We start from the raw sequence: 72,089 nt of genomic DNA on the forward strand, positions 1-72,089 counted from the left end.
CTTCTCTATAACTTGGCAATTTTAGTACCTTCTCCAATATTAATTAGATTAAGCCACAATACTTTCTATAGCTTAGCAATTTTGGTCCCTTCTCTATATTAATTAGAATAACCCTTATGAACATTACTTTTACCCTTTTTCAACATTTGACCACCACAATTTCTATATTTTGTCAACTTTAGTCCATTATGCATGTGTTAAAAACCAACCCAGAAATAAATAGACAAAATTGCAAATATGGTCCCTATGGTATGCATGTTTTATGATGTTTAGTTTAATCCTCGATTTTTTTGGCTTCATGGTCTTTTTTACTTAGTTTGTACGTGGATTTGGTCCCTCCCAAAACTGAAATAACTAAATTGCCCTTATTATATTTATTTCCATTATTTTCTAAAAATATTTATATTTATTAAAGAAAAATAGGGACCTCTCTCTCTCTCTCCCTCTCTCTCTCTCTCTCTCCCTCTCGTATAAACACAAGCACCAAAATCTGCAACACCATAAATCTCCCCACTTTCGATCCATGGTTCATGATGTATATGCTCCTTAATTCTAGCTTTTTTTACCCTCGCAAAAATGAAGTATTGTTGATTTAGCCAAGAAAACAAAGACATTCAATATACAGTCGATCTTTTATTACACAAGAAATACAATCTTTGTTTTCATTTTTAGCATCTCTTTTTTTCAGCTTATTGAAATCAATTACTTAAAGTTCTTGACACATAATGAAAATCCCAAAAACGAAACATGATGATAATCCCAAAAACGAAACCATAAAAATACGAGAAATCAAACCTACGACTTCCAACAATGATCGTCATCATGTGGCCCATCTGAATCGATGTTGCCATGATGGCGATGAATCAGAGCAAAAAAAAGACAAAGGAATCAATTTTACCTCTTTAATATGCCTCTCTCTGAAACCAAAATCAAAGGCAACACCCACCTCCCACACCTCATATCCACTTAATTCTCCCCTTACTCTCAAAACGAAAAAAGTCTGAATCGATGTCGCCATGATGTCATCGATTTGCCCGTATTATACGCTCGATTTATAGTTTTTTCGTGGTTTTTCTATGATTTAAGGGTTTTAGATTGGAGGATTTTCCAAATTGATTGAATGGTAGGTTTTCGATCTAGTTGCAGGTTTGAAGCAACACTCTCCAATAGTGATGGCGGTTTGAGTTGCATGTTTTAGAACAAGAACAGAGGAAGGAGAGGTGGAGTATATTGTGTTTTTGCGCTTCAGAGCAAACTGTATGAACGATGGGTCTTCTAATTTGGTGTTGTTGATTAGAAAACATCATGGGGATGGAGACTTATGAAGATGTCCTTGGTTGAGAGAGAGAGAGAGAGAGAGAGAGAGAGATCCTTATTTTTCTTTAATAAATATAAATATTTTTAGAAAAAAAATATATAATATGAATCAACCCACAAAAAAAACGAAAATTTCCCAATCCAAAGCACACCCTTTAGTTCTACATAAAAAGTACACAGATATAACTAATTTACCGAATTGCAAAGTCCACGTGGACAATATCAAACTTTTGCCGCTTTCTATTTGAATCACTTAGAGACGAACCTTCTCAATAAATACTAACGACCTCTGTCTCTGTTACAACATACAACAATCTTCATAATTCACTTCCGAGTTCCATCGCCTTCTTCAAGTAATCTTCCCCGCTTCTTGTGCTTATTGATTCAGGTACTATTCGGGATTTCTTGGTTTGGTTATTCATGCTGTTTCAATTTGGGTATGAATTCGATGTTTCTTTGATGTTCTTGAAGATGTTAATAACAATTCTTTGAATTCGTCGAATCACTTTCATATTTTGATTTTTTGAATTTGATTTTTGATTTGTTTGTTAATTCCGATGCGATGTTAGGACACTAGATCGCAATGGCTCTTTCAGACGCACAACACGCCCTGTAAGAACTTCAATTCACTAACTTGTTTTATATCTATATATTTTTATATAGAAATATTTTGACATTTGTTTTGTTCAAGTCTACTACGATTGGTGTTAGATTTCTTGGTCTGGTTGTTATCGGGGCACATTGCCCAACAGAACAACACTCAAGGTTAGAAATCTCTCAAATCCCGGAAAATTTCACATTTAAACTTGTTTCTTGATACTGGATTCAATGGTTTGCAGGGATTCCTCTACCCTTTTCAACGTTAGAACAATGGTTTGAGTCAGTTAGCGCACCCGATGTTAAGGCTGGCACTAGCGATCCAGAAGATCGCCGCGGACGACAAGAACTGCAGATACCGGATTTAAATGAACCTCCCGTCGATAATCTTCCAGCCAACGAACAGCCCATCGGCAACCCCCCACCGGAAGACCAAAACCTACCTGAAGACAACCTCCCGGCCAACGATGTTGAACACGACTCTTTTATATGGGAAACAACAAGACTTTTATTAAGACACTTAAGGAGAACTTACACTTTGTGAGACTACTACACACTTTGCTTTCTTTGAGGCTTTCTTGGATACTTGGATGTTGGGATGGTTTGGAGCAAATGAGCTCCACACCTATTTATAGGTGTTTCCACCTCCTTATAGGAAGTTTCTAGATCTACATACATTCATGGCTATTCTAGAACTATCTACCATATTCTATATCTATTACAAGCTTTTATATGTTTCTAGAATGTTCTATAATGTCCTAGATAAGTATAGACATTCTTGTGTCTTCCATAGTGTTCTAGAATGTTCCATAGCCTTCCAGGGTCTTCCATCTCGTTCTAGAGTATTCTAGAATCTTCCGGCATCTTCAACACTCCTCCATAGTATTCCATAATGTTCTAGAATCTTCCAGATCATTCTAGAACATGCTAACTTCTTCTAGACAATAACATGATTCTATTGGGGCTAGTGATGACCTTCAACACTCCCCCTCAGCACTAGCCCCCATTCTCCGTATCATGTTGAGCTGACATCTAAAACCTTCATTTTTTCCTTTACTCAGCCCTTTGGTGAATAATTCCGCTATTTGTTTATCATTCTTGATCTGTCGCATATTGACTTCTTCCTTGAGAACTTTTTCTCTTCCACATGCTTGGTTTTTTCTTAGTTGTTGTAGTTGTTGCTTCATATATTGTTTTCGTAGTTGACAACGACATTCGTGGTTTCATTTTCTTGCAGCATAATATTGTTCCTGACTTTTTTGAACTATCTTGTGTAGTTTCTTATGCCTCCCTTTGAGAAACTTGTAAGCATGTGAGTTGTCCCTTTTACAAGCCTTGGAAAATTCCCACAATATTAACATGTTATGACGTGATCCCTTATTGATCCGCTCATCTCGTTTAGATGTTGCTCTGTTGAGAAATTCTACTTTGCTCTTACGAATTAATGTGTTTTTCTTCTTTTTCGCCTTATCCAGTTTCTCCATCACATGTTCCATTTTTCGTCTAAGATGAGACTTTTTATGCAACTCTAGTGATGTCATGTTATTATTCTCCTTCGGAACATCCATCTTCCAATGAACGTCTTCCTCCTCCAAGGTTGTCATAAACTTTGTCTCGCTCTTCTTGAGACCTTTGTTGAGTTTCATAGTTGATAGCATTCGGGATCCAATCATATTTCTCTTCAAGGGTACAATGTGAATTATTGAACCCTTAGTGATACACATGGTATCATCTCTCTCAAATGACCAGGGTCGTACGTTGTCTAGGAAATCCATTCCTAATACCATACGATAGCCATCCATATGCACCACTGTCAAGTCTATGATGCCTTCCCATTCTGCTATCTTAAGAGGTACTCCATATGCAACACCAATGATAGGCTTGGATAAAGAGTTGACGACTTTCAACCGGCCTGGATTTTTGGTGTATTTGATGCCCAACTTCTTAGCTTCATCTTTAGCAAGGAAATTATGAGATGCACCTGTATCTACCAATGCCTTGGTGTATCCTCCATTTACCCTGGCATCCACGAACATTAGCCTTCCTCTTTTAGTCTTATTCTCTTCTATAGCACATAGTGCCTCAGCATCCCATTCATCCTCTACTTCCTTTTTGGAAGTTACTACATTGCTTTCCACAGACTTTTTCTTTGACCAACAATCCTTGGACATGTGGCCCCACTTTCCACAATTGTTGCAGTTGCCTTCGAACCTCCTCCCCCAAGAACTCTTATTGTCGATCTTTTGAGATCTCCATGGTTGTGAGGTTCCTGGTTGACTCTTTCCTTTGTCAGCATTTTTGTATGCTTCTTTAGAAGGTGGCTTGAAATTCCTCCGACTTTTACTTGTGTAGAGTGCTTCTTCTTCACTCTTCAGCGTGATGCCTCCCATTTGCTTAGCCATAGCTTCTTGGCTGGCCAACAAATTCTCAAACTCTACAAGTGATGGTTGAACGGGCCATCCTTGTACAGCAGTAATAAAGCTTCTATATTCCGGCCTCAGTCCATGGATAATGATCCTCTTCATTCGAGCTTCTGCAATGACGGATTGCGGATCTAGTTTAGTAATCTCCCGACATATCGACTTGACCTTGTGGAAATATTGAGCAATCGTCATGTCACGTTGTGAGATTGATAATAGCTCGTTCTCCAAAAGTTGTAGTCTCGTATCATTCTTCTTTGAGAAAAGCGTCACAAACCTGTCCCAAGCTTCTTTCGGGGTGTTCTCATCCCGAATATGCTCTAACATCTCTTCTTCGATTGTGGTCTTCAAGGCAAACATTGCTTTGCCTGCTTTTTATTTCCATTTGCGCAAAGCACCATTAACGTCTTCCTCTGGTGGCGTAGTTTCGCTTCCACCAACGACCTCCCATAGATCTTGTCCTTGTAAGTAGGACTTCATACATGTTTCCCATATTTTGTAGTTGTTGTTGTTGAGTTTCTTGATTCCTCCGACGACTTGGAGATCACCCATCGTGTTGGCAGTACCTCGGTAATACCAAACAAGCTAGTTTCGATACTAAACTTGCAGAGTCACAAACTACTCACGATACAACGAGAATCACTCGTTCTCACTATCAAGAAACCTTGCTTTGATACCAGATTGTTGAACACGACTCTTTTATATGGGAAACAACAAGACTTTTATTAAGACACTTAAGGAGAACTTACACTTTGTGAGACTACTACACACTTTGCTTTCTTTGAGGCTTTCTTGGATACTTGGATGTTGGGATGGTTTGGAGCAAATGAGCTCCACACCTATTTATAGGTGTTTCCACCTCCTTATAGGAAGTTTCTAGATCTACATACATTCATGGCTATTCTAGAACTATCTACCATATTCTATATCTATTACAAGCTTTTATATGTTTCTAGAATGTTCTATAATGTCCTAGATAAGTATAGACATTCTTGTGTCTTCCATAGTGTTCTAGAATGTTCCATAGCCTTCCAGGGTCTTCCATCTCGTTCTAGAGTATTCTAGAATCTTCCGGCATCTTCAACACTCCTCCATAGTATTCCATAATGTTCTAGAATCTTCCAGATCATTCTAGAACATGCTAACTTCTTCTAGACAATAACATGATTCTATTGGGGCTAGTGATGACCTTCAACAAACGACCCTCCGGCTGGAAACCCTGACGCCGGAAACGCCGGAAACCCTGACGCTGAAAATCCGGCCGAAGACGCCCCCAGACCCCTTGCTGTTTACACTCGAAAACGGCGTCGTAATGATTGAGTAAGTAGTGTGCTTTGAAAATGCTGTAAAAATGTGAGATTCTCTCTATCTTGATATCATTGTGTTTTGTTTTAGATATTAAATCTTGTGTTACGTAATCGATTGAAAATTTATGGTGTATGTTCGATGAAATGCTTGACTGAATCTATAAAAACATATTTTTTTTACTGTTTAATAAATGTTTTTAAGAATTTTAGGTTTTATTCATTAATTTAGATGAATATATATCATGTTGCATTGCATAAAGTTATTAAAAAAACACCTTTTTCAACGTTTGGATCCTCTATATATATATTATATAATGTATACAAATCCTTCGGGAATTATTAATGTGCCAAAACAATAATGGAAATGTCCCCCAAGAAATCACCCCTCATTGGCTTCAATAATTTAACTCGGCAAACAAAGTAAACGTAGAAAAAGGCAAAAAAAATTTATTTATAAACGGTCAAAAAGTATGCAATGGTTTGTTCACAAAAAAAACTTTATTAACATTATGGCTTTTTCAATAAATTCATGTAAATGCAATGGAGTTTTTTGTATTTAACCCAAAAAGGAAACACAAAATCTCTTCATGCTTGTACATAGATATTTTATAAAAGAAAAGCTAGCAACTATGATGCTAAGCTTGATGGTCTAAGCATAAATACTTGTAAGTATTGATATAGAACAATAAATGATAATGCCATAGATTAAAAAAATAATAATAATAAAAAAAGTAAGGTCATCTAAATAATCAAAATATCATTGTAAATAATTAAATTATCAAAATATCATGATCGGGGATAAAAGTGGACAACGATTTTTTTTTTATTTTTTTATTTTCTCATTTATGTTGGTACCAATTAAATACTTCAAACTTGTGTGTGATCCCATGGTTTTTCACCACGGGTCATATTTTTTTTTTGTTGGTTTTCTGTTTTTTCAAAACGTTTATGTTTTGATTTGTTGGTGTTGGTAATAAGAAGTGATGGTACAAAAAGAATAACAATATAAAACAAAGAAAATTTGAGAATTATGACAGCCAATAATAGTTTCCGAAAAATGTATCATATTTCACATAAAATAATTAGTAAAAGAAATGATTCGTCACTTGGCATCCTACCTTGCTTAAATTTATGTGCTAATGAAACTACCTTTTTACAAATATTAGAAATCGACTCCATAGCATTAAAAAACATATACATATTTTTAAATCAATTTGTTTCTCAATTCCAGGGAAAATCACTTTCAAGAAATCAAGGAACATATACTTATCAATCGAATCAAACTTATAAGCAACTATGTGCTTCTTAAGAAATTGATCAAAAGCAGGTCTCCCAATCTAAAAACACATCACCAAATTAATCATTATCATATTCAAGAGCATATTTACATAATAACTTGGAACATCAAAAACTTGTAAACAATTGGTTCCTACTTTGTTGAGTAGATCACTTTTTTGCACCTTTTATGTGCCAAGTCTGACCATTTTACCCTTGGTGCTGGTTTATGGGTCTCAGTGCGTCTCCTGTGGCTACATGTCTTCTACTCCTTGGTGCCTTCACTTGTTCATGGTGCTGCAATTGAGAATGCATTTGGATGTTAATTAATTTGCTAATCTTTTTAATTTGGTCTACGAATTGACCTTTTTACCCTTCGAGGGTCTATCTCTCCTGTGGCGATGTTGTTTAGATATTTGAGTGGATAGAATTCTCATCACCTTGATGGTGCTTTCAAGCCTTGTAGCAAACATTGACCTTTTTACCCTCGGTGCCGTTTTGGGTTGTATGTTTCTATTAAAACAACCATTTCATAAACATTTAAAAGAACTTACAGGCTCATGTCTAGCCTGGAAATACATTAGATTATACCAAACCTAAAATAAAACTTGATTAATTTACTTTCATATTCCCCAAGGATATTTTGGACATTAAAGAAAGCCAAACCAATAAATTAGATAAATACATGGTTCGGTTAATGAAAACAAACATTATGTTTAATGCACATTTTGAAAAGTGAAAATATAATTAGAAAGTCAAAACTTGACAAAAAATACCACGCAACATCCAAATGGTCCATCATCTAGCACAATCTCATAATTTCAACATGAGAAATTAAATATTTGGAAAAAGTATTTATCCACCAAAAATATTCAAACATCATTTTGATTTTAAAAAGCCTTGTTCTTAAATATTGATGTTTTATCTGGATACGGTCCAGTTGGAATTTCTCATTATTTACTCTCATCCTTGCATACATCCCAATGAACAACAACATCACTAGGAATATCAGTTTTGCAAATTCACTTAATCTCTTGATGCAAACTCATAGAGTTATCAACCAAAGTTTGTTTTACTATGTTATATTCCTCATAAAAAAAGATTCCTCTTCTCTGTAGATTCTTTTGAATTGAAACCTCTAGATTTTTGCAAAATGTTAGATAAATGTCCCAGAGTCGTTGGTTTGATTGAAATAGACGGGTAAATCAGGTTGTGAGAAGCAACAAACGTTGAAATAAAAGAAAATAAGAAAAATATCAGCTTCAAGATCAATGTTGGCATTGAATAAAAATGTTTCACAAACACAGCCTGGCCATATGGACAAATCTTGTTTACTTTCTATGTCAACATAAATTGAAATCAAAGTCACACGACATAGTGTAGTGAAACATTGAAACTTACCAAAAGAGCAGATTTATCTTTTGGGTGATTGAATTTACACATATGGCCAAACTTGCATTTTTGGGTCTTGAGGAAGTAGTGTATTGAATAGCAGTTAAAGGATCTGATCCCCGTCCCTAAACTTGAGTAGCTTTAAACAATCCCGGCCCATGTTGTAACGTCCTAAATTTCAACCCAAAATTTTCAATTAAAACTTTAAGTGTTTATTCAAATCACAACTACAATATCTTAAAACATTTATCAGAGTATCACTTAAAAGTTTTCATGTACACAAGTCCCCATTAATGTGGTGCAATCAAGCCGTGCCCTTCCTTTATTATAAGAAAACCTAAAACTTTTAAACCACAAATCATAAGCACAAAGCTTAGTGAGTTTCCCAAAATACCACACACACAGCCGTACCCATCCTTTACTATGATCTTGTTGTTAGATTCTATTTGACCATTAGCTTGGGGATGAACAAGAGTGGACATTATCATTTTGATTCCCTAACTCGTGCAAAAGTCTCTTGTCCTCTTGCTTATGAATTGGGATCCATTGTCGCATATGATTTCAGCAGGGATCCCGAACCTGTTCAAAATATTGCGTTTAACAAATGAGACTACCTCTTTGTCTTTCTTTCAGGAGGGCCTCAATTTTAATTAACAGATCTCCATCAAAAGAGTTTGACATCAAGAGGGGAGTGAGGCAAGGAGATCCTCTCTCCCCATTTCTCTTTATCTTAACTATGGAGGGTTTTAGTGTTTCCTTAAAAGATGATTGTGATCATCACTTTTTTCAAGGTATATCCTTACCTCATAATGGTTCTCATCTTTCACATCTAATGTGTATGGATGATGCCATGTTTATTGGTGAATGGTTTGAAGTAAACTTAAACAGAATTCTTAGGTGCTTCTTTCTTGCTTCCGGTTTAAAAGTTAAACCTCTTTAAAAGAAAGGCTTTTTGGCATTGGGGTGGAGGATATTGATGTAAGTTGTCTTGCTAATATTTTACATTGTGAGCTGACAAGTATTCTTTTCACTTATCAGTGTGAATATGAAACTTGCTAGGAATTGGGAGCTGATTTTGGAGAAATTTAGATCGAAGCTTTCTATTTGGAAAGCTCGTAATCTCTCTTTTGGGGGGTAGATTAACATTGGTAAAATCAGTTTTGGGAGTCTTCCTCTTTATTACTTTGCTCTTTTTCAAAGCCGTGAGGAAAAATATTGATTTGTTGGAAGGAATTCGAAGGAGGTTTCTTTGGGGTGGTTTAAATAATCAAAGAAAAATTTATTGGGTTTCTTGGGACTTAGTGACTTTACCTAAACACAAAGGAGGTCTCGGTGTTGGTAGTCTTAGAACTTTGAATGTAGCGCTTCTTGCAAAATGGCGGTGGATGCTGAAAGTTGAACTAGAATCGTTTTGGTATTTTTGTATCAAGTATTTGCACAACTTTAAATTGATTAATGGAATGCCTTTGGCCAAAAAGGGTATTTCAGACACTTGGTTGTCCATTTTTTAAATAAATGGAGAACTTACTGAGTGAAAATTTTCTCTTGATAATTTGTTTTTTAGAAAGATGGGTGCAGTAAATCATACTCTTTTTTTGGAAAGATAAGTGACATGAAGATTATACTCTCAAACAATCATTTCCTAGATTTTACAAGCTGAACAGTAACAAAACCTGTCTGGTGTTGGAAATAATTCATGGTGGTATTCGGGCTGGTTTTTAGGGGCAATGGAAGAGAAATATGAAAAAAGTAAATTACACGAATGGTCCTTATGGTTTAAGGTAATTTGCGTGCTTGATCCCTAACTTATTTTTTTAACTCGGAAGGTCCCTACTATTTGTTTTTGTTATGCGTTTGGTCCCCGTCTTACCTAAAAAAACTATATATCCCTTGATTTTTAATTTATTTAAATAAACACACCCACAACCCCATCTCTCTTACCTTATCTTATCTATCCCACCATTTTTCCTATTTAAATAATAGTATTTTTAGGTAAGACAGAGACCAAACACGTAACAAAAGCAAACAGTAGGGACCAAACGTGTAACAAAAACAAATAGTAGGGACCTTCTGAGTTAAAAAAATAAATTAGGGACCAAACGTACAAATTATCCTAAATAATAGGGACCATTGGTGTAATTTACTCTATGAAAAAAAAGTATGGAAGAATCTGAGCTGAACAATTTAATGAGTTTGTTTGATGATGTAGAGTTGCCCAATATTCCAAATTCGTGGTGCTGGAAAGGTATGTCAAGTGGTATTTTCTGTTAGTTTCTTGAGAAGTTTGATGACAGATAAACTAGATCGTGATAGAATTCTTGGTGGTTTTATATGGATGAAGTGGGATTCTATATAAGTTATTTGTTTTGTTTAGAAGTTTCTTCTTGACAGGATTCTGGTTGCTTCCAATTTGTGGTTGAGAGGGATCACGTTTTGGTTCTTATTATTGTCCTTTTTGTAACAACTCGGAGAAGGAGGTAGATAACATTTTTTCAACTATTTTTTCTCAGTTCATTTATGGGATTGATTCTTGGGTTGGTGTCGATTGCTTCCAATTTGTGGTTGAGAGGGATCACATTTGGTTCTTATTCTTGTCCTTTTTGTAACAACTAAGAGAAGGAGGTAGATCATATTTTTTTCAACTATTCTTTCTCAATTCATTTATGGGATTGGTTCTTGGTTTGGTGTCGTTGTTGTTTTCTTGGCTGGTTCAAAATGAGGACCTTCTTAGTATTTTGAAAGCCTTTTCCCATGATAAAAATAGAAGGAACCTCATCTTAACTCTTTTATATACGGTGATTTGATTTTTTTGGAAACCTGAAATGATTTGGTGTTCAATAATTAAGGTGGTGGATGATATTCAACTAACTTCGTTCAACTGGATTAAACATAGACCTAGTTTAAGTTATGTTTATTGACAATTTGACATGATTGTGTATCTCTCATTGTTGCTTGTTTCATGTAATGTTTGCTCATTGTCCTGTATTTTTGTTCTAGCCTCTTTCTAGCTTTTAATGGATCGGCAATTAAAAAAAATATAAAATATATTATCTATTATGTTATATGTTATTATGTTATTTATGTATATGTATGTATATTATTTATAATTATTATATGTATATGTATACATCAAGTCTATAGATACATACAAGCCTCCATTGGCTTGTTGACTATGGAGAAACAAAATTCTTTGAAACTTTTTGTTGATCCTTCTTCTTTACCCATTCAAAATAATCAAACCTGCCCATTTTCACCGTCTTCAATCAAATCAAATCAATTCTGAGACTATGGCGACGACCACCGCAAAACCGCTGCGATCGCCTGAGGAAATCGAGGACATAATCCTAAGCAAAATCTTCCTTGTAACTCAAATAGATTCAATGGGGAACGATACACGAGCTGTTTACTTGGAGATGACGGCAGCTGAGATTTTAAGCGAAGGCGGTGAACTGAGATTTTCTAGGGATGTGATGGAACGAGTTCTTGTTGATCGTCGCGCATATGAAGGGAAGAAAATCGCTAATATGAAAGATAAATCAGTTAGGGCTCAGATGGAGTTGGTTGTAAATCAAGCGAAATATTGTAGAATTCACTTAGGTAACCCGATATGTTCGCCGATTCCCAAAGAGATAAATCGAATGTTTCTCCATTGTTGCCTTTGATTTTCTCTGAAGTTTCTAGTTCAATTGATACTTTTGGTGGTGGTAGTAGTGGTGGTGCCTCTTCTCCTCCTGGTTTTTTGGATGAGTTGTTTAGGGATTCCGATTACGATTCCATGGAAACGATCTTGAAGCAATTGTATGAGGATTTAAGAGGGACTGTACTCAAATGTTCTGCTCTTGGAAACTTTCAGCAGCCATTGAGGGCTTTGATGTACTTGATAAGTTTTCCAGTTGGTGCTAAAGCTTTGGTGAATCATCAATGGTGGATTCCCAAAGGTTTTTTCATAAATGGCCGTGCTATTGAGATGACAAGCATCTTGGGTCCTTTTTTTCATATCAGTGCTCTTCCTGATCAAAGTTTTTACAAGAGTCAGCCTGATGTTGGGTGAGTTTGATCTTGATTTTCTATTTCCATGGCTATTATATGACTTACCTTTTCAAGTTTCCATCTGTTCTGTTAGATCATTTTTGTTTAACTTTCATATCCATGGAATATGCAGCGAGCAGTGTTTTATGGACTCATCAACAAGACGCCCTGCTGACCTTTTATCTTCATTTGCAACAATCAAATCTGTCATGAACAATTTATACGATGGATTGGCAGAAATTCTTAGGTCTCTTTTAAAGAACACAAACACGTGAGAGAATGTGCTCCAATATATTGCAGAAGTGATCAACAAAAATGCATCAAGGGCTCATATCCAGGTAAGAACAAACTTTTTAGACCATAAAGGCATAATTTATCTATCCAGGTGAAAATTTTATTAATATTGGATAATTTGTGATTGGTGATAGGTTGATCCTATGTCTTCTGCAAGTTCAGGCATGTTTGTGAACCTTAGTGCTGTTATGCTTCGATTGTGTGAACCTTTCTTGGATGCAAATTCAACAAAGAAAGACAAAATTGACCCTAAATATGTGTTTTATGGTTCTCGTTTGGATTTCAAGTAAGATACTCTTATCTACTATAGATGTATCTTTTTCTAAATAAGAGAAGATTGAAACTACAATCCCTCAATATGAATTTGATCATGATTCTCAACTGAATACAGAGAACTAACTGCTCTTCATGCATCTTTGGAGGAAGTTACTGAATGGTTAAACAAAAACAAGCCAAGCCAAACAATGAAGAAAACAGGTTGCTTCAATCTCAAGAAACAACAAGTTCTGGTCAACCAAGTCAAACCTATTCATTTATTTGTGAATGTTTCTTTATGACTGCTCGGGTTCTAAATTTGGGTCTTCTGAAAGCTTTTTCAGACTTCAAGGATCTTGTCCAGGTATTTATTTCCTTAATCCCATGATTCAAAGTACAATGTCCTTCCTAATAAGAAAAGAAAATACAATGCTTTATTTGGTTGCAGGATATTCAAAGACGTGAAGATAGTTTAGCAACCTTGAAAACCATGCAAGAGCAAACTCCTTCACCTCGAGTGACACAGGAAATTGCTCGAATTGAGAAGGAAATCGAAACGTGAACACAGGATAAATTATGTTATGAAGCTCAGATACTGAGGGTAAATTAGTCTTTTCCTTTTTTAATATTCGAGTTTCAGTTTTTTCAAATCCTTTTTTTGTATGTTATTGTTAGGATGGAGGACTACTTCAACTGGCATTATCTTTCTATCAGTTAATGGTGGTTTGGTTAGTAAGTCGAATTGGTGGTTTCAAAATGCCTTTACCACGATCTTTGCCCATGGAATTCGCATGTATGCCTGAACACTTTGTGGAAGATGTTATGGAGTTGCTTATTTTTGCTTCTAGAATCCCACATGCTTTAGATGGTGTCAAATTGGTAAAAACAAAAAGATTCTTTTTAACTAATTATTTTTTCTAGTCTCACTTTCGTTTTTTTTTCTTTGGCAGGATGATTTTATGAACTTTATTATCATGTTCATGGCAAGTCCAGAGTACATTAGGAATCCTTATCTAAGAGCCAAAATGGTTGAAGTCTTGAATTGTTGGATGCCTCGTAGGAGGTATTTATTTATTTATTTATTTTGATTGATTGATTCTATAATTTTATGTTATTTGCTTACAAAGGGTATTTACGTCTTTTTACGTGTTGTGTGTGTGTGCAGTGGCTCATCGTCTGCTACTAGTACACTTTTTGAGTGGCACCTACTCTCTGTTCAGTATCTTGTGAAGAATCTTTTGAAACTCTATGTTGATGTCGAGTTCACAGGATCCCACACTCAGGTGAGTGATTGTTTCCCATATTTAAGAAATAGCAATGTACTTCTATTGGTTTGTTTATTCTAGCATCCGATTTTTCGTTTTTTCTTTTATTATTATTTTACATATATTTATAATTTAGTAGATATTTTGAAACCTCATGTTTTTATTAAAAAAATTTGCAAGTACAATGCTATAGTTTTTTTTAGATATTCCAAAGTACAATGCCGTTCTAATAAAAAAGTTAAAAGTACATTGATGCAATTAGAAGAAGCGAAAGAATTGTAATTTTAGCAATGTCATCCAAATACAAAGCAACTTTTAAAAAAAAAAAATCTAAATATCATGTATTTAATAAGAAAAGAAATTAAAAGTACATTGCTATGATCACATAGATACTCAAAATACAATGCCATAGTAGTAAAAAGCACAATGCTGTAATGAGAAGAAATGAAATTTGGATTCTATAATAAACAATTCAGTAAAAGTACATTGCTATTTCTTCACTGTTATGCAGTTTTATGACAAGTTTAACATCCGCCATAACATTGCTAAACTTCTAGAATACCTTTGGCAAGTCCCTGTTCACCAAAATGCTTGGAAACAGGTAACTTTTTATTATTATTATTATTATTATTATTATTATTATTATTATTATTATTATTATTATTATTATTATTATTATAATTTTTAATCAACTAGTTGTTAACTCTTTTTGAAAATGTTACAGATTGCGAAAGAAGAGGAAAAGGGTGTTTACTTGAACTTTTTAATCAACGATAGCATCTTTCTTCTTGATGAAAGTCTGAACAAGATTCTTGAGCTTAAAGAGCTTGAAGCTGAAATGGCTAACACAACTGAATGGGAACAAAGATCAGCACAAGAGAACTAGACTTTACCACTCTCAAGAAAATGTCTGTCTTTTCACTTCTCTCTATCTTTCAAAATATATATAGGGGCATTTTCGTCATTTTCTCAATTTACCCATTATACCATTTTTACCATCTAAAAACACCACAAATACAAAAAAAAAAAAAAAAAAAATCACACACAATGTAGATTCATTATCTTGTCAATTTAGTCGTTGACTTATAATTTTTTTAGAGTAAATTACATGTTTGGTCCCTGAATATAGTTGGTTTTTGCGATTTTGGTCCCAATAAGTATTCTCTTTCATTTTTTGTCCTTATTTGTGGTTTTTGTAACGTGTTTGTCCTTTTACATATTTTTCTATTTATAAACAAGAAAATACCGTTTTACTGACACAAATATAAATGTTGGAATCTGCAGTACACTCTGATGAAAGATCCTGTCATTTTACCATCTTCAAGAATCATAGTAGACAGACCCGTGATTCAGAGGCATCTTCTCAGTGACCCTGTTAGTTTTCTATTTTATCCGGGGGACATTTACGTCTTTTTCAGAGCTTCAAACAATTGCAATTTTTGTCCCATTGATATCGGTTTCGGACTTTCGGTCCCATTCCAGTGCTATTTTTTATGATGACTAAGATTAAGGGCATTTACGCCTTTTGCCCATGAGTGATTTGTCTCTTTTTGAGTTGCAATTTTTGTCCTATTATTGTAATGCATGAGAAAACGCAATATCAAGGGCATTTATGTCTTGCACAGACAAGAGGGTATTTATCTCTTTTGCACAAAAGGGAAATAAAAAGCAAGTCCCTGCCCCTTAAGAATTCGAAAAAACCCTAGAAGATGTTTTTTCTTCTTTTCACAGCTGCTCTTTCCAAATCCGCTAGATATCCGGTCCCAAATCGTCACCCCTTTCTTTATTTTTTCGATAATAGAGTTGGCTATTTCTGTGGCGTCATCTCCCGAAGGCAGCGGCGACGGCGATGAAGCTAGCAGAGGTCGGCGATGCAGGTGGGTGTCGTTCGCAAAGAGAAAGGGCGGTGTTGGAGACCCCGAACAAAACATCGACTCTTTGAAGGAACGGTGGAAGGAGATGGGGTTGAGGGGATGTAGAAGAAAAAAGAAGCGATGGGAAGCTCTAGATTGGTGGGAAGTGGGGATCATCATGGATCGGTCGATGTTAATTTGTTATTGGTTTAGAGTAACGACGGATATTAATCCCAAAAATATCGATAGATTATGAGAAAAAAAGGACCAATAGAGAGTTAAAATTAGCTCTAAAACAATAAAAATTCTTTTAAATACCTGAATATAATTTGTATGCCTTATCAATGTCGCTGAAGAATTATTATAAAATTTTCTGAACGGTAATGATCTCTGTTTGTTATATCTTATAATCTATATTTCGGTTTAAACACTATTATAAAGAAGGTTTAAATTACATATTTTATTTTTGTAATCGTTATTTTATATTGTTAGTTTTTATTGTATTAGCTTAATCTTTTGTAAGACCATTTCCATTTTTTCCCATAAATGGAGTAAATAGTGTTTCATCTACAATCCTATTTTATTTTCTATCTCATTTTTTACCTCAAAAAATATATTCCTTGAATATTCTATTTTTATAACTTATATATATTGTCAAATATACCCTTCTACTAATTAAACTCTATATTTATGATTAATTAATATAAATTAATATATAACTTGATATTATAAATATTAAATATTGCATTTAAATTATAATTAATAGATAAAATAAACTAAAAATATATAAAATAAAAATGAAAGGGACTAAATATGTCAACCAAACTTCACCTCTATTTTTGGAGATATGAATAATATTCCCCCATATATTGGGGGAATACTATTCATATCTCCAAAAATGGAAGTGAAAATGAGATAGGGTTGGAGAAGAATAACGGAAGAAATGGAGTTTGGGGGTGGATTGGAGATGCCCTAAACATACAATTGATATATTTGGAAATTAAAATAGTACATATTCTTACTCAAATCAAACTATAATTAAAGTAAAATCGTACATATTTTTGAAAATAGAAAAAAAGATAAATTCTTGGAAACAATTTGAGAAGTTTGAATTTATAAGAAAAATAAGAAAAAATTTAAATTATTAAAATTAATGAGACTTTAATACATTTAATACATTACATATATAAATCCTTTCTAATAAATACATTACATATATATTACCTTACATATTAAATGTGGAATTTTAATTTAATAAAATGAAAATTACAATAAAATAACAAGTGAAAAATAGAAAATTCAAAAATTCTAGAAAATGCCATGTCCAAATGAAGGAGAAGAGGACATGCGGCAAAAAAAAACCCTTCATTTATTAAGGAGGATATATATATATATATATATATATATATATATATATATATATATATATATATATATATATATATATATTATTAAAAATATTGACCATTTCTTGAAAATTAAGAGGTACAATAGGTATTACCTCATGTACAATAATATTAAGCATATAACCATATCGTATACTTATTACATTGTATTACCTTGCCCTAATCTCCTAAACACACAAATGCCGCCATCAAACCAATTCTCATCCGGTTTATCTCTTCACCCTCACGACGTTAGGTGTGTGTTCTTCCCTGACTCCGACAACATCACACACAAGCAGCGCACCACCACCTGTCTCCACCAAAGATGTAATCGACGCCCTGGAAGTCCACCTTTTCCGTCACACACAAGTAGCCCTAACCCTATCCCGCCACCACGATCAACCACGATCAACGATTTGGGGGAACAACAAGTAAATTTGATCCGGGTTTGGAGCTTTTAGTTCTTATTCTCGAAGATCTCTCCGGCTTTGAAAATCGAGGATGGCACAGGGAAACACGCGTTTATTGGGTTAGGGTTTACAGAGAGGAACAAGGCGTTTGATTTCAATGTGGCGTTGTCGGATCATGAGAAGTATGTGAAGAGAGAGATTGAGAAGGATGTCGATGAAGCCAGCGACTAGAGTCATATCAATATCCATCCTGCTGTAAATCACAGATTGAAGGTATGTATCATCACTTACAGTTTTCCGACTATGCATATAAGATTATATAGTCGAAATTTTCAGATTAGTAGCTGAAATTATCTAATGCCTAGAAGTATTGAAATGGATTTGAGCTCATTAGACATGTATTAACCTGAAACATTACGTATATTAGGAGGGTGAAACAATTCGAATCACTTTAAAAAACAAACCTGCAAGTGGAGCTGGGATGCTTTCATCTGCAGGATTATCTGAAAAGATTAAGCCACTCAACCTTGCTCCTCCACCCGAGAAGGTTAAGTCTAAGCCTCTAGGCCTTGCTCCTCCACCAGTTGCTTCCGGGAAAATTAGGTCTCCTATCCCACCTGCACCCAATGATCCTGCTGCTGTTCGGATGACTTCTACAACTCATCACATTGTTGCAAGGAATTCTACAAATGCTTTCACATATTTCTCTCAGCTCAAGGTATGTCCAAACAAGCACAAATCTGAAGCAGAAAACTTTCATAATGGGTGCCTTTTAGAGAGTGAGACATACATTGGTGGTCGTATGCTTCGTTTGGCTTTCTATTACTCCCCCAAATTTTTTGATGTATAAAACGAAAAGCATTCGTGTTTACGAGCAATGTCTTTTCCACACTATCAGATATAAACTTCCATTATCCGACAAAGTGCAAGCTCATTATGTTTTGTATGGTTTTGAGCTGAATATTCTTGCTTCTACCATTCAGGGCAGTGATCAAGATAAGTTGAAGCAGATAGTGAGTGAAGAGGATCCAACTTCTACCAAGGTATTGTTGGATTAGTGTCTAAGTCCATAACTATTTTGGTATATACTTGACCTGATGGTGCATGGTCCTTTTGGGTTGCCTTCACCAAAGCAACTTGATAGGATGAATTATGGAGAGAGAGGATTAATTATGATTTATTAATATATTATGAGAATAATATATATTAAAGGAAAAATCATATTGTTTAATTAATATTAGTCAAGAATTAATTGATAATTAATTTTATGGCTAAAAGAGATTAATTAAACTTAGGGGACTGGAATTGTAATTATAAGATAATTGCAATTGGGCTATGAATTACCTTATAATATACGGTTGGACGAATTCTATGGGGAAAACCCATTAGAAACCGTCCAAAGGCCTTTAAGAAAGGAGTCCATGGGTTGCTTAGGGCCTAAGCATCCAAATTAGGGTTTCCTTGTTAGATAACCCTAATAGCCTCACTATTTAAGGACCCCTTGGGCACCAAAAACGTGGGCAACTGAATCCTTAGGGTTTCTACACGTTTTTTGGAGCCTCCTCTCTCCTTATTCGTCATCCTCTTACTCTTGGTGTTTGTGAGCCATTAGAGGAGTGACACTTGTGACTCTAAGCTTTCTAAAGTCATTACAAGGCGGATTTGAGATTGTTATTGCTACATAACAATCAAGGTAATATCTTAAACCCATTATTATGTTAATATTGATTATCATATGCTAGATTTAGGGTTTAAAGTCTTGGATGAATTGCATGTACAATAGAGAAACCTAGATCCAAGCATTAGGGTTGCATGAGCACATAGGATGTTCTTATGGCCAAAACCCATCAGTGGTATCAGAGACTTGATTGGTTTCTATTGTATTGATGCCTTACATGTTCATTCTTGTTGCAAAATCGAAATTTTGGCCTTCTGACTGTTGAATCGGCAAGTTCCAATGTGGACTCGGCGACTTGGCTTCTACTCGGCGAGTCCATAGAGGAACTCGGCGAGTTCGAGCGTCAGAAAGAGGCAGTTTCGGGATTTCTTGCTGTTTTACTCAAAGATACTTGCCTTAACTATTATGGGTCATTAAAATTCGAATTTTAATCATATTTTGAGTGTATCCTTCATTAAACAAAAGATAATTACCAATTGATTAGATAATAACTTCCTTATTTGATTAAAGTTTGATTATTTGTATTAATTGGGTAACTTATCTTGCAAGAAATTGATTTTAAGTCAAATTAGATGATAATTAGATTAATTGTTTAATTTAAGTTATTTTGTGATATTGGGTTGTTTTGGTTTATGAGTGATTATTATTTATTTATTTTATTTTATTGTGACAGTTAGATGAAGATGTTGAAGCTGAGCTGCAGGGGTAGGATCAAAAGAGTGGAAAGGTATTAAAAATTTTAAATCAATAATCGAACAATGGTATATTTATATAATTAAGAAATAAACTCAGTATTGTTTACCCAAATTTCTAGCTTTTTGTTTTATTTTCAACAGATTATTTAAAGCACAACATTTTAATAATATAATTTTGACTTCATTGTTGCATCTATCTGTCACATATGGCTGCTATGTCTTATAGATCATAAAAATAAAAAGAATTTATGTGACCTTGTATTGATTATCATATGGTTTTTTACTTTTTTTCAGTTACATGCATCTTCAAAAAGATTTATTAGTGAGATACTTGGATGTTAATAGTCATATCAATTACATAATTTCTGTCCATTTTCATACACAATAACAAAGTAAAATATAGTGATTTGAATAAATTTGAAATTTTGCATAGGAATTAGGAAGGTAAACATACAAGTAAGTTATCTTTTCTTGGGTCAAAACAATTACACTATATATAAAAATTTGGCTGAAATATGTTCCCTTTTTAAAGAATGACATGTGGATGCCACATCATCATTTTAAACACATGACATTCGATGTAACTCATAAGCAGGAACTCAACTCAACTCAACTCATTAGCCTATTTATAGGTAAAAGTTACTTCAAATAGGAGTTTTTACAAGTTACCATGAATATGTTTTTCACTTTTATGATATGTTTTTCACATTTTCACATCTTGAAGGAACTGATTGTATTCATGTAATTCTGCTATGTATTTATAGACTGACAAAGATGAGGAAAGAGTGAAAGAAAAAAAGAATGCAACAAATGAAAAGGTATATTGTTATGCTACTAAGATGGACTATAACCAAATTACAAACATACCCTTATGCCTTCTTCCTCCACTTGTATCAAGATTGTTGCAGAGTATGCAAAGTCAGGAAGATCTTCATGTAAAAAATGCTCTGAAAAAATCGATTCAAAATCTTTAAGATTAGGATCGAGTATTTGGGACCCACGAGGGTATGAAAACACCAAATCGTATCACTCAAACTGTTTCTTCCCTCTTGATGTAAACTTGTTGTCAGCAGAATTAATCGAAGGATTTTCACAACTCAAGGTGGGGCCCAGTTTCATTTTCTTTTGATTAACATTTTTTTTTCTTCACGTATAATCAGAATCACAATTTTGTCAACTGTTTTTGCTGTATTTTTTGGTGTTTTATTGTGCAGAGCAATGATCAAGAAAAACTGAAGAAACTTATGACTGAAAGGGATCAATCTTCTAAGAAGGTATTGTTTAGTGTTTACTTTTTTTTTCTCATTTTTAATGAATTAGAAAACTATTTAAAGTTTAAACCAGTCATTTTAATGATATAATTTTTGAGTTCCTATTTTTAGACATCTGATAAAATTGATGAAGACATTGGATTGAAGATAGACTTTTCAGCTAATGATGTCAAGGACAATTACAAGGTAAGATCAATCAACAATTTTTGCTCAATTTTATACTAAAATGTTAAATTTATAGTCAACTTCTATTACTTTTATGCATCTGTAAAGGATGCTATGCTATTACAGAAAAGGTAATGTTAAATGTTAATAGTTAGTTAACAAGTGGTGTTCAGTAAGTAATGTGTGTTAGATGTGTTTTTTTTTAGTTTTAGTTTGGGGATGATTATAAGTTGATTTTTAGTTGTTTTGTTTTTCCTTTTTGATGTATGTAGCTTCCTAATAATGGTTTTAAGACCACAAGGACAACTTAGAGATGTGCTATATCAGAACTAGAGAAGGCATGTATATGAGAATTAGAAGGAGAAGGAATTAAAGAAAAAGACGAAGAAGGGATCTGGGAAAAATGGTGAGGATTTTCCATTCTTTCGGTTTTTTTTTCCTGATTTTCAGACAATATGTATCATCAGTTTCATTTTTGCTATATATATAGTTGGGGCTTACACCTTCTGAATCATTGATTTGGTTGAGGGTTCCTCGGGAGTAGATCAATCCTTAATAATAGGCCGCTCTGATTTTTGGTTGTGTGTGTGTGTGTATATATATATATATATATATATATATATATATATATATATATATTTATAGGTTCAGGTTCATTTGAGACCATTTTAATTTTGTGAGACCGTAAGACCAAATTTAAAAATAATTTTAAAATGCAAAATAAATAGAAAAATCCAAAAATTATTTTTTTAAATATTATTTTCGAAACTTGAATTAACTAAAAAAAATAAAAAAATAAAAAAAAATCCCGTTTTTTTTTTTTTTTTTTTTTTTTTTTTTTTTTTTTTTTTTTAAATACGTGAAATATTCTAATAGAATATTACACTAACATATTCTAAAAAATAATTTTAAAATGCAAAATAAATGGAAAAATCTAAAAATTCTTTTTTTAAATATTATTTTCGAAACTTGAATTAACTAAAAAAAATAAAAAAAAATTTCATTTTTTTTTGAAAAACACGTGAAATATTCTAATAGAATATTACACTGTACATATTCTAAAAAATAATTTTAAAATGCAAAATAAATGGAAAAATCCAAAAATTCTTTTTTTAAATATTATTTTCGGAACTTGAATTAACTAAAAAAATAAAAAAAATAAAAAAATGTGTCTCACGGTCTAACAAAATTAGGCCGTCTCACATGAACCTAACCCTATATATATATATATATATATATATATATATATATATATATATATATATATATATATATATTGTAAATAATTGATGGATGACATAATAATTGGTGCATGGTATATTTGTCAACATTTCTAACTAGTTACAATTATATGTTAGTAAAATTTGTAGTATAAATACCTCTCCATTGTAAAGAATGAAACACACCAAAAAGTTATAAGAGATATAACTTTCATATTCTCTCTAAATATTCTTTCTTCTTAATTAAAGTTCTTATCAAAGTTTACTAGTTTGGTTTGATTTATAGTTACATTAATTACGCTTAATTCATAACACGTTATCAACACGAAAACTCTAATCAAGGTTATTAAACAAGTGGAAAATCACATCTATCTTAATCAAGGTATGTATTACTTATTAAAAACACTATTAATTATAAAAACCTCAATCATATTAAAATAATAATAATACTAATGAATTAATGAAACTTATACATTATGGACATTATGGACTATTAACAATTTTTATTTCTTATACTAACAATTCTTTATGTATTCTAATTTTTATACTAACATTTACATTATGCAACTAATTTTTATTTATGCAAACTAACATTTACATTATGCAACTAACTTTTATTTATGCATACTAACATTTATATTATGCTACTAACTTTTATTTGTGCATACTAACATTTAAATTATATTTATTTATACATGTCAATGTTTATTTATATTTTAGATACTCTTCATAATTTTATTTAAACATTTACTAATATTTATTTATGTTTCTAATTAGTAAAGTTATGTATTAGTTATAAGTCTTATTATATGATTTATAAAATACATATACATACATACACAACGAGAATATATATGCAACGGTTATAAACAACAAAAACAACGGCTATATTTTTTTTTTACCATAAATAAACATCTTTACCCTGCTTATTTTACCCACAACAAATATTTCTCTCTTTTATCAAATAAATCAATTTCAGGAAATCAAGCTTCAAGATGATTCATCCTTTTGTGATAATCATGACTATAATAGTCATGTTATTTTTCATCCCAATCCTTAACATCGAAGATAATATGAAATTTCATTTACTTTTAGGCTTGTATGCAATGTTAGCTTTACCGCTTCTTTTTTTGTGTAATATTTATTGAAATAAATGGATTTTAATTTTAATTTCTATTTTGTTTAAAATTTATAGTTACATTATGTCCAACATTGCAAAGCTCGAGTTTGCAGCACTTGAAGTTAGTGGGAAAAACTATGTGTCATGGATGATAGATGTAAAAATGCATCTTGAATCCGTGGGTATCTCAAATACTATATATGAATTTAATAATTGTTGGGCACAAGACAAAGCAAAAGCACAAGTTTTCCTTCGTAAGCATATTGATGAAATGTTGAGATTTGAATATCTTGATGTTACTGATCCAAGTATTCTCTGGAATCTTCTGAAAGAAAGATTTGATCATCAAAAGGAAGTTATACTTCCAAATGCTAGAGATGAATGGAGAACACTAAGGTTTCAAGACTTTAAGAAAGTAAATGAATACAACTCAGCTTTGTTCAGAATATGTTCACAACTCAAGTATTGTGGACAAGAGGTTACTGATGAAGATATGTTGGAGAAAACTTACTCAACATTTCATGCAACAAACATTACCTTGATGCAACAATATCGGATGCAAAAGTTCACAAGATATTCTAAATTGAATGCATGTCTGCTCGTTGCAGAGCAAAACAATGAACTCTTTATGAAAAACCATGAATCTCGTCCAAGATCAGTAGCACTTCCTGAAGCAAATGCTACAAATATTGATGGTCATCAAAACAATACACGTGGACGAGGGCGAGGTCGTGGTCGAGGATGAGGCCGTGGCTATTTTAACTGAAACCAAAGTCATAATCAGAACCATAATTCTGGTCGTGTACAAGGTAATAATCGTGGTCGTGGCCAAAAAAGGAATAATTACCAATATTTACAAAGAAACAATGTCCACACACAAGATAAGGCCAAAGTGACAAGGCATGACACTGGGACATCACAAAAATCTGATGGTTCATGTTATAGATGTGGTAGCACAGGCCATTGGTCAAGGACCTGTCGCACGCCTGCACATCTTTGTCAACTTTATCAAGAGTCCATTAAAGGAAAAGGAAAAGAAGCAAACATCATTGATAATGTTGAATTCACTTCGCTAAATGTTGCTAATTTCTGTAATGACATGGAAGACATAAACTAAAAAAAAATCTATTATTGTTCTAGTAAAACTATTTTTCCTTCGTTTGTTTTTCATGTAATGTCTTTCCTACAATAAATGAGCTTTATTTTTAATAATAATTATGATTATGTTTATTCACTTATTATTCCTTTTATATGTGAAGTTTAATATGAGTCCAACTGGAGCAAAACACCAAGAAAAGATTGGAGATCTTTGTATAGCAGATAGTGGTAGTACACATACTATTCTGAAATCAAAGAAATATTTTTTAGAATTAGTACCAACAAAAACAGTCATACATACAATATCAGGTCCTGCAGACTTGATAGAGGGAATCGGGAAAGCCCATTTTATATTACCAAATGGTACAATCTTTTGTATAGAAAATGCCTTATTTTCTCCAAAGTCTAATAGAAACTTATTAAGTTTCAATGACATATATTTCAAAGGTTATGACAAAAAAACTGTGACCATTGAAAATAAGAAATATATGTATGTTATAGACAAAAACCATGTGCTTGAAAAACTACCAACACTTGATTCTGTTCTGCATTATACATATATACATATGATTGAATCAAATATGGTAGTAGAAGGAAAACATTGTGATCCTAGGACATTCAGTTTATGGCATGATAGGTTGGGCCACCCAGGATTAACAATGATGCGAAGGATAATTGAGAATACACATGGGCATCCATTGAAGGACCAAAAGCTCCCTCAATCCAACAGCATAAAACCATGTGCATCTTGTTCCCTTGGAAAGTTAATTTTAAAACATTCTCCAATGAAAGTTGAAAGGGAGTCACCTAGATTTCTAGAAAGAATTCAAGGTGATATATATGGACCGATTCACCCACCATCTGGACCATTTAGATACTTTATGGTCTTAATAGATGCATCCAGCAAATGGTCTCATGTTTGCCTATTATCAACTCGTAATATGGAATTTGCAAAGTTTCTTGCCCAAATTATTAAATTAAGGGCACATTTCCCTGATTATACTATCAAAAGAGTGAGACTTGATAATGCTGGTGAATTTACTTCACAAGCATTTAATGACTATTGTATGTCTGTAGGAATTGTTGTTGAGCATCCAGTAGCTCATGTACACACACAAAATGGTTTAGCTGAATCACTGATTAAACGTCTCCAACTAATAGCTAGACCATTGATAATGAGGACCAAACTTCCTGTTTCTGTTTGGGGCCATGCAATCTTACATGTTGGATCATTGATACGCATGAGACCAAGTTCATATCATGTATATTCTCCACTACAACTTGCTTTCGGTCAAGAGCCAAATATATCCCATTTGAGAATTTTTGGGTGTGCAGTATATGTCCCTATTGCACCACCTCAACGGAAGAAAATGGGTCCTCAAAGAAGGTTGGGAATATATGTTGGTTATGAGTCAGTCTCTATTATAAGATATCTTGAACCATTAACAGGTGATGTTTTCACAGCACGCCACTACTAGAAAAACAACCTTTTACGACGCACAATCAATGACACGCGCTGATAGAGGACACGCATTTGTACGTGCTGTAAAAATTGATGTCAGTTTTCCAAAATATGAAGCATAGAGGACACCCATTTATGTGTGCCCTAAAATTAGTGTCCAACAAAAAAAATAAAAAACACGGAGGGCACCTACTATAAAAAAGTGCGTCGTGTAGAACTGTCGCTTTATAATTTTTTTTCATTGGCACGCGTTCTTCAATTTTTTAATTGCCAAGGGGGGAATGAAATACCAAAAAATTGAAAACCCCCGCCTGATACTCTCCTCCTTCTTCGTATGTTGTGAAATCCTCTTCGATCAAAAGAAACCCTAAAAGCATTGTGTGGATTCTGATATGCGATTTTTAGTTGTGAGGTTCCTGAAATCATATTTTTGACCTCGATCGATATTTTCATATTTTTGAAATTCTTAAAATCCTCTTCGATTAAACGAATCCCTAAAACCCCGCCTCATACCCACCTCCACCACCTCCAACCCACACCGAATCTTTAGGCATCGCACGACGACGATGTACATGCCTTGTCGACCAACACTTCATCCACCATCACCATTTGTAGCTCTCTCACCCCATCCTCACTGTTAAACCTTGCAAAATCCTTATATGACATTCCGAAGACAATCAGATTCCGGTGCTCTATGACTGTCGATGGGAGCAAAAACCTAATTTCAAGTCAATGGCCTGTGTGTATATTCTGGTACAGAACTTGGAGGAGGAGGTACGAGTGGCTTTGGACCAACTTCCTAGAGAAGGCAACTGATATCCTTGACATCTTAAGGCCGAACAAGTGCCTCTCGATCTCATTTCACCATTTATAGTTCCATTACAGAGTTTATAACTATGAACATGTTCTGAACAACAAGCGCCTCTCGTCATGTTTTTTCAATTGCAGATTCTGATTTTAGGTCATTTCCTCTCCTCGCCTCTTCTTTGTTTCTTTTCTATTCTACTTCTACATATATACTTCTTGTACAGAGGATTAACATTATTCCATTCTTAAATATTTATAAAATCGGTATTATTTGAAGTTCAGTGTTTATGGTTTAGTTAGATGCGAAAATTTGGTGCTGCTTCTTTAGTCTATTTATTTGTAAAGGGGATTTTTTCTGATTTGGGAACCAAAACATACGAGACTGATGAATGGTTCAAACCTAAGCATCATTGATGAAAATTTTCTTTATATGACACTTTTATTTTATTTCTTTTGCCAAATTGGCGATCTTGATATTGATCTTCCAATCTGAGGGGAGAATTTGAATAAAGATCTATAATTACGGCTTAGAATTGAGAAATGTTTAATTGCCTCGGTATGAAATTTCATAGATTAGAAGTTCTGTTTCGTATATAATTGTGTAGCAGCATATGAATTCTTAGAAATTGGGGAAGAATAGCGTCCTGATTATAAACGCATTTTTCAAAATTTTGAATTGGGGAAAATTTTGATGATTACGTTTACACTCTTCTCTCAACCATATCCTTGAGCAGATTTGGAACATTCAATTTCTTCATAACACTAAACCTATTCTTCTATCAAACTTAATGATTATATGAATTCTTCAATTTGTTTTCACATCCACTGATCCAAATCTTCTTCAAATTCAACAGATCATGCCTGGGCAGAAGATTGAAACAGGTCATACATACATAATCCATGATGTTTGTATGGATTACTATGGAAAACGAGTAGCATCCGCCTCCTCTGATGCCACCATCAAGATAATCAGTGTCACCACCACCATCAGCACCGCCACCTCACACCCCCTTACCACATTGACATGTCACAATGGTCCAGTCTGGCAGGTTGCATAGGCCTACCCTAAAGTCGGGTCCCTTCTTGCATCACATTCTGATGGGATTCTTCTGCAGCACATTCTGCTGGGGGATTCTACAACCAAAGTACCTTCTTTTCTCAACTATATAAATTATTTTATGGGTATGTCTAATTTAGTTTTTTTTTAATGTTTGATCAGATTATGAATTGAGAGGTTACAAAATTAGTGTGGGAATGGCTGAGAAATCTGCTCCAAGGGCTCCTCCTGCTCATTAGCACAAGTCAAAATTTGATATCACTGGGTCAATTTTGTATGTTATTTCCTAGTCTATACCTGATAGAAAATTTCCATATAAAATATTAAATTTCTTAAAAAATAAGTAAGTAGCATTTGAAAATATTAGTTTATAAATTATTCGTTGATTTGACAAAATAACAATTAAAAAAACTTAAAAACTAAGTTAAGTTGTAGCATACCAAAAACAATCTATAAATTGCAGGAAGTATACACAGTTAGTGTGAATAATATGTTATATTTGCTACTTTAGTAAGTGATACTATATTTGTATTTTTTGCTACTTCAGGGGATTGAGAAATTTGAGACAGATCTTAAGACCATGCACCCTAGTTTGACTAAATGCCGTGTTTTGAAGTCAAAATTGGAGCTTTCTATGATCCAATATGCCAATGGTATAAGTTCTGAAGCTCACACTGAGGTATATATCATTATCATTCCACTATGTAATGACTAAACTGAAATTAGCTCATTACTAAATAATCTTCAATTTCTCAATGCATATTATAACATTATAAGTTGCTTGTATATGGTGATTTCATCTTTTGGTGATATTAAGTAACTACTTTTGGAGTAGGTAATGAGGAAAATGAAACCAAAAATGAAGAGTATCAGATGGAAAAGCATATTTCTTCACCACACCAAAACTCTTTTGGTTTATCATCTAGAAGAACTTCATAATTTTTCAACCCAACACCAAAAGTCGTTTTTTTTATTTATTTATTTTTTTATTTTTTATCGTTGCTGTCCATTTCATATGTGCTATTGCTCCAAAAGTCTTGTGCCAGATTGGGTTTATTTTTATTTATGGTTTTATCTTTTTTCAGATTTCCATGTGGCTGTTTTTTTTATCATGGAATAGAGATATAAGTTTACCCTTCCACTTTGCCATTTGCCATTGGTGTGGAAAATCATCATCATCATAGACATGGTGTAAGGAAATCGGCTTCTAGGGAGGGTAGTAGTAGTAGTAATGACAACAATTTACTATATTGCCCTGATGCTATTGACTTAGAAGACAAAGATTTTGAACATTTTCAAATGCATTGGAGAAGAGGCGAACCAGTTGTGGTTAAAAATGTCCTAAAAAAGACATGTGGACTTAGCTGGGAACCAAGGGTGATGATGCGAGCTTTTAGGAATGCTAAAAAAAAGGTTAAATGAGGAAAATCAATGTGTCAAAGCTATCGACTGTTTGGACTAGAATGAGGTAACTTTTATATCCCTATCTTTTAAGTTTTAACAATTTGTTTTTTTATTTATTTGCATAAAAAACTTGTGTTTTTTTAAATCTTCTATTTATTTTCATAAATATAAAACTCTAGACTTTATGCATCATCACGACTCAGTTTCTTTTCATCTATTATTTGTAGGGAAATGTTTTGGAACATATACTAATGTTGGGTGTTGAAAGTCAATGGGCACCTGTTGTTGTACATTGTGCGGTGAGATAACTTATTCCATGTGCTTTTGATTCATACATTTTATACTTAAGAAAAAAATAATAAAAAGATATGAAAGTAGGTTTCTATTTGAGATACATACATAGGTGATCTGATTTCTAGACACCAAAAGAATCTTGAATGCATAGGTGATCTAAAAGCTCCACGACAGACAAGAGATGGACAAGTTTCTAACCTTCGTGCATAACTTGGGGTGATAAATGGTAGGTTTTTGTTAAAAATTTGAACTTTTTTAGATTTTTTTAATGCTGATTATTTTTGATGGGTTTTAGCCATAAGAACTTTCCTATGTGTGCATGCAAAACCCTAATGCTCGGATCTAGGCTTTCTAATTAAACATGCTATTAATCCAGGACTTCTAATAACTATTTAGGCTAAATAACAACATTGAAACAGATCTAGAACCATACCTTTGAGTTCCTTGTTGACCTTGTTGTCTTGGAGCTTCTAGAGTCACAAATGTCACTCCTCTAATGGCTTACAAACACCAAAGCCAGGAGGATGATTTGGGAGAGAGGAGAGGGGATGGAATTTGACCAGAGGTTCTCTACTTTAGGTTAAGTGTCGAATTCCCTCAGCCATAGGGTCTATTTATACTTGTAGACTCCTTAAGGATTACAGATTAATCCCTATTGGATAATCTTCTCTTAAGGCTATCCAAATCCTTTCCATAGATAAGCCTTGGACGAATTTAGCTATCCTTTAGCTTATAGAATTCGTCCCTTGTATATCTATAAGGATTTACAGTCTAAAGCTTAACTATCAAACAATTGACAGTTTATACCCCTTTATTTAATTAATCTCTTTAAGTCACCAAATTAATTCCAATTAATTCTATGACTTATATTAATCAAATAACCATATATTATTCTTTATAATATTTACTCTCTCTATTAATAAATCATCCTATTAAGTTGCTATGGTGAAGGCAACCCAAAAGGACCATGCACAACCGGGTCAAATACTTGCCTAATATAGTTGCAGCCTTAGACACTATTCCAACAGTCTCCCACTTGGATAAGTCTAGTAACTATACAAGTACAATTCGGTTTGCAATCGTAGCTCTCAAAGACGCTGTCAAACTCTGATCTAATCAATCTTGTCCTTTAGATAAGGGATCATACAGTCCTCTGTAAGATATCATGCTGACAATCCTATGGAATGGTTAGTCAAACATTTAGGTTTCTCGATCTCTGATTTATTTGACATAGAACTTAATCGAACACATCAATTCAGTTCTGACCGGGCCCGGCACATAAGTCAAATCAAATCATCGAGCGGCCGAGATATCGCTTTTACCTTCTTTGATAAAAGTTACAGATAAACTTCGACTTATATGCATTTACTTATTCATTAACCAACTATACACAACAATACGTTTTATAACACCGAGTTACTGATGCGTTTTCGCATTATCAATGTACAATCAATTAATAAATAACAAACCATATATCTAGGTTTTAAGACTATATGATATTATCGTCTTGCGATCACCTTTTATATCATATTCGATAAAGTGATTCCAGCAAGCGCGGGTTTGTTCCAATGCTCAAAACTAGTTCATAAGCACTCATGAACGTTGTAGCAACCCTTTGCTATGTCTAACACCATTTAGACATTCTACACACCAATTCATGACAATCTTCATTCATATCTACTTCCAACATATGAACGATTGTGGACAATTTGAACAATTCGATTATTCCTAATAAACTCAAATATTCTGGAAGTCAAAACATGCAAAGTGAAACAATAGTTAAACAATTAACATAAGATAGTAACATTACTCATAAATAAAACTCCTTTATTTAATCATCAAATGTTAATTACATTTATCTATTACACGTTTCTAATACTATCTAATCTATGCTAATATCATCCTTCAGCCCAATACTCCTAGCATGCTGCAAGTGCTTAACCTTACTCAGTCCCTTCGTAAGCGGATCTGCTGGGTTATCTTCTGATGATATCCTCTTAACTATGAGTTGTCCTTCTTCTACACGATGTCTAATGAAGTGATATTTTCTGTCGATATGTCTTCATCTACCATGATCCCTCGGTTCCTTGGTCAAGGCAACCGCTCCTTCATTATCACAGAAAATCTCCATGGGCTCCTTTATGGCAGGTACAACTCCAAGATCACCGATGAAGTTCTTCAGCCATATTGCCTCCTTCGACGCTTCGCTCGTTGCAATGTACTCTGATTCGCACGTTGAATCAGCTACAGTCTCCTGCTTGGAACTCTTCCATGTCACTGCTCCTCCATTTAGGGTAAAGACCCAGCCCGACTGCGAACGGTAGTTGTCCCTGTCGGTCTAAAAACTGGCGTCACTATACCCTCGCACCTTCAAGTCATCACTCCCTCCGAGGACTAAGAACCATTCCTTCGTCCTCCGAAGGTACTTGAGGATGTTCTTCACCGCAGTCCAATGTGCTCTGCCAGGATTCCCTTGATATCTACTAACCATGCTCAAAGCGAAGGCTACATCAGGGCGAGTACAAGTCATAGCGTACATGATTGAGCCAACTGCGGAAGCGTATGGTACTCGGCTCATTTCTGCTATCTCAGCTTCGGTACTCGGACTTTGAGTCTTACTCAACTTGGCATTACTTTGTATTGGTAATTCTCCCTTCTTCGAGTTTTCCATACTAAATCGTTTTAGTACCTTCTCTAAGTAAGTATTCTGACTAAGTCCAATTAGTCTCTTACTTCTTTCTCTTACTATCCTTATTCCCAAAATGTAAGAAGCCTCTCCGAGGTCCTTCATAGTGAAGCACTTCTCGAGCCAGGACTTAACCTCCTGCAGAGTCGGGATGTCGTTTCCTATGAGTAATATGTCATCGACATATAGAACGAGAAAGCTTACTATACTCCCACTGGCTTTGACATATACACAAGATTCGTCTTCGCTTCGTACAAATCCAAACTCTTTGACTTTCTCATCGAAGCAAAGATTCCATCTGCGAGACGCTTGCTTAAGTCCATAAATGGACGTCTCAAGCTTACACACTCTATTTGGATGCTTCGGATCCACAAACCCTTCTGGCTGAGCCATGTAAACATCCTCAATCAATTTTCCGTTAAGGAAAGCGGTCTTGACATCCATTTGCCAAATCTCATAATCATAAAATGCGGCAATAGCTAGCATCACTCTAATAGATTTAATCTTCGCAACTGGTGAGAAGGTCTCATCATAGTCAACTCCGGGAGTTTGAGTAAAGCCCTTCGCAACCAATCGCGCTTTATATGTGTGTACGTTTCCATCCACGTCGGTCTTCTTCTTGAAGATCCATTTGCACCCAACGGTCTTACGTCCGGGCACATAGTCAACCAAATTCCAAACTTGGTTATCATACATGGATTGGATCTCGCTATCCATTGCCTCTTTCCATTTTGCAGACTCCGGGCCTGCCATGGCTTCCTTATAGCTATTAGGTTCATCAAGATTTACTAGTGTACCATCACTAATTTACGTGTCCCCTTCGGTAGTAATATGAAAACCATAAAACTGGGGATGAAGTCTAACTCTATCGGAACGTCTAAGAGGTAAGGACTCGTCAATCGGTTCAACCGGAGTTTCCTCCTCGGGTTGAGTGCCAGTGGTAGAGGTTCCTTCATCTATCGATTCTTGAATCTCTTCAAGTTCGATTTGCCTCCCACTGTCTCCTTGGCTTATGAGTTCTCTCTCTCGGAAAACTCCTCTCCTCGCAACGAAGACAACATTGTCCTTCGGTCTATAGAAGAGATATCCAAAGGATGTCTGCGGGTAGCCGATGAAAATACATCGCTCACTTCGAGGTTCAAGCTTATCGTGAGTATCTCGTCTTACGAAAGCCTCGCAACCCCAAACCTTGATATGTGCCAACGAGGGAGCTTTCCCTGTCCACATCTCGTGAGGTGTTTTGGCAACCTTCTTTGTAGGGACTCGGTTAAGGATATGGGCGGCAGTCTCTAAGGCATACCCCCCAAAAGAGATAGGTAGTGAAGCACGACTCATCATAGAGCGAACCATATCCAATAAGGTTCGATTACGCCTTTCTGCCACACTATTCAACTGCGGTGTCCTAGGAGGCGTCAATTGCGAAACTATTCCACACTCCTTGAGATAATCGTGGAATTCAAGACTTAGGTACTCTCCTCCTCGATCGGATCGAAGCATCTTGATTTTCCTGCCCAATTGATTCTCCACTTCATTCTTGAACTCTTTGAACTTTTCAAAGGTTTCTGACTTTTGCTTGATTAAGTAGATATACCCATATCTACTATAATCATCGGTAAAAGTCACGTAGAAGCGGTTCCTATCCTTCGTGGTTGATCTAAACGGTCCACATACATCGGTATGTATTAGGTCCAATAAACCCTCACCCCTTTCACAAGTACTCGTGAAGGGTGATTTAGTCATCTTTTCAAGTAAACAAGACTCGCATGTGTCATCTTCCCTAAGGTCGAATGACTCCAACACTCCATCCTTTTGGAGTTGGGCTATGCGTTTCTTGTTGACATGTCCAAGACGACAATGCCACAAGGATGCTTTATCCATACTAGTGGAAGAATCAATATTCAAAACATCATTTCCTAAGTTATCAACAATCATAACGGTTTTATATATTCCATTACATGGTATAGCTTCAAAGAAAAAGACACCATTTATATAAGCCAAAATAGAACCATTCTCATTATTAAAAGAAAATCTAAATCCTTGTCTATATAAACCATGAAATGAAATGATGTTTCTAGCCATTTCTGGTGAATAGCAACAATTGTTCAAATCTAAAACTAAATTATTCCTAAGCACTAAAGAATACACTCCAATCTTGGTCACAGGCGACGATCTTCTGTTCCCCATGATTAGATTGATCCTTCCTTGCTCCACATCCCTACTTCTTCTTAGTCCCTGCACATTAGAACAAATGTGATAACCACAACCGGTATCAAGAACCCAAGAAATAGTATGATCAGAATCGTTAGATTTGATTGTGTATATACCTGCGAAAGATGGCTTGATCTTTCCTTCTTTGATTGCTTGCAGGTAATCTGGGCAGCTTCTCTTCCAATGTCCTATCTTGTGGCAGTGGTGGCACTCTGCCTCCTTCGGGTTAGGGCAGGGCTTAGCGGGATCAACTTTGGTCCCACTAGAAGAGGCACCATCTCGGGCTTTAACCTTGCGATGGTTCTTGGACGAGGCCTTCCTTTTCTTTCCCTTTCCTTGACCAATAGCCAAGACAGGAGCAGTAGTCGGATTGGGAGTTGGTGCAATAGACTTGTCTTTGAAGTTGCTCTCAGCGACCCTCAAGAGACCTTGGAGTTTGCTTAGGGTGACCTCCTCTTTGTTCATGTGGTAGGTCATCCTAAATTGGTTGTACATCGAAGGCAATGAGTGAAGCACCATGTTGATCGCCAAGTCTTCTCCAAAGTCAACATTTAACTTGCGAAGGCGGTCAACATACCTTTGCATCTTTTGCAGGTGCACGGTAAGAGATTCTCCATGACCCATCTTAGCGGAAATCATGTTAGTGAAAATCTCATAACGCTCTTGTCTCGCGTTTTGGTGGTATCTCTCCAATAAGTCTTGGTGCATCTCGTACGGGTACATGTCCTCGTAGGACTTTTGGAATTCGGAGTTCATTGTCGCGATCATGATGCAATGCACTTTCGTTGCATCACGCTCGTGAGTTTCGAAAGCGGTGATTTCGGCCGGAGTGGCGACTTCGGGGTTGATTTTCTCGAGCTTCTCATCGAGGACATACTCCTTATCCTCATAGCGAGCAATGGTGCGAATGTATCTTATCCATTCGCTAAAGTTCGTTCCATCGAAGGTGACCTTTCGGCAAAGGCTCATCAACGTGAAAGAACTAGCAGCAGCGTTGTTAGCGTTCGACATCTACAAATAGAAAGGACAAAGATTGATTAGAATAAGAATCCCTAATTATCACCCAATAAGAAAAATTAGGGCTAGGATCCAACAGTAACATTTACATACTAGAAAAGGGATGCTGTAATCTAACATGCAAATAAATTGAAGGTAAGTGAATGACGATTCACTAATTCTCCATCACAAAACTTAAACTATTAGACCTAAGTGTATTTGAGAATTCCTAGGTTCGGATGAGATTCATTGAAACTATTCAATGGCATGTTTAAATCTCGATATGCCCCTCTTGTTTGTGACTGGGATACCGAGGATCACAAAGCGGGTGTGAATTACCATGCAAATTCACATGGTGCCTTCATTGTAACGATCACCTATTCGATGTGCCGGTAAACCACACACGCTCCATCGAACTATGATAAACAATGAATCACCCTTTGCCACCTATGCTTAGAACCAATTAGTGTGCCGGTAAACCACACACGCTCCACTAACTTCTTAGCAAGGGTGCAATGTGTAATTTCATGGGATTGCATCAATTCACTTTTCCTAAAGTAACTAAGATTGGGAAATTTTAAAAATGTGTAGTTACTTTGTATTACTTATTATACTTTTAATGAAAGGATGAGGTTGCCCTATCCTACCCGTTCGGCTAACGACCCTCCACCAATCAAGCAAGCGGTGGGTGTGAGTGTACACCCATTAAGCGCCATTTTATAGGCCGCAACCTTATACCCACCTTATAGATCGGCTTCGTGAATGAGGCCTACTAACGGTAAGACTAGCATTTTAGTTATACATATATATATATATATATATATATATATATATATATATATATATATATATTATTCTAGTAATATCATATTAGTATAGGGTTGTATTTTAAACCTTTTAAAATTTAGGGTTTGAAATTTAAGTTGTCTAAATTAAAACTTTTAATCACAAATATAAATTTCAAAACTTGAGGACAAGTTTTAAACATTTAAAACATGGAGGATCAAATAACAAATAATTCCAATTAACAATTAATATCCTAATTATCTATATTTGATTTATTCAAGATTTCTTTTAAGATAATTACCAAAAATAATCAAAATAATTAATTAATTATCATATAAGGAAATTAAATATTTTATTAGATGATAAATATCTTTAATTAGATCAAGATTATGATGGGTTTTGGTCATAAGACATCCTATGTGCTCATACAAACCCTAAAGCTTGGATCTAGGTTTCTCTATTGTACATACTTTGAATCCAAGACTTTGAACCCTAATTCTAGCATATGGAAATCAGAATTCACATGTAAATAGGTTTAAGAACATACCTTGATTGTTATATAGCAATAACAATCCAATTCCTCCTTGAACTGACCTTGGAAAGCTGAGAGTCACAAGTGTCACTCCTCTAATGGCTTACAAACACCATAAGCAAGTGGAGAAGGTATAAAGAGAGAGGAGGGAGGTTAGAATTCGTCCTTAGGACCTCTTGGGAAGGGTTAGACGAAATCCTAAGCCCTAGAGGGTTTATATAGGTGTAAAGATAGAGTTTCAGCCATTATCCTTATCTAATTGCTTATCCACCAAGCAACCTATAAGATAATCCTTGAATCCTTATCATAGTCGAATTCTAAGTGATTATCACTTCAAATTCGTCCACCATATATATAAGATAATTCTTACCTTATTTTGTAACTATCACATAATTACAATTCAGCCCCTCTAGTTTAATTAATTACACTTGATCACAAAATTAATTCTTAATTAATTATTGACCAATATTAATTAAACAAATATGATTTCTCCTTTAATATATTATTCTTATAACATATTAATAAATCATATTATCCTCTCTCTCTATATATTTCTCCAATCAAGTTGCTTTGGTGAAGGCAACCCAAAAGGACCATGCACCATCGGGTCAAGTACATACCAAAATAGTTATGGACTTAAACACTAATCCAACAGATTACAGTTATATTTATCAGAAAAACGAATTAACATTGATCTAATTAGTTTATGGAAAGTTTAGATAAGATAATTACAAAGAAATCCCGAATCTGGCCATTCCTGACGCTTGGACTCGCCGAGTGCACAAAGGGACTCGCCGAGTCAGGCCAACTCGCCGAGTCCACTTTGGAACTCGCCGAGTCCATGACTCAGAAACCAAAAAATCGAATTTTGCAGGCTTGTTTCAGTTAATCAAGCAACAATTTAAAGAAAACCAAGCTAGGCCCTGATACCACTGATGGGTTTTAGCCATAAGAACTTTCCTATGTGTGCAAGCAAAACCCTAATGCTCGGATCTAGGCTTTCTAATTAAACATGCTATTAATCCAAGACTTCTAATAACTATTTAGGCTAAATAACAACATTGAAACAGATCTAGAACCATACCTTTGAGTTCCTTGTTGACCTTGTTGTCTTGGAGCTTCTAGAGTCACAAATGTCACTCCTCTAATGGTTTACAAACACCAAAGGAAGGAGGATGATTTGGGAGAGAGGGGAGGGGATGGAATTCGACCAGAGGTTCTCTACTTTAGGTTAAGTGTCAAATTCCCTCAGCCATAGGGTCTATTTATACTTGTAGACTCCTTAAGGATTACAGATTAATCCCTATTGGATAATCTTCTCTTAAGGCTATCCAAATCCTTTCCATAGATAAGCCTTGGACGAATTTAGCTATCCTTTAGCTTCTAGAATTCGTCCCTTGTATATCTATAAGGATTTACAGTCTAAAGCTTAACTATCAAACAATTGACAGTTTATACCCCGTTATTTAATTAATCTCTTTAAGTCACCAAATTAATTCCAATTAATTCTATGACTTATATTAATCAAATAACCAGATGTTATTCTTTATAATATTTACTCTCTCTATTAATAAATCATCCTATTAAGTTGCTATGGTGAAGGCGACCCAAAAGGACCATGCACAACCGGGTCAAATACTTGCCTAATATAGTTGCAGCCTTAGACACTATTCCAACAATTTTCTCTCCTATTATGTTTGTCTGAATTAGAACTTAAAAGAAGAGATCTCAGAGTCCATGGATCAGCTAAGGGAAGTTGAATATGAAGTCATTATCACATGTTGTAAAAAATTCGTTTATTTTATTCTTCACCCTTCTACAAGCCTTTTTAACATGTTGCAGGAACCTAAACCTAAGAAACAGTCCGCTCTTACAGCTAAAACTGGATCGAATAAAAAACCTGTTAGTAAACCTGTAAGTAGTTTAGATGAATCTGAATTTGAATCTGAATCATTGGATGATAGTGATTCATCAGATGAAGAAGTGAGTCAGAGTTTGTAAATCTCTTGGCACTTGGATACAGTTTGTCTAATTTCACATTAATTTTGTCACTTGTTAGCAGCATTCTCTACATGATACATGTTGTTCTCCACTTTTCTAAGTATTCTTCTATGTAATTTAGGAGGCGCCAAAAAAGCCAGCTGCTGTTGCCAAGAATGGTGCTGCTGCAGCCACCAAGAAAGCCGTGTGAAGTGATGAGTCTGATTTAGAAGATAGTTAAGATGAAGTAAGAGAGCTTTTTGGTTTTGTGTACAATTTTTACCGAGTGAAGTGATGAGTCTGTCATAGTTACTTTAACTAAGGTAGTGTGTTTGGTATGCAGTAATCAAAGAGGGAATGGAATCAAGCATTACAGTGTAATCTGATTCCTGCAATTGATGCTGATTTCTTATTGTAAGTGTTGTTGCACTCCTCTATTGATTTCTAAAAGATACCAAAGGGTACAAATGTTTTTTTCATGAATAGGAGCTATTTCTGTTCTTCTTCTTCTTCTAGTTGTTGCACTCCTCCATTCTTCATTATGGGCATGCAGTAGCTCCAAATGACAGGGTATAATTAATTTTACTTCTTTTATTCTATAGAAGTTTATTTAGTGAATTCTTTTGGTTTATCGTCTAGAAGAACTTCATACTTTTTCAACCCAACACCAAAACTCGTTTTTTTTATCATTGTTGTCCATTTCATATGTGCTACTGCTCCAAAAGTCTTGTGCCAGATTGGGTTTATTTTTATTTATGGTTTTATCTTTTTTCAGATTTCCATGTGGCTGTTTTTTTATCATGGAATAGAGATATAAGTTTACCCTTCCAGTTTGCCATTTGCTATTGGTGTGGAAAAGGGGTTTGGTTTCAGGTGACAAATGTTCCTCTCTTTTGGACACCCACTCAAGCATGTGTTTCCTTTTTTTCTTTTTCATGGGTATATTTTCTCTTTTCAAATTAATGTTTGTTTATTTAATCTTTATTTTATTTTTATAATTTATGTAAAAAACGACAGCTTAGACGAAATGTATAATCATATATTACTTAAAGACCAAAATATTTACTATTATAATCAATAATCGATTATCTCGTTTCATGACATCACTTAAAGTTTTAGATAAAAGATAAAGATTCATTTTTTTGTCAATTCATATAAGATTGTTTTATATATTTACTAATTTATATAGAGTATTTTTTTATTAATTTAAACACTTGCCACAAATTACACATTTCAACCAATTAAACAAGTTGTAATTAAAGATGATGATAGTTTGTCAATGATAACTTTATTGCATAAACAAACATTTAAACCTTATTTTCTATTACCAAAGCTATAAATGATCGAGTTTACCAATGGGTTGGCATGCATTTAAAACTCCTTTATAATTAAACCTCTCACCACAAACCATCTGAATTTTATTAATTCGAGTCTTATTTTGGATCTTTATATTTCCACAGGCATGTTTACTTTTACAAATTACAACATCATGTGCTTTTAATTCTTTTCTTATTAAGATATTGTATTTTGGAATTTCTATAATTGGACTAAGCTACAAAGGAAGGGGAGATAGAGATACATTAACTGTTATGACACCTATTGTTAAAAAAGAAAATAGCAATAAAGCTTATGATGTGGACATGATATATGAAACAAGAAGGTGCCCCTTAATAGCAATGTAGTATTAGGTTATATAGTTAGGGAAAACCTCTTAATAATAATGTAGTATTAGGTTATGTAGTATTAGGTATATATAAAGTCACAATGCCCCATAATATACTCCACAAATTAATATTTTACCCCTTTACCAATATTGAAAGTATGTTGCTATTTTTAGCAATTTTCCCATAACATACTCAATATTGTACATGTATATTTGCATATATGCAGGTGGGTGTATAAAGGAGTATCCTTTGGGAGCTGTACTTGAGGCCACCAAAAATACTTTGATTCAAGGCAGTACAAAACACTTATTGGTAGATCATTTTGATTCCACTCTCATACATACATACATACCATGTGTATTATTAATTAGTTGATATTGATATTGTACAACTGACATGACTACAAGGTTGATGATGAAAGCGAATAGCTGTGGAGTTAGAAGAGGAAAAGAAAGCTCAAGCTGAAATAGATAAGATGCTGCAAATGCAAGTGTTGCATTCTTCATTCTAATTGTTAGTATGAAACACGGAGTAGATTAGATGAATGCAAATTTATATATTGTAAGAAATAGAAATATATGACATTAAACTTTATGCAATGGATTGTATTTTTTGTATATGGTATTTTATTTCTATTATGAGACATTAAATACAAATTTGATTTGAAAATTAGTAAATCTATAAATAATGTTTTTTTTAAACATTTAAAATTATGATACGCAAAAATGTGTGTCATCTTCATTTATGACATGGCCTTTCTTGACAGGAGCTTTCTTGATACACATTGCGTGTCATTAACACGCGCATCGTAAGGTTACGACACACGAATGTGTGTCGTCTTCCTTTATGACAAGGCCTTCCTTGATACGCATTGCATGTTGTAAACGCACGTCGTAAATGAGCGTCGTAAATGTGCGTCGTCTCTCTTTATGACAGGGCCTTCTATGATGCGCATTTGCGCGTCGTCTGAGCCTTTTACGACGCGCAATGAGTGTCATAAAAATGCTGTTTTTCTAGTAGTGCGCCTAGCAGATTGTCAATTTGATGAGGCAAATTTCCCATCATTAGGTGGAGAAAAGAAGATTCTGGAAAAGGATGTGTCATGGCATGAGCCTACTTTATCATATCTTGACCCTCACACAAAGCAATGTGACATGGAAGTTCAAAAGATAATGCATTTCCAAGAAATGGCAAATCAATTACCTGATGCATTTATTGACACAAAAAGGGTGACTAAATCATATATAACAGTTGTTAATGTTCTAGCTCGAATTGAAATTCCACATGGACAATCTGATGATAAAGTCACTCAAGAGTCTAAAACATGCCTGAAGCGTGGAAGGCCATTTGGTTCTAAGGATAAGAACCCACGAAAAAGAAGAGGAGCAGAAAATGCACTAGATCACGATGAAAGTGTTCCTGGAGAAACACGAATTATTCAAATTCCCCCAAGAAAGGAGGATGATGCATTAAATTATGGTCAGACAAATAGAATATGTGACCAAAATAAAACTGACAATATATGTGCAATATTTTCTTATTCAGTTGCATGTGATATTATGAATGATGATCCTGAACCACAATTTGTCATTGAATGTCAAAAAAGGAAATGATTGGGCTAAATGGAAGGAAGCTATGCAAGTTGAATTAAATTCTCTTAACAAGAGAAAGGTTTTTGGGAACATTATCCTCACACCTGAAGTTGTGAAACCATTAGGATATAGATGGATCTTCGTACGAAAAAGAAATGAGAAAGACGAAATTGTAAGATACAAGGCCATGCTTGTTGCTCAAGGTTTCTCTCAAAGACCTGGAATTGATTATGAAGAAACTTATTCACCGGTAATGGATGCAACCACTTTCAGATATTTAATTAGCTTGGCAGTATCTAAAAATTTAGAGATGCGTCTTATGGATGTTATTACAGCTTACTTGTATGGATCACTTGATAGTGATATCTATATGAAAATGCCTGAAGCGTTAAGTGCAAAACCCAAAGAAATGTATTCTATAAAATTACAAAGATCTTTATATGGGTTAAAGCAATCCGGGCGAATGTGGTACAATCGTTTAAGCGATTATTTGACAAGTAAAGGTTATAAAAATAACACTATTTGTCCATGTGTATTTATTAAGAAAACAACATCTGGATATGTGATCATAGCAGTCTATGTTGATGATCTAAACATCATTGGAACGAATAAAGAAATCCTTGAAGTGATTGAACTTTTAAAGAAAGAGTTTGAAATGAAAGATCTTGGAAAAACCAAATATTGTCTTGGTTTACAGATTGAGCATATGCCTAACGGAATACTCGTACATCAATCAAATTACACAGAAAGAGTCTTGAGACGTTTCAATATGGACAATGCTAATCCTTTAAGCACTCCAATGGTTGTTAGATCATTAAATATTGACAAGGATCCATTTCGTCCATGCGAAGAAAATGAATAAGTCCTTGGTCCAGAAGTACCATACCTTAATGCAATTGGAGCTCTTATGTATCTTACCAATTGTACTAGACCTGACATTTCTTTCTCTGTAAACTTGCTAGCAAGATTTAGTTCAACCCCAACAAAAAGACATTGGAATAGAATCAAGCATATTTTTCAATACCTTCGAGGAACTAGTGATTTAGGGTTATTTTATCCTAACAATTCAAAAGAAAGCTTAACTGGTTATGCAGATGCAGGTTATTTGTCTGATCCTCATAAAGCTAGATCTCAAACTGGATATGTATTCATGAATGGAGGTACCACAATTTCCTGGCGTTCTCAAAAGCAAACACTTGTTGCCACATCCTCAAATCATGCTGAAGTAATTGCACTAAATGAAGCTAGTAGAGAATGTACATGGTTGAGATCAATGACACATCTAGTTTTAACTTCATGTGGACTTGAAAAAGATATAGGTCCAACTTTAATATACGAAGATAACTCAACATGTGTTACTCAAATGAAAGAAGGATATATCAAGAGCGACAGGACAAAACATATACCTCCAAAGTTTTTCGAGTACACTCAAGAGGTTATAAAGAACCATCAAGTTGAAATCAAATATGCTCAATCCAGTAAAAATGCAGCAGACCTTTTTACGAAGGTACTTCCTATTGAAATCTTCAGGAAACATGTCCATGGCATCGGAATGCGACATGTTCATAGAATATAATGTGACAGATGTCTAAATAAGGGGGAGTCAACTATACACTGCACTCTTTTTCCCTTCGCTAAAGTTTTTTCCCACTAGGTTTTCTTTAGCAAGGTTTTTAATGAGGCAGTACGTCAAAGTTGAATGCTAAAATGATGTCATTCAAGGGGGAGTGTTGTAAATAACTGGTGGTGTTGTAAATAATTGGTGGATGACATAATAATTGGTGCATGGTACATTTGTCAACATTTATAACTAGTTACAATTATATGTTAGTAAAATTTGTAGTATAAATACCCCTCCATTGTAAAGAATGAAACACACCAAAAAGTTATAAGAGATATAACTTTCATATTCTCTCTAAATATTCTTTCTTCTCAATTAAAGTTCTTATCAAAGTTTACTAGTTTGGTTTGATTTATAGTTACATTAATTTCGCTTAATTCATAACAATATATATATATATATATATATATATATATACACACACACACACACAAGATCTTTGTAATATGTTATTTATCTTTGAATAGAATGTGTTGGCTTTTGATTTGGTTTATTGTAACATCCCAATTTTCAGGTCCAAAAATTTCTTTTTAATTAACCAACACATAAAAACATTCATAAGAAAATACTGTGAAAACACATCATCTCATAAAACAATGTATCATGTCTGAAAACCCAAGCCATAGAATAATAACATATTAGAGTACAATCCCAGAAAACTCCATGCAGAAATCATATGTGTGTGTGATGTGATGCTACGCCGCCAGCTCCTTCCCCTTACACGAAGAGGTACCTGAAACCAAAATCGAAACCGTAAGCACAAAGCTTAGTGAGTTCCCCCATCATACCACATACCATACAATATCATCGGTATCTCTCAACCGGTAATCATCATCGATATCTTTCAACCGGTAACCAACATTGGTATCTTTCAACTAGTAATCGTCATCGGTATCTTTCAACCGGTAACCATCATCGGTATCTTTCAACTGGTAACCATCATCGGTATCTTTCAACCGGTAACTGTCATCGGTATCTTTCAACCGGTAACTGTGGACTATTCCACCCCTTACCACTAGCATGCAACAGCAAGGTACAATCATACAGTCAGGCATATCCGGGTACTGACCTACCCCACGACCCTAAGGGCCGCTGTCAGGGATCCTAATCCCTACTATACACGTAACATATCATGCAGATTATACTCGTGACCAAAGCACATAACCAAACCAAGATAATTATCACAAAGACAATCACCTTAATACTACTCCTCTTTGGTGGGCCGGCATTGTGGCCTTAGACCCACCCCTACTGGAAGGCAACTCACCTCAATGTTGTGCAGTGTTTGAATTATCCTCGGCACACAAGTCGACTCCCTTCGACTCCTCGATCCCTACACGACGACCTTCAAGTCAACACACAACCAGTACAACCCTACACAGGGTCAGTCCAAGTCTAGTTAAAGTCAACATCAAGTTGACCCGACTCGCCGAGTTGGACTGTCAACTCGTCGAGTCCCTCACCCTTTACTCGTCCTTATCCATGACCCGACTCGTCGAGTTGGGCTGTCAACTCGACAAGTTCCTCCCTCATATGAACATTGCATGAAACTCATCCGACTCGCCGAGTTGATGAACAACTCGTCGAGTTCACCTTCATCTGATGAACAAGTTCTGTCCTCGACTCGCCGAGTTGATGAACAACTCGTCGAGTTCATCTTCATCCTTAAGAAGATTGCCTTGGACTCGCCGAGTCTGTTCTAGCACTCGTCGAGTCCCATGAACTCCAGGTCTAAAATCACGTCCAATACATTGGGTAACTCTTCTTGTCCGATTACAACCCTTCTAACACTCAACTGGGTTCCTTTGACTCTCAACAGATATGGGGCTCAAAGCCTCGGACTCGTCGAGTCCCAAGAATGGACTCGCCGAGTCAGTCATGTCCACATTCTAAATCCTTGATTTCTGATGTACAACCTTTGATCAAAAGATAGATCCAAGTTCTATAATCGATCTAGCACATAAAGTTACAAACTTTACGTGCTTTCATGGGACTTTGAGCTCAAAAAGACATAAAACAAGCTCTTAAGATGCATGGGGCCTTTCATGGGTGCAAAAGCAGTCCCCAACTGCCTTGTGACTCCTTTAATGACGTGATTCCGAAGCTCTAACCCCCAACCATGTTTGCAATCACGTTTGGCCATCAAAAGTGGCTTATAAAAGCCCTAAATCTCCCCAAAAAGGGATCTAACAAATGAAAGAGCAAGGTTACAACTTTTTACCTTCAATGAACTGTAGAAGGTGCACAAACTCGGGTTCCCTTGGTCTTTACTTGCTTCCTCAAGCCTTTCTTCTTCCTTCATAAGATCACAAGCACCAAAATCCACCAACAAGGCTTAGATTGCTTCAATAACGGCTAGGGTTTCAATGAGTGGTGTTCTGGGAGCATAAGGGACGTTGTGGCCGACATATCATTGTTTAAATAGGGTGTAAACCCTCAGATTAGGGTTTTTCTCCAGTTAGAGTCTACTCGTCGAGTCCGGGACCCGACTCGACGAGTCCATCACTTAAATCCTGCGCCTCATTCCGCTTCTATTCGGCGAGTTGGTCCTTCAACTCGCCGAGTCCAAGGCCAAAAATGCAAAAATACTTAAATAAAAATACATACCAAGAACCAAGTGCTACAAATCTCCCCCACTTATTTTAGACTTCGTCCTCGAAGTCTGCTGCTCGATCCTGGAATAGCTCTGGGTAATGCTCCATCATCTCATCCACCGGCTCCCAAGTCCATTCTGAGCCCTTCCGATGCTGCCATTGCACCTTTACCAGCTCAACCCTATTGTTCCTCAGATCCTTCGACTTCCGGTCAAGGATTGCTACAGGTCGCTCAATGTAATTCAGGTTGTCATCGACCTGAATATCCTCTAAGGGTACTACTGCTGAGTCGTCCACCAGGCACTTCCGCAGCTGAGAGACGTGGAAAGTGTTGTGGATCTGAATGAGTTCGGCTGACAGATCCAACCTATAAGCCACCTTGCCCACCCGGTCTATATCCCTGAAGGGTCCAATATACCTGGGACCCAACTTGCCCCGCTTCCTGAATCTGATGACGCCCTTCCATGGCGACACCTTCAGGAGAACCGTATCCCCGACCTGAAACTCTAGGTCCGATCGGCGCTTGTTGGCATAACTTTTCTGCCGACTCTGAGCGGTCTGAAGCCTGCTCCTAACCTGCTGGATCCGTTCGGTCGTCTTGAGCACTACATCGGTGCTCCCAATGACCCTCTGGCCAACCTCGCCCCAGCATATCGGGGTCCTGCACTTCCTCCCGTACAACATCTCGAAGGGAGGTCGATCGATACTCGCATGATAACTATTATTATACGAGAACTCCGCCAACGGAAGGTAGGTATCCCAGCTACCTCTGAAGTTTAAAACACATGCCCGCAGCATATCCTCTAGCGTTTGGATGGTCCGCTCGCTCTGACCATCCGTCTGCGGGTGAAAAAGGGTGCTGAAATGCAGACGAGTACCCAGCTCGTCATGAAACTTCTTCCAAAACCAAGAAGTGAACCGTACATCCCTGTCGGAAATCACTAAAACTGGCACCCCGTGCCGCGACACCACCTCCCTGATATAGATGTCGGCTAACTTCTCGGCCAAGATACTCTCCGGAATCGGAATAAAATGAGCGCTCTTGGTCAACCGATCGACGATGACCCAAATCAAATCCACCCCTCGCGCGGTCCTCGGAAGCTTTGTGATAAAATCCATCATAATATCCTATCCATTTCCACAGCGGGATATCCAACGGCTGCATCTTGCCGTGCGGCCTCTGGTGCTCGGCCTTGACCTTCCTGCAGGTCAAGCACCGCTCCACGTACCATGCTATGTCCCGCTTCATGCAGGGCCACCAATAATCAGGACGAAGATCTCTATACATCTTCGTCGCTCCGGGATGGATAGAAAATCTGGATTTGTGTGCCTCCTCCATCAGGATCTGGCGCACGCCTCCATGATAAGGGACCCACACCCTATGGTGAAGAGTCAATACCCCTCGGCTATCATAGTCGAAGGAGGAAACCTGCCCCACAATCCGCTCGCTCTTCCGATGTTCCTCCTTCACGGCCTCCTGTTGGGCCTCCCGAATCCGCTCTAATAGTGGAGTCACCACTGTCATCCTCAGATAGATATCCCTGATCGGCACTGCCTTGCGGCTAAGCGCGTCGGCCACTACATTGGCCTTCCCCGGGTGGTAGAGGATCTCATAATCATAATCCTTTACCACATCAAGCCATCAACGCTGCCTCATGTTCAGATTTGGCTGGTCCATGAGATACCTCAGGCTCTTGTTGTCCTTGTAAATCATACAACGAACCCCATAGAGGTAATGACGCCAAATCTTGAGGGCGAACACAATAGCCCCCAGCTCCAAATCATGCGTTGGGTAGTTTGCCTCGTGAGGCTTCAGCTGCCTCAAAGTGTAAGCAATAACATGCCCTCTCTGCATCAATACTGCACCCAAGCCCGAGATGGATGCATCCCAGTACACGAAGAGATCCTCCATGCCCTCGGGCAGGGCTAAGATTGGCGCCTTGCACAATCTCTGTCTCAGTGTCTCGAATGTAGCCTGCTGCTCAGGCCCCCAATGAAAGACCACTGCCTTCCTCGTTAGCCTGGTCAGGGGTAAGGCTATCTTGGAGAAATCCTGGATGAATCTCTGATAGTAGCCGACTAATCCCAAGAAACTCTGAATCTCAGATGGAGACCTCGGAACCTCCCATCTCATCACGGCCTCCACTTTGGCCGGATCTACCGAAATCCTGTTCTTGTTGACAAGGTGCCCAAGAAACTGCACCTCGTGCAACCAGAAATTACACTTGGAGAACTTAGCATACAAACTCTCCCTCCTCAAAGTCTCCAAAACCTCTCGCAGATGCTCTTCATGCTGCTCTCACGTCTTGGAGTAAACCAAGATATCATCGATAAACACTATCACAAACCGGTCTAACATCGGTCTACACACGCGGTTCATAGATCCATGAACGCGGCAGGAGCGTTGGTGAGCCCGAAAGGCATCACCACGAACTCATAGCGGCCACAACGCGTCCGAAACGCCGTCTTCTGTACATCCCCCTCTCTGACCCTCATATGATGATACCCTGAACGCAAATCAATCTTGGAGAACCAAGACGCTCCCTGTAGCTGGTCAAAGAGGTCATCAATCCTCGGGGGTGGGTAACGGTTCTTCACCGTTACCTTATTCAGCTCCCTATAGTCTATACACATCCGATGCGACCCGTCCTTTTTCTTCACGAACAGAATCGGGGCTCCCCAGGGAGAACTACTCGGTCTAATGAATCCCTTGTCTAACAACTCCTGCAACTGTGTAGACAACTCCTGCATCTCGGGAGGAGCCAACCGATATGGTGCCTTGGCTATCGGAGCCGCACCAGGGACTAGGTCGATCCTGAACTCCACCTGTCGCTCCGGAGGTATCCCAGGCAGCTCCTCGGGGAATACGTCCGCGAACTCTCGCATCACGGGCACATCGCCCACCGTCGCCCTACCTGCCTCCCGAGTATGCATAACATAGGCAACATAACCTGCACAACCCTGCTGGAGGTAACGCCTAGCTCTCGCTGCTGAACATAAAGTTGGTCCTCGCAGTGGCCTCTCGCCCTGGATTACCAGCTCTCCCCCACGTGGGGTCCTGATCCACACCAACTGTTGTGCACAGCCAATCACTGCCCCATTGGGGCTCAACCAATCCATACCGATAATAACCTTGTTCCCCCGCAAAGGTATGGGAACCAGATCTACCAGATAACGCTCCTCAAACAGTCATAGGACGTAATCTCGGTAAACCTCCGACGTTCGTACCGACCGGTCGTCCGTAATCTCGACCTCTAGAGGGCAATCCAGCATGCCTGAAGACTCAGGAAACTTCTTGATAAGCGTAAGAGAGACAAATGATCGAGTGGCACCCAAATCAAACAACACCTGAACTGGGATACCCTTCACATGGAACGATCCTAAACAGTGCACATACATAACATATCAAGATCACAACGCCGTATCATAAAAGCATAAGAAAGGAACCATACCCGTCACTACATCAGGTGCAGCGCGTGCCTCCAAGGCTGTCAACTGAAATGCTCGGCTCCGCACCACTGGAGCCTCTGTATTGGCCTTCCAGCCATCTGCAACCCGCGCTGTCGCTGAGACCGGCGCCACTGCTGGCGCCGTTGCTGACAATCTCGGGCAGTTGGCCTTTTTATGGCCCCTCTGATTGCAATGGAAGCAAATCAGGCCGGTCATCTGTACCGCTGGAGTAGGGGCAGTACAATCTCTGCCAAAAATGCCCAACCTTGTCGCACTTATAGCAGCTTGAACCCAACCCAGTGCGGCAAGCTCCCTCGTATGACCGACCGCATTTCCCATAACGGTCCCGCCCAGACTGGCCTTTCGGCCTACCATCGGATCCCTTGGGCTTCTTCCCCGAAGCCCCCGTCGTCAGCCCCTCCGTTGCCTTCCTTTTCCGGATGTGCTCCAGATCAATCTCCCTCTCCCTAGCCCTGGCAATCATGGAATCTAGGGTAGGGCAGCTCGTAACATATCATGGTAGCGGGTCCTCCTCATGTCCTCATCACCCGCATATTGGGGCACCAACAATGCCCTATCCCGGAACTTGGTGGTGATCTCTGCCACAGTCTCCGTAGGCTGTCTCATGTCCAAGACATCTCTGGCCAGCTGCTGAAGCTCCACAGCTGGCGCAAACTCCGCCCTGAATCTGATCACAAAGTCTGACCAGGTCATAGCCTCAACAGCCGAGGCTCCCAATGATTCACCAACAGACTCCCACCAATCTCTAGCTCTGTCTCTAAAACACCCTGCTGCATATCTCACCTTCGACCCCTTGGGGCAGAAGCTGGTTAGCTGCGCAGACTCAATGTGTATGATCCATCTCCTAGCAGCAATGGGGTCTTTCACCCCATGGAAATCCGGCGCACCGCTCCCTCGGAAGTCCTTAAAGGACAGTGTGCACGTACTCGTCTGGCTAGACGCCATATCACTCCTGAATGCCTGGAGGCGATCCTCCATCAGCTCAACAATCCCTTCCTTGATCGACCTGAAAATGACCAGGGTCGACTCAAGAATGCCTCTCGTGATCTCAGACGCGATGAACTTGCGCAGCCCGTCATCAACCTGCTCGGATCCTGCACCCGAGCCCGATCCTGATCCTGATCCGGAACCTCCTCCTCCATGTCGTGTGGTCACCATGCCGAAAACACACGCATAAATGTCAGGATCATACATACTTCCAAGAGGCCTAACACACTTTCCAAGGTTCCTGGTTCCATCTAGGCCCTCCTTGATTCAAGTACGGATCCTCTGCTTCCAGAAGTACGGGCCCATACTACCTTCCACATCTGTCTGTGCTTTCCTCAAGGACTGCTTCGACTTCACCAAGTCCCTTTCACCGATACCCCTTTCCACTGACCTCATCATAGGTTTTCCTAGGGCACTCTCCGACCTACCCTCTGCCATTAGCTGCACTAGGAGTCCCCACCATTTCTCCCTAACTAACTTGCGGATACTGCTACATATTCGTTCCTTAGCTAGTTGAAGGTGGCCAGAACCCCCATAGCACAAAGCAAGCAGCATTCGAGCATTGGGTAACCAAATAAGGCATAACCTACACAGGTCATCCTACTGTTGACTAAACAGTCCTAGCATACAACTCATACAACAGGCATAGAAGGCATCCTCCTAGATCCTTAGCCCTAACTAGCATGCAATTCTCAGAATCATATATCAGGCACACAAGACATCCTCCTAGATCCTTAGTCCTATTCTAGCATGCACTTTTCTGAATCAAAACCATATAGCATAACATATCAAGTACGGGTATCTTGGGGAAAACTTACTTGAGCCCGGCCGGTCGCATGCATCACACACTTCGTCTTTCTTAAAATCCTTCCATTTAGATTTTAGAAAACCATTTTTCCTTGTAAAAACCTTTTAGCCCTTCAGTTTGAGTCCAGACACCCCCGAGGGTGTGTCCGAATCCCTCAAACCAGGGCTCTGATACCAACTTGTAACATCCCAATTTTCAGGTCCAAAAATTTCTTTTTAATTAACCAACACATAAAAACATTCATAAGAAAATACTGTGAAAACACATCATCTCATAAAACAAAGTATCATGTCTGAAAACCCAATCCATAGAATAATAACATATCATAGTACAATCCCAGAATACTCCATGCGGAAATCATGTGTATGTGATGCGATGCTACGCCGCCGGCTCCTTCCCCTTAGACGAAGAGGTACCTGAAACCAAAATCGAAACCGTAAGCACAAAGCTTAGTGAGTTCCCCCATCATACCACATACCATAAAATATCATTGGTATCTCTCAATCGGTAATCATCATCGGTATCTTTCAATCGGTAACCACCATCGGTATCTTTCAACTGGTAATCGTCATCGGTATCATTCAACCGGTAACCATCATCGGTATCTTTCAACCGGTAACCATCATCAGTATCTTTCAACCGGTAACTGGGGACTATTCCACCCCTACCACTAGCATGCAACAGCAAGTTACAATCATACAGTCAGGCATATCCGGGTACTGACCTACCCCACGACCCTAAGGGCCGCTGTCAGGGATCCTAATCCCTACTATACACGTAACATATCATGCAGATAATACTCATGACCAAAGCACATAACCAAACCAAGATAATTATCACAAAGACAATCACCTTACAAATACTCCTCTTTGGTGGGCCGACATTGTGGCCTTAGACCCACCCCTACTGGAAGGTAACTCACCTCAATGTCGTGCAGTGTTTGAATTATCCTCGGCACACAAGTTGACTCCCTTCGACTCCTCGATCCCTACATGACGACCTTCAAGTCAACACACAGCCAGTACAACCCTAAACAGGGTCAGTCCAAGTCTAGTCAAAGTCAACTTCAAGTTGACCCGACTCGCCGAGTTGGGCCGTCAAATCACCGAGTCCCTCACCCTTTACTCGTCCTTATCCATGACCCGACTCGTCGAGTTGGGCCGTCAACTCGACGAGTTCCTCCCTCACATGAACATCGCATGCAACTCATCCGACTCGCCGAGTTGATGAACAACTCGTCGAGTTCATCTTCATCATTAAGAAGATTGCCTTGGACTCGCCGAGTCTGTTCTAGCACTCGTCGAGTCCCATGAACTCTAGGTCTAAAATCACGTCCAATACATTGGGTATCTCTTCCTGACCAATTACAACCCTTCTAACACTCAACTGGGTTCATTTGACTCTCAACAGATATGGGGCTCAAAGCCTCGGACTCGTCAAGTCAGTCATGTCCACACTCTAAATCCTTGATTTCTGATGTACAACCTTTGATCAAAAGATAGATCCAAGCTTCTATAATCGATGTAGCACATAAAGTTACAAACTTTACGTGCTTGCATGGGACTTTGAGCTCAAAAAGACATAAAACAAGCTCTTAAGATGCATGGGGCCTTTCATGGGTGCAAAAGCAGTCCTCAACTGCCTTGTGACTCCTTTAATGACGTTATTATGATGCTCTAACCCCCAACCATGTTTGCAATCATGGTTGGCCATCAAAAGTGGCTTATAAAAGCCCTAAATCTCCCCAAAAAAGGATCTAACAAATGAAAGAGCAAGGTTACAACTTTTTACCTTCAATGAACTATAGAAGGTGCGCAAACTCGGGTTCCCTTGGTCTTTACTTGCTTCCTCAAGCCTTTCTTCTTCCTTCATAAGACCACAAGCACCAAAATCCACCAACAAGGCTTAGATTGCTTCAATAACGGCTAGGGTTTCAATGAGAGGTGTTCTGGGAGCATAAGGGACGTTGTGGACGACATATCATTGTTTAAATAGGGTGCAAACCCTCGGATTAGGGTTTTTGTCCAGTTAGAGTCTACTCGTCGAGTCCGGGACCCGATTCGACGAGTCCATCACTTAAATCCCGCGCCTCATCCCGCTTCTACTCGGCGAGTTGGTCCTTCAACTCGCCGAGTCCAAGGCCAAAAATGCAAAAATACTTAAATAAAAATACATACCAAGAACCAGGTGCTTCATTTATATGTTTTCAAATTTTATTTTCTGAAGGAAGATGGTGAAGGTGAATTTATGAAGAGACCAAAAAGATGTAGATGAAGAAACGCATGGAATGAGAGGGAGAGTTATATGCTTATATTTTTAATCTGTATCATACAATTATTTTATTTTAAATTAATATGATTCGTAAAATAATCAATCATGTATAAATCGTTATATCATTTATTTTCAAAGTATAAATGTTTCATAAATGTTATTTGAAATTAGAATTCAAATGTACAAATGAGTTATATTTCCTTTTAAGTTAGTTGCACTAACTTAACTGTTATTAAAAATTTATTAGTATTTTTTACATTGTGACAAAAATTGTTATATGGGTTCAAAGTTATACTGATAATGAATGTGGTTAACTCCTATTAAGTATATATACGTGTCTGAAAAGTTGTCTACATATGTAAAATAAAAACATATTTTTCTATAAAATGTCTTTAAGTTATATAAGCGAAAGCTTATTAAATAATTTTTCGATATAATAAGATGCATTGTAGACAGCCAACCATATATGATTAAACGACAAAAGAAAAAAAAACTATCAATTTTGTATAATTGAAAACCATTTTCCACTCCTTGAACTTTCATTATTAACTTGCATCGAAGTGCTATATTTTTTTAATAAATTTTATTAGTTGGGTGTTTGCTCCTTTATTTTTAAATAAGTAGACAAACACATCCCCAACTTACATCTTGTGAAGAATAAAAACAATAGAATACCTTTTAACATTATTCCTTTAAAATTGATATTTTTCATGAATTGAAGCATGGATGGTTGATCCGATGTAAATCCTATACAAAATCACCCACAATCTTAATTCCAGTGTAATAAACTATACGTACAAAAGAACTAATTGTCTCTAGAAACTAAATTTTGAAAAAAAATATTTGCACCCGGCGTTTAGCACGGATAAACGGCACGTGTGTGTATATATATATATATATATATATATATATATATATATATATATATATATATATATATATATAGGGAAGAGTTATATGGAAAATAAGGCAACACATGTTGGAACCAATGAAAGCATGACAACACATCACTTTGGAATAACTATATAAATAACTTCCATAGTAGATTGCTTATGAATAAAGAAATGAACACGTATCACTTGATCATTGGTTCCAGCATATGTTGCCCTAGTTATTTGTTTTTCATAGAACTCATTCCTCTATATATATATATATATATATATATATATATATATATATATATATATATATATATATATATATATATATATATATATATATATATATGGTCCTATTGAAAATATGTTGGTATCGTATGGCATAAAAATATAGAATTTGAAAAATAATGTATGGCATATTGGCATGTATCTATTATTATTTTCATTTAAATTATAAATTTACATTTATTATATATTTCTCAAATTAGTTTACTTAAAATAAATTTTGAAAAAAGTTTATGATTACTTTTCCATTCTTTAATTATTACTTTATAGAAAACAAAAATCTACATATCCTAGTATATTTTTACATTTTTATATGATAATTATCTAATTTATTATTTGAATATCGTATTTCATTTTGAAAAAAGTTTATGATTACTTTTCCAGTCCTAAAAAGTACTTGCTTGAGACCGTCTTAGACCGATCCGAAAAAGACCGGACCGTTCGGAGACTGGTCCTAAAAAAGACCAGACCAGTTTGAGATTGGTCTGGAAAAATAAACTTGTAACCAAACTTTATAAATATATAATTTTTGTGTTAATTATATAATTTTTAATCACAAACTATCTAATTTATTTCATTTTTTCTTTTATTAAATTTAAATTATCATTTTTAATAAATCTTAATTTATTATTTTGGTGATAATCTCATATTTAGTAATGGAAAAAACTCGAAACCAAAACAAAAGAATCGAAAAATACCGAAACCGAACAAAAAAAACCCGTAAATCGAACCGAAACACGGAAAGACCGAGAGACGAGACTAAAAAAGACCAGATCGAAAAAAGACCGAACGGGACCAGTCTGAAAAAAGACCGGACCGTTCCGAGACCGACCTAAGACCGGTGTAACGCCCCATTTCTGGTATGTGATTTAAATAAAGTAATTTTCATTTCTTAAGGGGTACTCGACGAGTCAGTAGCCCGACTCGTCGAGTAAAGACGAGATTTGCACGTGGTTTAAGTTGGCTACTCGACGAGTCCATATTCTTGGACTCGGCGAGTCTGTCAGTCTGGATGAAACCCTAATTTCAAGGGTTTGCACCCTATTTAAACAACTCTATGTGCCCAAAATCAGCCTCTATCACCCACTGAACGTCCCTTACTAAACCCTAGCCTTCATTTAAGCATTCTTGGAGTATTTCTCACCTTGTGAAGGATTTTGGTGCATTTTGGAGTTAGAAGAAGAAGAGAGGAGAGGGGTTTTCAAGAAGAGCAAAGAAGATCCGAGTTTCTTGTGTCATTCCAGTTCCCATTGGGGTATCAAGCTCGAAGATCTCTTTAGAAGCTTGTTAATGTTGTTTTTGAGATATTTCTAGACATTGATGTCGATTTAAGAGTAGTTATGATGAATGGGCTTCATATCTAAGCATTTCAAAACTCCTTAAACTCAAGGTTGCCACCTTTATTGAGCTACATTCCCATTCCAAACCTAGATCTCCTCTTTTAGCTCATTATTGGGGTACTCGACGAGTCAGTAGCCCGACTCATCGAGTAGAGACGGGATTTGCATGCGGTTTAAGTTGGCTACTCGACGAGTCCATATTCTTGGACTCGGCGAGTCTGCCAGTCTGGATGAAACCCTAATTTCAAGGGTTTGCACCCTATTTAAACAACTCTATGTGCCCAAAATCAGCCTCCATCACCCACTGAACGTCCCTTACTAAACCCTAGCCTTCCTTTAAGCATTCTTGGAGTATTTCTCACCTTGTGAAGGATTTTGGTGCATTTTGGAGTTAGAAGAAGAAGAGAGGAAAGGGGTTTTCAAGAGGAGCAAAGAAGATCCGAGTTTATTGTGTCATTCCAGTTCCCATTGGGGTATCAAGCTCGTAAATCTCTTTAGAAGCTTGTTAATGTTGTTTTTGAGATATTTGTAGACATTGATGTCGATTTAAGAGTAGTTATGATGAATGGGCTTCAAATCTAAGCATTTCAGAACTCCTTAAACTCAAGGTTGCCACCTTTATTGAGCTACATTCCCATTCCAAACCTAGATCTCCTCTTTTAGCTCATTATTGGGTATTTGAGCTTCTTATGAGCATGCATGCACGTAAAGTTCGAAACTTTACGTGTGAAACCAGTCCTAGGAACCTGGATCTAGGAATTGGATGCACTGGAGTCGAGCAAAATCGACTATATAGTAATGGCATGCATGGGACTCGGCGTGTTGTTCTTCAGACTCGACGAGTCGATTTGCGAGTCCCCAATTTCTCCCCGTTTGAGAGTTTAGGGTGGAATCAGTGAGTGGAAAAGGGACTCGGTGAGTTAGAGCTTAGATCTAGTAATGGAGGGACTCGGCGAGTCTATGCCCTGACTCGGCGAGTCCAAGGCAATCTTCTTGCCTCAAGAACAGACTCGACGAGTTGTTCATATAACTCGGCGAGTCACAGTCTGGACATGTTCATTTGATGAAGGTGAACTCGATGAGTTGTTCATACAACTCGGCGAGTCGAATGAAGATAGACTCGATGTTAGTATCGAAGAACTCGTCGAGTCTTTGCCAAACTCGACGAGTAGAAGCGGGTAGAGGATTAGAACGGATGATAGGGACTCGGCGAGTTGGCGGCCCAACTCGGTGAGTCCGGTCAACTGAAAGTTGACTTTGACCTAAAAGTTGACTTTGATCGGGAAGTTGACTTTGACCGGGGGTAAAATAGTCATTTTACCCTGAGAACAGTTATCAGTATCTGATTTAGTGTTTATGGGAATTGTAGCCGGGGAGTTCCGGAGCAGCAATCAGCAAGTTTCAGATTTAGCATCTCAGCAACCAGCGTTACGAGGTGAGTTTTCCTTCTAGTAGGAACGGGTCTACGGTCACAATGCCGACCCGTTTAGTTAGCAGTAGTTCCGAACCTCGGTCCGATACAGTAGTTAGAGTGCTTGATGTCTTTGTGATTCAAGCATGTTTTGTGTTATGTGTTTCGGACCCTGGTCCGATGCAGTATGCAGTATATGTGTTCATGCTAGTTGATATGTTTATGCTATGTTATGTTCAGTCAGTTTCCAGACTTCGGTCCGATGCAGGGGACAACATCCCAGTCAGTTCCGGACTTCGGTCCGATGCAGTTAGTTCCGGACTTCGCTCCGATGCAGGGGACGGGGTCCCAGTCAGTTCCGGACTTCGGTCAGATGCAGTTTCCAGACTTTGGTCCGATACAGAGGGCAAGGCCCTGGTTAGTTTCGGACTTCAGTCCGATGCAGTTTCCGGACTTCGGTCTGATGCGGTGGGCAAGACCCAATAGTTGTTTATATGTTATTGTATGGTATGTGGTAGTTTGGGGGGAGCTCACTAAGCTTCGTGCTTACAGTTTCAGTTTTGGTTTCAGGTACTTCCGCTAGCAAAGGGAAGAGCTCGGGATGATGGCATTGCACACACCATAGCTTCAGTTTCATCTTGGGAGTTTTATTAAGATATTTTGATATGATTGATACAGTTTTTTTTTGACACAGTTACTATGTTTTTTTGAGTTACTCATTCCATGGTTCTTATTATATATGACATTCGATGATATGATTTTTAGTAATATTAAAACAAAAATTTTTGGGTCGTATTTTGGGTCGTTTCAACCGGTCTGGGACCGCAAATGTACAGGTCTACTAATAACCAACATCGTTTTCAAATCCACATGGAGATGCCACCAAATCATCTACAACATTGCTTCTAATATTGTTCCTCACCCTCAAATTAGAGTTATTCAAGAAGTTCAATCTGTATAAATATGAAGCAGGTGATGAATAATGTCAATAAAAATACTCAACTGAATGCTCCTATGAATAACAATCAAACCAAAAAAAATTGTGTTCACGAACTAAACAAGGGAACCAATATTTGAGTAATAAACATCATACTTATATCTGCAGGGCATCTTTACCATGGTTGTGGAGCATAGAATCAGCAACTACATCTACACATGAAAATATCACTCATACATACATTAAAAGGCAAAACAGATCAATAAAAGTATTATACAATTACATTTATCATACATCTTAATCAGAAACCCATTTGAATGCCACTCTTCACCTTAAATATGAAGGAAAGCTAAAAAAAACACTATCTTATTTCAGGGCTAATGACATAAAACCCTCAGGTTATCAGGAAATGTTCGTATTTACCCTTTGATGAGTTTTATGTTCAATAATGCCTCATGTTTTGTTTAATTTGTTCAATTTTGCCTTGTATCAGGTTTAGCCGGTTGCATTTACAAGTGGTGGCCACATGAACCCGCTGACTGGACGAATTTTGCCTGAGGTGGCGCTACATGGGCGATGACATGAGCATCATAGTTTCATTTATTTAAAAACTATTTGTAAGACCTGTATGATATACAGGTTGGATAAAACAAAAACTAAATATGAAGGTTTAAACAAAAATTTATTTAGAATTGAAATATAAAATATAAAATTTGAATTTAATAGGAAAAATATTAAATATTATATAAGTTGTAGTATTGTAATTTATTGGTTATTTTCAATTAAGTCAATTATTAATTGAAGTATAAATATGATGTGTTAATTAAGAAAAAATGAAAAAATAACAAAATGACAAACAGAAAAAACATTTATTCAAAAATACCAAAAAATGACATGTGTCCAAGTTAATGAGGGAGTGACGTGTGGTAAAATTATTTTCATTTATTAGGGAGAATCGAAGGAAAGAGGGGCAAATGTTGGAACACGGATTCGAACACACAACCTTCCCTACACAAAAACAACGAATTTACCACTACGCTATAGAATCTGTTGTGTTTAATTGTCGGATAAATAATATATGACGTGTAATGCTGAATCAATATATAATAATAATAATAATAATAATAATAATAATAATAATAATAATAATTATTATTATTATTATTATACGTTTTTATACATATTTAAGATTATATGCACATATAAATACGTTTTAAAACCTTTTTAAGCATATAAAAATGTATTTACATATATTTAAAATTGTTTAAACATATTTATCATATTTATTTGTAACATTAAGTATAAAAGCAATTTTATACCTATATATATATATATATATATATATATATATATATATATATATATATATATATATATATATATATATACACGTTATTAAATATGTGTAAACACGTATAAAACTCTCTTTGGAAAAATTATTTATAAATACACTTTTATAAATATTTGTATACATTTTTAAATATGTATAAATACATAGCTTTAATAATAACTAGAAAGGATTCCCCGACGTTGCCGGGGTCGGAAGGTGTTGCTTTGTAAAGTAAAGTAGCATGTTGAATTGCATTGAGATAATCTAGTAAAGGAAGATAAACAATGTCATCTAATTACATAAGTAAAGAAATCTAAATCATTATTTCTTGCAATAAATGAAGAAAATAAAAAAATGGTCTCACAAATTGAACTTTATTGTCATGTATGGCAGCATATGGACCATTTATGTAATTTTGGTGGTGGTGGTAATGACAGATGGTGGGTGGCTTTATGGTATTGGGTGAGTATTTTCTAATAAATAAAACATTAATTTAAAACCAAAAAAAGAAATATAAATTAATGAAAAAAATCGGATTAGGAGTAAAAGAATAATTTCAGGTCACTTTTGTAACAAAATGAAACCACATAAACCAAGTGCATAGAAGTTTCCATCGTTGTCCTCAATGTGTTAAATCTGGTAAACCACAGGGACCAATCGTGTAATTTTGTCTAACAATAATAATAATAATAATAATAATAATAATACCAACTAATAAAGTGACAATTAAACGAAAACATAGGGACCATTTCTGCCAAAAACCAAAAAAGATAAAAAGGAAGCAAATGACTCAAATATAGTTGAGAGGTCATTTCTACCAAAAACCAAAAAAGACAAAAAGGAAGTAACTTTAAAATGACTCAAATATAGTTGAGGGACCATTTCTGCCAAAAACCAAAAAAACACGTTAAATTTTTTCACAATCTTAATATATATATATAATAATAATACCAACTAATAAAGTGACAAGTAAACAAAAACATAAGGACCTACAATGCCACAAATAAACAGAAATAAAGGGACCAACTAATAAAGTGACAAGTAAACAAAAACATAAGGACCTACAATGCCACAAATAAACAGAAATAAAGGGACCAAAAAAGACAACAATAAAACAACTTTAAAATGACCCAACCGCGCCGGCCGAATTGGTCATTTATGGTTATTTTATGTTCGTATTACAAATATGAATAACTAAGTTTTAAGAATATAAATTGTAAATGGAATTAGGTAATTAGTAAAGATTTTTATAAAATACAACACTTGCAAAAAAAAAAAAAAAGTAAAATGTCACTCTTTGAAGGGATTTGCTTTGAGATGCTTCTCCATTCGGAGTTTCGGACATCTCGCACGATCCAAGGCACCAACAAAAACAAATAGGCTGCAATCATTAGGTAGACATTTGCATTTTCAGCCTTGGTGTATAGAACATCAATGGCCACTAATAACAACAAACCAACATTTTTCTATTTAAAACTCAAGTTGTGAGCCTTAAAGTTATGTATTTTTCTCCAAATACAGCAAAATATATATATATATATATATATATATATATATATATATATATATATATATATATATATATATATATATATATATATATATAACAAACCAACATTTTTCTATTTAAAACTCAAGTTCTGAGCCTCAAAGTTATGTATTTTTCTCCAAGTACAGCAAAGTATATATATATATATATATATATATATATATATATATATATATATATATATATATATATATATATATATATATATATATATATATATATTTTGCTGTACTTGGAGAAAAATACAAATATGATTCTTCATAATTTCAAATTATGAGTAAAGCATGCGATAATGGGCAAATGAAACCAAAAATTGTTTTTAATGAGTATTTCGTCCCTTTATGAATTAAAAGGGTTAATTGGCATAATATGAGAAACTTATATGAGAATCATAAAATCATACATATTTATAAAGCTAACATTTTTCTTTGAACCTCATGCATTTGAAACCCCCATAAAAATTTGCAAACACCTCATACATTTGAAACCTCCTATTTTAATGAATACTACTCAAAAGTCTTTTAATAATGATTAACAATTCAAAGGTTTTATAACTTATATAATATATTTAATAAAAATTAATTGATATTCTACTATAAAAAGGTCAATTTTTTTTAGTAGGCACACAAATACAAATCACATATAAAATTCACAAAGAAAACAAGTTTAAAGTTTTTTGTGTTGGTTTGAGGGTTTTGAACAATTTTTCGAGCCATGTTATTATGTTGGAGTTTTTAATTTGTAAGTTTGTTATATACTATTTTTTTTTGTATTTTCTTGATTTAAGTATTCTTCTAAAAATATCATTGTATGTTGTGGTTGAAATTTTAATGTAAATTAGATTAGATTCATGTTTTTTTGGAAAGAGAACTTCCCTAACGAGGGTTTCCAGGTCAGCTTTCGCGCACCGACTAATCCCCCGCTGCAAACATGAGGCTTTGCCTCATGCCCTGGAGTCACTGCAGGCGAACCTCCATGGCCACAAGGGCTGAGTGGTGCCAGGATTTGAACATGGGTCAATAGGTTATCCACCATATCTTCCACATGCCTTACCAAGTCACCACAACCCAAGTGGTAGATTAGATTCATGTTATCGACCATATGTTATGGAAGGTGATATATAATATTTAATCAACTACTGTATACATGTTTTTATGTTCATGTTGCTTCAAAACAATAATTAATTAAAAATCATGGATATTTTATATTATCCATTTTATCCATGTAAGCCTTTTTTAAAATGCAAATTGTCTATCTTATCACTTTATATTTTAGTATATGTTTAACATTTTAATTACAATAATATATGTTTTTTAAAAGTTTCTTTCACTTATTAATAATAATAAGTGGTTTTAAAACTAATAAGCAATAATTATAAATAATAAAATCAAATTACATGAATGTCATATTATTCATGCAAGTCTCTTTTGAAATGCAAATTGTCTATCTTATCACTTTATTATTTAGTGTATGTTTCACATTTTAATAATAATATTAAGTGTTTCTTAAAAATCTTCTTTAACTTATTATTAATAATAAATTGTATAAAATTAACGAATAATAATTTTAAATGATAATAACATCAAGTTATAAATTACATTTAGCCATAAATAAATTGTATTTTAAAGGAACATCATTATTGAAATTAAAAAATGATCACATAAGTAAAAATATAATTAATCAATAATAATAATTGTTAAAAATAATACTAAATAGATAATTATATTTGATTCTATTAACGAGGAATGTGGGTTGATGTCAATGAATATTATTGTTTAAAATAATTAAGATTATATATATATATATATATATATATATATATATATATATATATATATATTAGTGTAAAAATATTATCTCAAAGTTAATGTCAATAACATAACCATTTTAAACATATATTTTTCAATATTTTAACAATATATTTTTAATCTTCGCTGCGCAATGCACGGGAATTCGTCTAGTCATATAATAAAGCAAGGAGACTCACCCGAAGTTTTAACCTTTTAAGCAATCCGTTTTTTTTTTTTTACCTTTTTGTCCTTCTTGGGCACATCATTGAGAAAAGTCAGAAGACTAACCTCTTCCTCCCCAAAGGAATATCCTCTCCTCATATATTTAGGTGTTTTAAGTGCTAAAATAACAACCAAGTATCCATGAGTTCCTCTCCTCTAACTCAGCAGAATAAAAACTAATGTTCAGATGAGACCAGATACATGAACAAATAGTATTAGTGCATATTAATACTCCACTTGAAAATTCAATCTCATATGCAGGTGGTAAGATGAAACCCAATCAGAAGCATGAATTAGAAGAAGCCTCAATGTTCAACAATCAACAATTGCATATTTATCCCTGTAGCAAAAAAAAGTGACAAAAATATATCATAAATTAAAATGCATTATACCTGAGACACAACTGAATCAGTTGACATCTCATCAAGTAGAATGAAGAAACAACTTAAAAATGTGGCGTAATTATTCAAGATTTTATAGAATCAGGTCTAATTTCAATTGTCTAAATAAGTAAATAACCATTTTACCCTTTTACTGGATACTGGATAGGTCTATTAATCAAATTGAAGTTTTAAAACAATTTAATCAATACGTGGTTCTGACACATAATTGCAGTTCTGACACATAAACACTTCTCATTCAAATTCAAACAAATGTTAAGAAAAATTCTCAATTTTCGACATCCAAAAGAAAATTCAAACTAAAATGACTGATAACAAAATCTTTCATGTATTCGCTAACCAGTTCTGACGTCTGCTGCTCCTTATCCTCATACTTTCATCTCTTTCTTTTTCATTTTGCCTTTCTCTTCCTCTATTTCTCCTTCTTTCTCACTTTTCTCTATAGCTCATTCCTGAAATACAAATCAAGTAGTTTTATCAAGCAGTTTCAGATAATCCAATTAGAAAAATGAAGTTTGAAGCAACTTGTACATGGTGGTGTCTTGACACTCTTCAATGCAATATCCTGATTCTCCCTTATTTGAATAACAAACTTCGTTTTCCAATATGAGGCATAAGGTTGCAAACTGAAATGAAGTTACTTAGGTGGGAAAGACTAAATACGTCAAAATGAATTTATGAAAGGTAAAGATGATGTTATATGGAATGTCGGAATCGAAAATTCTTCGGTTAGCTTCTGAACAACCACAAAAGCAGGGAGCAAAGAAAAAAATCAACACATGTAGATAGTCAGACCATACAGACGATGCATGAAAAAAAAATGAAAAATCAATCAAATAAATCATAAATAAAAAAAAATAACACCTAGGGAAATTGAGGAAAAATGAGCACGATACACATCAAAGCCGCCTAAAATCGAACATGTTACAAACCCTAGACACCAATCGACAATACTAATAATAAGAGGGTTTGATAAAAATCTAACTTGGTGATGCTCAGTGTCGGAGAAAGAGCAGGGAAAGAGAAGCGGTTGCGTATTGCAGGTCCGATGAAGACAAAGGGCTTGTTGGGAATAGGAACGAAATTGTTGTTCGGATGCTTTTCTCTGTATCTGGAAATCCTCCCTGAAACAATCAAAAAAACCAATGGATTAGAAAAAAAATAAAGAGTCGCCGGTTTAGGCGGGGGTAATAACCCAGACGGTGGTGGTTGGAATCCACGATGACGATGATTTTGAGGGGCGTCGCAATTGGCAATAGTAGGAAAATTGACAGACCTGCACGATGGAGACGATCGATTGTGTACCCCTTTCTCCAACTTTGAATCAAAGGATTTATGACTGAAGATAACAACCGGTGAGAAAGGAGGTGGAGATCGGAATTGCAGAAAATAAATGCAGAGGATTAAAGGTATATAGGTATTTGAGGCGGTGAACGGTGTAACCAAGGTCGAGTCGAATAAACCCATGAACACACGTGGCCTCCACCGATCAATTTATTGAGGTGAGTGAGCAAAGAGATGCAGAAAAAAAAAAAAAAAAAGGTCAGAAACTGATGAGGAGGCCAACCCTACACAAAGGACCAAAATTGCAAGGACCAAAATGCCATTTCAATAAATAAAGGGACCAATTTTGCCAACTCCTTAGGGAATATACTGTTTCTTTTTTCACATCTTTAATAATAATAATAATAACTAGATGCGTTCCCCCGCGTTACGGGGGTTGGAAGGTGTTGCTTTTATGTATAAGTATAGTACATTGTCTTAATTGGTAGCCACAGTTAAGTATGTTGCTATTATTTGCAATTCACCCTTTTACACTTTTCATGCTTAAAATAATAAAAATAAAGGACATTGCCATTTGCAGAAAGAAGGATCCAAATTACATAAAGGTAAACATTAAAATGAAAATATATTGCTCTATTTTAGTATTTTTGTTCTAAGATATGCAGAAAAAACCCACTTAACATCAGTCCAATGAAGCACATTTGGATGAACCCGGTTCAACTCTTCATGTTTCTATTCCATGGTTTAGCAAAAAAGTATTTCTACAATAGCAACATAGCACACATAGGGGTTGTTGTCATCTCACTCATTCTCTATTTAATCACAAATCCCACCTTATGTGATACCTGCTGGAAAAATGAAAAGGTAGAGGCTTAACTGAGCTGCAACTGTGTCAACCTCAAACACCTTTGCTGCATAAAGAAAGCGAAAACAAAACACCCATTAATAAATTAATATTTCATGGTGATTTTTTATTTATATTATATGGTATTATTTGAAAGTGTTAATAAATGTGATTTAAGACTATTAAGTTTAACCAAAAACATAATGTTAATGGCCGGTATTTTAATATGTGAACAACAATATGATGGTTAAGACTAATAAAAGCTTGTTATATCTAATAAATATATGAACAACAATATGTTGGAAAATCAGCCATTTAAATCCTTCAATCCTTGAGGTATCCGATCACACACCATCAAGTTCAAAAAAAACATAACTAAATCCAGTCAATTTGTTCAAATTGTCAATGTCTTAGAAAGAAGGAAAATCCTAAAATGGACTAACCATTTTCTGTTGTGGAATTGTGGAATCCAGTGAGAGGCGCTGGAATCAGTTGTACGTGTTGCTGGCGTATGCTGTGTGCGCAGCCGGTAGGGTTGATTTTGGGTTTGAGAGCCGATTGCACATTGTGCGACACATCCGACACAGATTTCTCAGCCACCCTCCCTTCTACTTCAATCCCTCGCCACCGCTTGTGTCCAACCCTGCTTAGCAAAACCATAAGAAGGAGAGCAGGAACATCGATGAAAACCCACAAACGACAGGCATAGCGATGCGGTGGTTCCTAGCTCTGTGGTTTCTTCAATTCCGAAATGAAAGAAGGGTAAATTTATAAATAAATCCCCTACATGAGAAAAAAACTGAAGACTAACTATCAGAACCGTTGGCCATTTTTAAGAGCTACTTCAAAAAAAATTGTAATTTAGGTTCTAATCAAGAAAACGAAAGTTAACTTTGGTTGGTTTATAAAGATGACATATCCTAAAATTCCAAAAGTGGGACAAATTGGCCAGGTGGAACAGCAATACCAAATATCGCCACAGCTAAAAAATAAAACCAAATGTCACCAAGTGCTAATCATTTCAAGAAAAAGAGAAGATAAAATTAAAACCGATATAGACAAACCCCTTACCAATTTTCATGTAATTTGCTTATACATTTGATAACACATAAAACACCATCAAATAACAGATGCAAATTAACGGAACCAAAGGTCTGAAAATAGTGGAGGTTAGACGCAATGATGGAGTTGTGGTATAATGCCAGTCAACCCCAAAAAAATATTGTACCTTCATTCATAAAAATATATATATAATTCTAAATCTAGCACATGTACTTCCTAATAAAATAAGCTACAATGAGCATATTGCTAAGTAAATTATTATTATCCGTAAGAAAAAAAAAAAAAAAAGTATATTCTCCTCATTGTGACATTGGTAGCAAGAGCAAACTACGTTGCTACACATTGCACATTGTCCTAAAATTAACATACTAATTTATTAAGTATTAACGTACCCCAGGAGTAGCATGATCCAAGGTTTTTTCTTCTTTTACAGCTTCTGCTTTAGGACGTTCAACTGCAGCTGTGATTTCATGTGGCGATTGTAATTATGCGTAGCTGCAACATCCATTTTACAAAAGTTCCTAAAATCATGTTCCCCAATAAGCCTTTTACATGAAATCTCCATTTCCTGATTAAAAAAATGTTTCGTTATTCTAGTAGCAGTTAAGATACTATGAAAAAGGGATTCATGAAACTTACCATAAACAAAGCGTTTCTATAACTTCTTATCAGGTTTTGGAGGTGGACGCCATCTCCAATGAATGGTTTTGTATGCTTTAAGAACTCACCAGCAAGAAGAACTGATCTAGTGGTTCCATCACCAACATGGATACATGTAGATAGAAATTATATTTGGAGTACAAAGTTGGTATTCACAATATTTTAGAACAACTGTAAGTAAATATAGAGGAATGAAATTACTTAGTAATTGAACAAATTAAACGGAGGAATAAGCTTTTTTTGCAGCTGACTTCTTGTAAGAACCCTAATTGCAGACTATCACACATTGCAGTCGCTGTTATTGACCTTTAACCTAATATGTTTGAGAAACAAATGGATTCAAATTCGCATAAGGTGAAGAAAAAAAAAAACAGGCATACCTGAACCAATTGAATATTGTCTGTCAGCTCCATCCATCGCTGCCTAACCGAAACAAATATGAAGCAGAACTGTCAAATGTTTGTCTCCATTTTAGGGCTCCGTCATATTCACAAGGAATGATAAGGTGGAGAAACTGATTTGTTTCAGTCGACTTTAGGGCTCCGACGAAGAACAAAATAGAAGATTTTAGGGGTTTTTTTGTCGAGCCTCGATTGCTACCGTCGGTAGAAGACGATGACGGAGGTGGTAGGAGAGGTCATCGCCGACGATTACCACTGAAAGAGGGAGCATGACTCCTACCACTGTTACCCATAGTCGTGTGGTTGTCAGGGACGGAGAAGGAAGCAACTGCGATACTATGATGGTCGGCATAAGAAGGTACGGCTGATGATGGTAGCATAAAAGGGAAGACGAAGAGTGCAGGCGTGGGGTTGAGGCAATCGTCAGCTTCATCTCCACTGGTAGGACGTCGACTCCGGAATGAAAATCGGCAGTAGTGTTGTTAATGATCGGTTGAGAGAAGATCGATAAAATAATGAAGCAGAAGCAATCAGATGAACCAGAAGAATCGAGAAGGTATCAATCGTGGAGGAAGTAAAGTAAACTAACCCTGGTGGAGGATTAAACCCATATCGGAAAGAAATTATCTGGGAAAGAAGAAAGAAAAGAACGAAAGAGCAAAAGAGAGTCGGTGGAGTTTCAGCGAAGAAGAAAGGGGAAGAAAGAAAAGAACACCACGTGGAAAGTAGAAGCTAGGAAAAAAAACACGTATAAAATAGAAGAATGTGTCAGCAAGGAGAGGAGAAATAAATAAATAAATAATAATCACATACATAAGAAGGGAACCGGAAACGGGTAAAAAATCCAAAGGCAACAACACTATAATAGAAGGGTATATTTTGACAAAAGAGAACAGAAGATACTGTAGCTAAGAGCATAAAATTTTAATATATATATATATATATAATAATAATAATAATCGCTATTAAGAATATATAGTATTATATATTGTTTGAGAAATAAAAACAGAAAAGAACATCCAGCTTAGTGGTAAGCTTCTTCGCTTTGGAATCGGAGGCGGCGAGTTCAAATCTTGTTGCAGCCACTTTTCTGATTTCTGCAGCCTATTTTTCATTAAGGTGAAACTTTAGTTGCCATATCAGCACCGACGTGTCGCGAAGCGCTGTCCACGTATGCGTAAACTTAAATAGTAGAACCAACAATTTCTTGAAAATATAAGGTATCTTGTTCTTCAAAACAAATCCATTACATGAAGACCCAAAACAACCATTAATATGAAGTTTTGAGTTTAAAAAGCAAGCCATAATGCAAAAGCATACCTGATGATATCCGTTCGTGTGTATGCGAGAGACGAAAGAAACCATGTCCAAATTTGAAATAATAAAACCCAAAACAGCTATCAATTCCTTCTAAACGAAACAATCGGCAATTTCACACGCACAATTAACAAAAACATCACGAAAATCTTACCTGCGAATGTGGACCTTTCTACAAAAAACAAAACAAACAAACTCGAAATGAGGAGTAGACAACATACCGTTCTCGCATGTTATGTAAAAAATTAGGCGAATACTCGCGCGTTGCGCGGAAACATCTATATAGTTGAAGTCTTTACAAATACATGTTTTTTTTTTAAATATAACAATAACTTTGTTGATAAATTTGATATAATAATTCGTATATTGAATTGATATAATCTATTAGTTATTTTGAATTATATGATAATAGGTACATCTATTATAACTGCATAATCTCAATCATTTGAATGACTTCTATCAGGGAGTTACACATGAATAAAAATTAAATATAATATATGGTTTAATGTTATTTATAGTTTTTGTTATTGTTAATTGATTTTTTAAAATTTATTTGCTTAATTTTTAGTTTCTGTCATTATAATTATTTAAAACATCAAACATTATTTTTTGATTTTAAAGGTTACAATATAATCATTTATATAGAATTATTTTAAACTATTATTATTATTGTAAGTTATTTTAAGCTACTTATTTGAAAACTTTTAACGATTATAAAAATATCTTTAGAAAATATTTTAGTTAAACTGAGATTACAATTTAGTTTTTATAATTATCACTACAATTTATCACTTTTATCTATTTAATAAATATTCTTTGCTTTTTTAGGTGGAACTGAAATTTATATTCAAGTTGACACTGTAATGTTATATTTAAATTAACAATTTAAGTATTTTGTCCAAACTGTTCAAAAGTTGTAGCTTTAAACTGATAATGGTTTACATACAACAACATTTTAAATCTAATAAATTAAATATAATATGTTAAAAGTAAAAAAATTACTTTATTAGTAGAATTAAAGATATTATTTTAAAATTGAAATTTAGTTTATTTATGATTACATTTCAGGTATTATATTTATTTAACCTTATTAACCAACTTATAATCATTATTAGAAAGACACTACAATTTATCACTTTTAACTATTTACAAAATATTATTTGGGTTTGTTTAAGTTAAACTAAAATTTATATTTAAGGGGCCATATAATGTTATACTTAAATTAATAATTGAAGTATTTTATACAAATTGTTCCAAAATTATATCTTTAAAATGATAATGGTTACATCTAACAAAATATTAAAACTAATAAATTAAGTATATAATATGTTAAAAGTTAACAAACATAACTTTATAAGTAGAAGTAAAGATATTATTTTAATATTTAAATTTAGTTTATATATGATTACAATTTTGGTTTGATATTTATTTGATATTATTAAACAACTTATAATTATTATTAGAAAGAAATTGAAAAGTTATGGGAGTTTCAAATGAATGTGGTGAAAGGAAAAATGCATGGGAGTTTCAAATGAATGTGGCGAAAGGAAAAATGCTTCCGTTATAAGTATACTATGCGAATACCCACGCATTGCGCAGAATACAACAATGTATTTGAAATCTTTACAAATATATGTTTTTCTAATGGGAAGTGATTCGTACACAACGATTTTTATCCGTACACAACAATTTGTGTTTAATAGAGTTGTACAATACAACATTTTAAAGCACAAATTATTGTGTATGGAGAAATTTTGTTGTGTACGGATCAGTTCCCTTTTCTAATATATCAATAGCGTTGTTGTTAGCTCTTATATAATAAATCTTATAATAACTTGGTATAAACATTGTTTGTTTTGATTTATATGCTAATGTAAACATCATTTAAAATTCTATAATCACAATTGTCTCAATGACCTCTACTTGCGGGTTACTCATGAATAAAATTAAATATAATGTATGGTCTAATGATATTTATAGTTACTGTTATGATTAATTAATTTTAAAATGTTTATTTGTTTAAGATTTTAATATCTATCATTATAATTATTTAAAATATCAAACATTGTTTTTGCAAAGATAACAATATATATTTTATATATAATTTTACTT

General features: G+C 35.6%; 2 protein-coding genes and 2 pseudogenes across 11 annotated transcripts; 3 read left to right on the plus strand and 1 right to left on the minus strand.

The window, feature by feature from the left end:
* The first annotated feature begins 11,434 nt into the window (after window positions 1-11,434).
* Window positions 11,435-16,260, plus strand: LOC145066915 (putative ubiquitin conjugation factor E4; annotated as a pseudogene). The gene is made up of 12 exons (XR_013688807.1): window positions 11,435-12,355; window positions 12,471-12,675; window positions 12,766-12,917; window positions 13,023-13,250; window positions 13,335-13,487; window positions 13,562-13,765; window positions 13,837-13,949; window positions 14,052-14,169; window positions 14,663-14,752; window positions 14,876-15,059; window positions 15,436-15,525; window positions 15,883-16,260. The product of XR_013688807.1 is annotated as a putative ubiquitin conjugation factor E4 (transcript).
* A 1,329-nt stretch (window positions 16,261-17,589) lies between these two features.
* LOC145066916 (uncharacterized) lies at window positions 17,590-19,489 on the plus strand (annotated as a pseudogene). Its single transcript, XR_013688808.1, has 3 exons — window positions 17,590-17,820; window positions 17,851-18,072; window positions 18,227-19,489. The product of XR_013688808.1 is annotated as an uncharacterized LOC145066916 (transcript).
* A 4,541-nt stretch (window positions 19,490-24,030) lies between these two features.
* LOC145066918 (uncharacterized) lies at window positions 24,031-24,693 on the plus strand. Its single transcript, XM_079014156.1, has one exon. The coding sequence runs from the start codon at window positions 24,031-24,033 to the stop codon at window positions 24,691-24,693; it is 663 nt and encodes a 220-aa protein (XP_078870282.1).
* Window positions 24,694-64,077: 39,384 nt separating this feature from the next.
* LOC145066505 (uncharacterized) lies at window positions 64,078-69,392 on the minus strand. 8 transcript variants are annotated; one of them, XR_013688773.1, is made up of 9 exons: window positions 68,640-69,392; window positions 68,239-68,572; window positions 67,992-68,167; window positions 66,981-67,336; window positions 65,686-66,604; window positions 65,395-65,533; window positions 64,941-65,145; window positions 64,750-64,861; window positions 64,078-64,348 (listed from the first exon to the last, which is right to left on the minus strand). XR_013688773.1 is itself a non-coding variant. In XM_079013784.1 (9 exons), the coding sequence occupies exons 5-8, from the start codon at window positions 65,874-65,876 to the stop codon at window positions 64,849-64,851; spliced, it is 438 nt and encodes a 145-aa protein (XP_078869910.1). In that variant the 5' UTR covers window positions 65,877-66,604; window positions 66,981-67,336; window positions 67,992-68,167; window positions 68,239-68,572; window positions 68,640-69,372; the 3' UTR covers window positions 64,078-64,348; window positions 64,750-64,848. The 8 variants fall into 8 exon arrangements, 1 of the variants encoding a protein (XP_078869910.1); XR_013688767.1 differs by having other exon boundaries at window positions 64,941-65,533; window positions 68,239-68,344; window positions 68,461-68,572; window positions 68,640-69,391; XM_079013784.1 differs by having other exon boundaries at window positions 64,941-65,035; window positions 68,640-69,372.
* Window positions 69,393-72,089: the final 2,697 nt, after the last annotated feature.

Source organism: Lactuca serriola, chromosome 8 (genome assembly GCF_051521515.1).
Source record: "Lactuca serriola cultivar US96UC23 chromosome 8, Lser_US96UC23_V15, whole genome shotgun sequence".
Lineage (NCBI taxonomy): Eukaryota > Viridiplantae > Streptophyta > Magnoliopsida > Asterales > Asteraceae > Lactuca > Lactuca serriola.

Bases quoted from the DNA above. Each gene is read 5' to 3' on its own strand.
- LOC145066918 (XM_079014156.1), top strand. From the start codon at position 24,031: ATGTCCAACATTGCAAAGCTCGAGTTTGCAGCACTTGAAGTTAGTGGG.
- LOC145066505 (XM_079013784.1), bottom strand. From the start codon at position 65,876: ATGGGTTTATTCGACTCGACCTTGGTTACACCGTTCACCGCCTCAAAT. The intron at 65,534-65,685 runs GTCTGTCAATTT...TGATTGTTTCAG, and splicing joins CGATCGTCTCCATCGTGCAG to GGAGGATTTCCAGATACAGA. The intron at 65,036-65,394 runs GTTAGATTTTTA...ACTTCATTTCAG, and splicing joins CCGACACTGAGCATCACCAA to TTTGCAACCTTATGCCTCAT.